This window comes from Malania oleifera, chromosome 8 (assembly GCF_029873635.1).
Source record: "Malania oleifera isolate guangnan ecotype guangnan chromosome 8, ASM2987363v1, whole genome shotgun sequence".
NCBI classification, from domain to species: domain Eukaryota; kingdom Viridiplantae; phylum Streptophyta; class Magnoliopsida; order Santalales; family Ximeniaceae; genus Malania; species Malania oleifera.
In genome coordinates, this window is record NC_080424.1 from 57,648,636 (window position 1) to 57,714,891 (window position 66,256).

Below are 66,256 nucleotides of genomic sequence, written 5' to 3' on the forward strand. Positions count from 1 at the left end.
GCATTTCATTATTAGCTTTTGCATAGTTGTATGTTGATTTATATTATACGCATTTAATAATTAATTGGGTAAAATAGAAATTATTGAGATAATTATTTGAATTAATTTCAAGCTCCTGCAATTAATTTGTTAAATATTGAAATAGGAATTAAGTGGTAAAATAAACTTAAAAATTTTTAAAATACCCAATTCACCCCCTTCCTCTTGGGATTACACCTGAACTAACATTTGGTATTAGAGAGGGTTTACATAGACTTAACTGTTCATTTTGTAAAAAGATCACATGGCACACATCGGTGTAACTCGATTCGATGAGGGACACTCGTCCACTAGACTACCAATTTTCTGTGGTGTAAATTACACCTATTGGAAACGTAGGATGAGTATATATCTTTTGAATGTTGATTGGAAAGTATGGAAAATAGTTTCTAAGGGAAACCATGTCCCTATGAACGTAGTTGATAACGTAAATGTACCCAAAACTGAAGATAAGTATACTGAAGAAGATTGGAAATTTGTGCAAATAAATGCTCCTACAATGAACTTGCTATTTTGTGCACTAGATGTAAATGAGTTTAATAAGGTAATGGCCTGTAACTCTGCTAAAGAGATTTGGGAAAAATTAGAAGTCACATATAAAGGTACTAAGGAAGTAAAATATAGTAGGATAGACATGCTCACTAGCAAATATGAGGCATTTAAAATGGCTGCTGATGAATCTATTCAATCCATGTACACTAGATTCACGCACATCATGAATTCTTTAAATGCTCTTGGTAAATCTTACCCTACTTATGATTTGATTAGGAAAATACTTAGGGGACTACCTCCAATTTGGGAAGCTAAAGCTACTGCAATAGAAGAAGGGATAAATCTGAAGGAGATGTCTATTGATGAACTAATTGGATCGCTCATCACCTATGACCTTGCAATAAATGAGAGGAAAAATGAGCAAATTAAAGTAAAGAAAGCTACAACACGTAAGGCATCATCTCACTGCTCCAGTGAGGGAAGTGATTCAGAATCGGATGAAAGCATGACACTTATCACTAAGAAATTTAGAAAGTTCATAAGAAAGAACAAGAAATACACTAGAAAATTCAAGGGCTCAAAAATAGGAAAGGGAGAGTCAAGCATAAAGAAGCAAAAGGATGATCCTTCCATGTGTTATAACTATAGAGAATTTGGACATATCAAGCTAGATTGTCGCTGAAGAAAGTCTCTAAGAAGAAGAAAATAAAGGCTCTAAAGGTGAGCTGGGACACTCATAGTACCAGTAGTTCAAAATCTGAATCTAGTGATGATGAGATTATGAATCTATGTCTTATGGCTCACGTTGACCATGAGATACAATCATTTTGTTTTGCTTCATCTTACTATTCAAGTGATTCAGAAAAATGAAAATAGCATGCTTTCTTATGATGAATTGCATCAAGAATATCTGTATACCCTTAAAATGCTTGAGAAAAATGAATAAGAAAAATTTTGGTTTGAAATTAAAATTGAAAGAATTTTCAAAGTTAGTTGAAAGTCAAAATAAATCTTATGCATCTCTCATGAAAGACAAGGATTTGAAAATTGAGGAGTTATAAAAGAATTTGAAAGATAAATCTAAGATTATTTGTAAATTTATATAATGTCAAAATAATTTTGAAAAACTCCTAGGAACTCAAAGAAATTCCCTAGAGAAGGAAGGTCTTGGTTTTAATGGGAAGGAGAATCTAAAACAGAGACATCTCTACATAGGATATTTTGTAAGAGAGTCAAAATCGTATGTTCCAACTAAAGGCTATCATAGAAATATTACATATTTTAAATGTAAAAGGTTGGGTCACAAAAAATTTGACTATCCTTTAAAAAATAAAGATGTCAAAATTAAGAAAGTCTGGAAAGTCAAAGGAGAATCTAGTACTAACCCCCATGGACCCAAGAAAATCTAGGTGCCAAAAGTAGTTATCTGATTATGTCCTGCAAATGTGCTTGAAATTGTCCTCTTCAAAGGACAAGTGATATATGGATAGCGAATGCTCGCGACATATGACAGGAAATAAAGCTAAATTCGCATCTATCATATCCAAAGATGAAGGATTCGTTACATTTGGGGATAAATCTAAAGGTAAAATCATTGGAGTTGGTAAGGTTGGTAAGGAACCTTCACTTATCATTGATAACGTGTTATTTTTGATGGATTCAAACATAACTTATTGAGTATAGATCAACTATGTGATAAAGGTTATAAAATCTCATTTGAACATGACAAATGCACTGTAAAGAACAAATCTAAAAACAAAATATTGTTAATTACTGATCGTCATGAAAATGTCTACACCATTAGCCTCGATAATCTTGCTTCTCAACATGTTACTTGTTTTTCTAATATATATGAGATTAGTTGGATTTGGCATAAGAGACTAGGACACGCAAACATGAACTTAATTTCTAACCTTGTTAAGGGAGAATTAGTTAAGGGATTGCCTAAGATTAAATTCATGAAAGATAAAATCGATGATGCATGCCAACTAGGAAAATAAGCAAGAGCTAGCTTTAAGAAAAAGAAAGTAATCTCTACTACTAGGCCACTTCAAATGCTACACTTAGATTTATTTGGTCCAAATCCAACTCAGAGTTTAGAAGGAAAATCATACGTATTTGTCATAGTTGATGATTATTCAAGCTATACATGGGTACTATTTTTAAGTCACAAAGATGAAGCGTGTGAACAATTCATTAAACTATGTAATAAAATTCAAAATGAAAAGGGTTATAGTGTCACTAAAATCTGACGTGATAGGGGTAAGGAATTTAAAAATCAAGACATGGAAGACTACTGCAATTCATCAGGAATAGTTCATAATTTTTCGACTCCTAGAAAACCATAGTAGAATGGTGTAGTTGAGAGAAAGAATAGGTCTGTACAAGAAATTGCCAGAACTATGCTTAACGAACATAAGCTACCTAAGTTCTTCTGGACTGAGGCAATACATACTGCCTGCTATGTTCTAAATAGAATTTTGATTAGACTATATCTAAGTAAGACTCCTTACAAATTATGGAATGGCCATAGACCAAACATATCATATTTTCATATCTTTGGCTGTAAATGTTTTGTGCTTAGAGACAATGAACATTTAGGAATGTTTGATGTGAAATTAGATGAAGGTATCTTTCTAGGGTATGCCTTAGATAGTAAAGCCTACAGAGTATATAATAAAGAACATTAACCATTATAGAATTCATTCATGTAGTATTCGACGAGTCAAATCTCTTCTCTAAAAGGATTGATGAATATGAAATTAAGATAAATAAGGAATTTGAAAAACTATCTATTGAAAATGATTCGGAAAAAAGAAATGAAATTAAGGAACCATCTGCTGAAACTAATCAAATTTAAAATGAGGTTAATTAACTACCCAGAGAATGGAAATATATAAAGAGTCATCCCATTGATCAAATAATAGGTGAACCATTACGTGGAGTAACCATATGATCCTCACTTAGGAATATGATTAGTCATTTTGCCTTTTTGTCTCAAGAAGAACCCAGGAATGTGAGTGAAGCAATTGAGGATGAATCTTGGGTGATTTCCATGTAAGAAGAGTTAAACTAGTTTGAGAGAAATAAAGTGTGGACATTAGTTCCTAGACCTAAGGATAAGACAATTATTGGAGCAAAATGGATATATAAGAACAAGAAAGATGAACATAGGATAGTTGTTAGAAATAAGACAAGACTAGTAACTCAAGGATATAACTAGGAAGAAGGAATAGATTTTGAAGAAACCTTTGCACCTGTAGCTAAAATGGAAGCCATTTGAATGCTTTTAGCCTATGCTACTTTTAAGGATTTCAAGTTGTATCAAATGGATGTCAAAAGCGCATTTTTAAATGGCTACATAAGCGAAGAGATATATGTAGAATAGCCCCCGGGTTTTGAAAACCATAAGTATCCAAAACATGTTTATAGACTAACTAAAGTCTTGTACAGTTTAAAGCAAGCTCCTAGAGCTTGGTATGAAAGGTTAAGCGGTTTTCTACTAGACAATGGACTTATCATAGGGAGGATAGACACAACATTTTTCATAAAGTCTAAGAAAGATGACATGCTCCTAGTTCAAGTATACGCAGATGATATCAAATTTGGAGCAACAAATGAAGACTTATGGAATGAGTTTGCAAGCACTATGCAAAATGAATTTGAGATGTGCATGTGGGTGAACTAAATTTCTTCCTAGGACTTCAGATCAAACAAGCAAAACATGGAATTTTTATAAATCAATCGAAGTACATTAGAGATTTGCTCAAAAAATTTAATATGGAAGATGGAAAAATACTAGGAGCACCTATGAGCTCTTCCTTGAAATTAGACAAAGATAAACAAGGTATTCCAGTAGATGTTAAGCTTTATCGTGGAATGATTGATAGCTTACTATATCTAACTGCCAGCAGGTTTGATATAATGTTTAGTGTATGTTTCTGTGTAAGATTTCAGGCTACACTTAAAGAGTCACATTTATTAGCTATCAAACGAATACTTAGATACCTAATAGGAACCATGGAACTTGGATTATGGTATCCTAAGTATACATCCTATGAGATTGCTAGCTATTCATATGCTGATTTTGCTAGTAACAAAGTGGATAGGAAAAGCACGAGTGGCACATGTCATTTCTTAGGACATTCTTTAGTCTCTTGGCTTTCAAGGAAGAAGAATTCAGTTGTTGTTTCCATAGCTGAGGTAGAATACATAGCAGCAGGAAGTTGTTGTGCTCAAACGCTATACATGAAGCAACAACTAATGGATTTTGGATTAAGCTATGACACAATTCCTATAAGGTGCAACAATACAAGTGCAATAAACATCTCAAAGAATCCTATATTACATTCACGAACTAAACATATAGAAACTAGACATCATTTTCTTCATGATCATGTGCAAAAAGGAGATGTGACACTTGAATTTATATGCACAAATGAACAATGGGCAGACATATTCACGAAACCACTTGCAAGGGATAGGTTTATCCAAATTAGATGTGAATTAGGCCTAATGCATAGTCGAAAAGTTTCCTAGAATTATATTAGATGACATAATTCAGGGGGAGCAACATCACTTAATATTCACAATTGGTTAAAAATTTCAAATTCGGCTTATTTGCTCCCATTTGGTATCACATTTGTTCACTTTTGGTATTAAACTCATATCATGATGAGTGCATGTTAACTGACACATGTTAATCCTCATATAACCTTTAAACTTTAGTGACTATTTTTGCTTATCCATGTCTATGAAATTTGACACACTGTGTATGTTCACATTGCAATTTAATTCCACAACACAATTTTTTTTTTTTTTTTTTTGCATTAGCAAGGGGGAGAAGTAAATTGAATTAACATAGGGAGACATATTTCATAGTGCATTTTTTAAAATCTTTTTTTTTTTTTTGCATGAGCAAGGGGGAGAAGTAAATTGAATTAACATAGGGAGACATATTTCATAGTGCATTTTTTAAAATCTAAAGGTTGCATATTTTTTAAAAAATTGAGATTTAATCATGTCCGCACATTTTTGTTATATACCTTTTTGTTGATGTCAAAAGGGGAGAAGAATATAAGGTTATAGCAAAAATAGTTGGAAAAAGTACATAAGTACATGAGTTATATGTGCAAAACTATTGCCTATTTTCAATTGTGTATGAGCATATTCACATTGCTGAATAATTGATTGTGCATTATTTGGGGGGGAGCCTTGTTACGCGTAACCCATTTTATATTTTTACTCGTGTATTTGTCGTTATCAAAAAGGGGGAGATTGTTGACTCTATGAGTCCAATTCTGTTTTGATAATGACCAATCACTTAGTATTTGATCTGTGCATTAAGATTGTGAATAGGAAAAGTATTTAGCATGCACGGAAGGTTAGAAAGTCATGGAAGTCATGAGGATTAAAGGACATACAACTTGACACAATCCATGGAACTAAAAGATTAGCAGAATGAAAATTCAAGTGTCAAATTCAAGATCGTCATGGGAATGGGTATTTAGAACTGAATGTATTTACATATTTCATATGATTTAATTCAAAACTCAAAGTATACCCTAAACTGACCTTAGGACTCTTGCATCTTATGAAAATCTTTTAGGGGTTATTCATTGACTTAGAGACTCTATTTAAAACCCCAGAAAATGTTTCATGAAGAAGCAAAGCAAGAAAGCAAAAATGGTTTTTGAAAACAAAATAAAAAAAATAAAAATAAAAAACTAAAGTTGGACTGCCCAGACGACTAAGGATTACCCTCAGAAGTCTAAAGATGCAACTTCAGACGATTGAAGTTTTACTTCAAACATGTAAAGAATTTCCTCAAAAGACTTAAGAATTAGTTCATTCATCTGAAGATTTAATTGCTGAAACACAAAATAGGCAGAATACCTTCAGACATTTGAACCTTCAGTTCAATCATTTGAGGAAGGGACTTCAAAAATCTGAACCTTAAGTTTAGTTGTTTGACCCTATGTCCAGTTCAATTTTTCAAAGCTTTAAGGAAATTTAGTTGTCTGAACTCGAGACCCCAGTCATCTGAACTTGCAGAAACTTGAAAATCTGATCTTAAGTGAGAGAACACGTGAGTTATTTATTTAATCAAGTTGATCCAACCGTCAAGACTTGACCTAGGGCCAAGAACACTTATAAAATAAACCTCTAAACCCTAGTGCCTCACTTTGTGGATAATATTGAGAAACTTGAATATATTGCAATACGATTTTTTGCACTCCATCTTATACTCATCAAGTTTAGGCAAATCATCTCAGCTTTTTGAAGGGATTTCTTTACACATCTTGGAAGCAAGCCCTAGTGATTGAGGTTTGGTAAACAAGGGATTGGTTTGCGTTTTCAATATATAGATATCTTGACAAATTTTCATCTCTCATACTCATACATCTATTACTCTTATTGAAAAAGAAAAAAACCTTGTGTTGTTACATAAAAATTTATTTGTGAAAGAATTTTCTATACATTGAATATTTGGTGATCTTCAAGTTCTTATTTTATTTCAAAGACTCAATATTTTGTTATTGCAAAATCTACTTGATTGAAAAGTCTAAAGGTTCTCAATATATATTTGTGACAAATATTGCCATGACAAGTAGTGTTTAAATCTTTGCAATATTCAAAGTCTTTTATTTGTTCAAAATTCAACTTTACAAATTATTTGATAGAAAGAACTTAGATCTTTATAATATTAAAGACCAATTTTTTAATAAGATCACAATCAGTATTCTTACATCTAGTAAGTTGAACTAAAACCCTAAGTTCTCCAAAACATTTACTCATATAATTATTTTGGCAGATTTGATCAAAGGGAAATTTTGTGAAGCATATCATTCATATAACGATTACATCATTACATACATATTGAACTTCAAGTTTTATCGTATGAATATGTGTTAGGTTTTCCATTGTACTCATTGGTTTTGTTAGAAGCAATATTGAGTTTTTGTAGACTTGAAATTTTATATTGTAATCACGGTTCGGGTTGTGAACCGGGTGAGGAGAAATTTGTGCCTCTTGTAAGCAACAGATTGTAAGGAAAGTTTTGTCCTGGTTAAAGGAGCAGGGATTTAGTGGAATCCTTGAGTGGGTTGCTCAAGGCGAGGATGCAGGTCGGGTTGGCTGAACCTTGTAAAATCGTGTTTGCCTTCTCTCTTCCCTTATCTTTTAAATTTTCGCTTGCATTTCATTATCAGCTTTTGTATGATTGTATGTTGATTTATATTATATGCACTTGATAATTAATTGGGTAAAATAGAATTTATTGAGATAATTATTTGAATTAATTTCAAGCCCCTGCAATTAATTTGTTAAATATTGATATAGGGATTAAGTGGTAAAATAAACTTAAAGATTTTTAAAATAACCAATTCACCCCCCTCCCCTCTTGGGATTACATCTGAATTAACACATGTAATGACTCCTAGTTGCATGCACTTAATCCAAGTAGTGTTCGTTGTGTATTGGATCCTTGCTTTGAATCATTTAATCCAAGAAGCATAAGTAATGGCACATGTTTGCATCCATTTAATCCAAGCCATTTTCTTACATGTAATGGTAGAAGGTTGAATTCATTTAATCTATGTCATGGCTCTATATACATAATGGAATCTAGTTACATTCAATTTCCAAGTGGTGTTCTTAAACATTACGACTTCCGATTGCTTTCATTTAATCTAGGTCGTGTTCTTACACCTAAACTAGGTTGTGTTTTAAGACGTCATGGCTCCAGGTAACATTTATGCAAGACAAGTTGTGTACTCGTATGTAATGGCTACTAGTTGCATTTATTTAATCCAAGTCGTGTTCTCAATCTAGGTTGGGTTCTTACACATAATGGCTCCAACCATATTTATATAATCGAGGTCATGTTTCAATCTGGGTCATGCTCTTCTATGTAATGGCTATTGGTTACATTCATTTAATTTAGGTTGTGTTCTTATACATAAGGGTTCCTAGTTGCATTCATTTAAGGAGGTGGTGCTTTTACACGTAATGGCTTCATGTTGCATTCATTTAATCTAGGTCATGTTCTTACACATAATGGCTCCTAGTTATAGGCATTTAATCCAAGTCATGTTCTTACATGTAATGGCTCCTTGTTGCATTCCTTAATCCAGGTCACTCCCTTGTATGCCATGCATTCATTTAATCTAGGGCATGCTCTCGTATTCCATGCATCCTCCAAGTTATGTACTTACACGTAATGCTTCCTAATTGCATTAAATTCAAGTCGTGTTCTTATAGGTAATAACCCCTGGTTGCATTCATTAAATCTAGGTTGTGTTCTTATACGTAATGATCCTTGGTTACATTCAAATCGATGTCGTGTTCTTATATGTAATGGCTCCTAGTTATGTTCTTTTAATCCAAATGGTGTTTTTATATCTTATGGCTCCAAGTTGCATTTAATCCAAGACTTGTTCTCATTCCTAATGGCTCCTCATTGCATTCATTTAACCTAGGTCGTGTCCATGCACATAATGACTCCTGATTGCATGCATTTCATCCAAGTAGTGTTCCAAAACATAATGGCTCTAAGTAGTGCCCCTGGTTGCATTCATTTAACCAAGGCCATGTCCATACACGTGATGACTCCTGGTTGCATGCATTTAATCCAAGTAGTGTTCTAACATGTATTGGCTATAGAGACCCGGGGGATTATAGCAATTGAAAAATAAAAGGAAGGAGAGGAAAGGAAATTTCAAAGGGGGGACTCAGCAGGTTCTCGTCGATGAACACAAAGCGTTCTTCGACGAGTAGTCTTCTTGGGCATGTCAACATGGACATGCGTCTTGTCGATGAGAACTTACTGAGAGGGCTGATTTCAGGGCCTGAAATTCATTGACGAGGGTTATGTGTTCATTGAGGAACCTCCTTCTTGGACTCATCGATGAAGTGTCGCGGCTCGTCGACGAGGCCACGTGAACTGCACTTTACAAATATTCCAAATTTGGGATTTTGCAAGAAAAATCATTTTCTTATCAAATTTTCTCTCTCTAAGACAACTCCTCTACCTTCACTCTAGAATTTTGACTCCGTTCTTCCCCAGTTCGACAATCAGAAGTTGCCACATTGATCCTGGGAAGATTCTCTACAAGTCTGTCGAAGTAGATTATTGGTTAGGCTAACTTTGTCACCAACCCAAAATCAAGGTAAGTAGATTATTTAGGTATTTCCAGTGTTACCAAGTTTGTCTAAGCACAAATTTTTTGTTGTATGAGAATATACTAGTGTTTTTTAGAGTAAAATTAGGATGTCATGATTTCAGGGTTATGGTGTTTGTGGGACCTTGCAAGCAAGGGCTAAGGACCCCAGTAGATATTTTTCTAGGAGCCCAAGTAAATTATAGTTTAGGAAATTACGAATAGGCAGGTTCAGGAATTATGAGTGTCATGATTTTCTAGGAAATTTAGTGTTTTACTGGGGAATTTGTATATATGTGTGTGTGTGTGTATATATATAATTATAGGATTTTGATGTTGGTATGCCAATGGCATGAGGGTTGAATTGGAGGCAAGCTTCCCAATCAGATAAGTAAGGGAAATATGCTATGCCAACTGATTTAGAAATATTTACTAGTAAAATATGATATATGATTGTGGTGTTTTAAGAGTAAGAAAATTATATAGTTCTACATATTTCAGTATATGTATTTTGTTTAATTAATTGTGTTGTATGAGAAATTTATCAATATAGTACAGAATTTATACAGCTTTTATGTTATCAAAATTTATGTAATTTTACATAGTTAAAATATTTAGTTTTCTCAATACCATGATTATGCAGTTTATATAGAAAGCACGATATGTAGTATTTGCCAGAACTATGATTTATATAGAATATGATTTTACAGCTTATAAAGAAATGTGAAATTCAATTTCAGTAAACCATGATATTCATATTGTAGAACCATAACATTCAAATATATCAATTTGTTCAAATCAATTCATTACAACCTTATGGTTATTTCAGTTAAGTAGAATCATGGTTAATCATCAATATAGATATATCAGTTATATATATATAGAGTATCGGACCCTTATGGATCATATCAGTTTTCAAAGCACGATACCATTGTTATTTCAGTACAGAGTGCAACCATATATCTCAGATAGTATATGTATTTTCAGCAGTCGATCGTGCCTTTGTTGTGGACAGGCTCCCCGTCAATTACGATTGAGGTTATCTGACTATCCGAGTTCAATTGACTTATCCTGGTCGGTAAACTAGTGTTAAGTCTCACCTATGGGCCGCACAACCCTGTCATGAGGGGTTAATTCATGACTTTCAGTTATCTATCTAGGGAAGTTTTCTCAATTATTATTACCATATATCTAGATTTATAGAAATAGCAGTCGTACCTATAGATATTAAAAGTATGTTTGAATAGACTATTCAGAAACAGTTTATGTTAAGTAACATAGGTGTGAGTTATACTGTGTTTTATTGATATGTGTTTTCTCAGACGCAGTTATTTACGACATACAGTACTTTTAAATCAAATATTGCAGTTATGCAAACTCATCTGCCACACACTGGTAATAGCATATTTTGTCTTACTGAGAGTTGTCTCATCCCAGTAATTTATCACTTTTCAGGTGATTCAGGTAAACGAGCAGATTAGGCACAGAGATAAAGGGGATCTTGTGCCGCCTAATCTATAGGGTGAGTATTTTGGGAGAGACATTTTTGAGTGGTCCCTAGGTGATTGGGTGGGGCATTTTGGGTAAGATTTTGTATGTTATTTTGGGGAAGTATTGACATCTGGCATTGTATATAATGTGGTTATATGCATTTTTGTTTTTTGCTGCCTAGGTAGAATATGGATATATAGGTTCCACAGTCCCCACTTGAACCATGATGATGTTATGAATTATATTACAGTTGGACCGTGATGATGTTATGGATTATATTGCATGGTATCAGAGGAGTGAAACTTTACAAGACATGAAAAATTATATAAGAAAAAAAAATAAAAAGACATGAAAAATTAGGTCGTTATAATTTGGTATCAAAGCCTAGGTTGCTAGGTTCTGTAGAATTTAGAGTACAGCGGAAACAATACTAGAGTATAGGAAAAGGATTTGAGTTTTTTTTTGTAGTCTAGGTACAAGATTTTCGTGGTGATTTCTATGTCTTTCTTGGGGTGACAATTTCAGGAAAGCCATAGTAAACTAATATCTGGTTGTGTGTCTAAATTGCTGGATTGAATCCTGAATTATTAGAGGTGATAAGCTAATTGAAGATATGGGATTTTAGATTGATGAAATATATTGATATGTATGGAGAAAGGGTCCTTAAACCATGGTCATTGTCTTTTCAGGATGGACCTAGGGAATAGCAATACCCACGCTAGTGGTAATGAGGGCGTAGGACCCTTGAGGGCAGGCGGAGATGATTCAGACGTTGTTTTGCGAAACATAGCTCAGCTAGTTATGGCTGAGATTGCTAGGAGCTCCAAGGTGTAGGGAGGCCCGACTACAAGCTCGGGTTGTACCATAGGAATGTTCATGAAAATGAATCCTCTAGCATTTACAGGAGGAGTCGATCTTGCAGTTGCTGAGAGATAGATGCAGGAGATCGAGAAAATTCTAACGGTGCTCTAGTGCACCAATGAGCAGTGGGTCCTATATGTTGCATATAAAATTGACCTGCGAAGCCAAGAGGTGGTGGACCGCTATGAGTTTATTGGAGGAGCAGAGACCCATACCGGTGGTTATGACCTGAAGTCGGTTCAGAGATATATTCTTTGATAGATATTTTCCCACCACTATTAGAAAGGCTAAAGTACATGAGTTTATGAATTTGTCCCAGGGACAGATGACAATTTAGAGGTATGTGACAAAATTCGTTAAGTTTTCATACTGTTGCCCTTATATCATCCTAGATGAAGCTAAGAAGGCCAAGATGTTCAAAAGGGATTTGAGATGGGACATTTATAAACAGGTGCCAGTTCTTAAGGTACAAGATTTCTCTGAGTTAGTAGATAGGACCACCATAGTAGAGGAGAGAAATCAAGGAGATGTAGGAACATCAAACGAAAAGAAAAGGCCTGTTCCCTCAGGTTTTCAGATTGGTTCTAGCTGAGGCCCATGGAGAGGAAAATGATATAGTGGAGGTTAGAGGCAGATGATGGGACATCGCGAGAATCAGGGTGTGCGTCACCTACCCTGTGTGTCAGACGTGTAGGAAGAAACATCCGGGAGAGTGCTAAGTAAGGAAAGATGTCTGCTATCATTGTGGGAGACTCGACCATATGGCACGAGAATGTCCAGGACTATCGATCCACTCACCAACTCCCAGACCTTTTTGGGGTGGTCAGGCACCCCGTGGAGGCCAGCAAAGGAACGCATCTTCGGCAAGGGTTTATGCTTTGACGCCGGGAGACACCGAGGCTGCTGAAGATGTTATTACATGTACACTTATTAATTTACCATATAAAGCTACTATTTTATTTTACTCAAGTGCCACCCATTCCTTTGTGTCGTTGGGATATGTTAAAGGATCCGGGGTCGAGGCATAGTTATTAGATGTTGAGTTGTCAGTAGCTATACCGATTGGATCAGTACTGAGATGTAGGATAGTACTTAGAAACTATCCAGTGGGTGTTCAAGAAAAAGTGTTACCAGCCGATCTTGTGGAGTTAGGCATGTAGGGGTTTGATGTGATATTGGGTATGGATAAGCTGGTAGCTAATTTCGTCAGCACTAATTGCCATCAAAAAGAGGTGATCTTCAGACCCCACGGTAAGCAAGAATTCAGGTTTATGGGTTCGCGTGTGCGTGTCTCACCATAGTTAGTATCGGCTATTCAAGGGAGGAGGCTACTTTAGGGTGGTTGTTAGGAATATGTTGCTTACATAAAGAAGCTACCAAAAGAAGAACTGAAACAAGCTGACATTTCAGTGGTAAAAGAATTTCCAGATGTTTTTCCAAAGGAGTTACCTGGCTTACCACCAGATCGGGAGATTGAATTTGAAATTGATCAACTTCTAGGGACGACACCAATATCTAAAGCACCTTACATAATGGCTCTAGATGAATTGAAAGAATTGAAAGACCAGTTACAAGATTTGTTGGATAAAGGTTTTATCAGGCCCGACGTGTCGCCCTAGGGAGCACCAATTTTGTTCATGAAAAAGAAGGATGGGACCATGAGGATGTGTGTTGGTTACAGAGAGATAAACAAAGTTATAATCAAGAATAAATACCCTCTTCCTAAAATCGACGACCAATCTAATCAACTCCAAGAGACCCAGGTCCATTCTAAGATTGACCTCCGGTCAGATTACCACCAAGTGAAAGTTAAAGCAGAGGATGTTTCAAATACAGCTTTCAAGACTAGATATGGACATTATGAGTTTCTAATTATGCCATTTGGTCTGGCTAATGCACTGGCTGCATTCATGGACCTGATGAATCGAGTGTTTCATCAGTATCTGGATCAGTTCATTGTGATTTTTATAAATGATATACTGGTATACTTGAAGAGTTTGGAGGAGCACGAGCATCATTTGAGGCTGGTGTTGCAGATATTGAGAGAAAGGAAGTTGTATGCAAAATTTAAGAAATGTGAATTCTCCTTTCTAGGGCATGTGATCTCCAAGAATGACATATTAGTTTATCCAGGTAAGATAGAAGCAGTGGTAAATTGGCTGAGGCTGAGGAATATTTAGAAGATTAGGAGTTTTCTAAGTCTGGCAGGGTATTACCAGTGCTTTGTAGATGGCTTTTCCAGAATATCATGTCCCTTGACACGACTCACAAGGAAGAATATGAGGTTTGAATGGTTTGATGAGTGTGAGTAAAGCTTCTAGGAATTGAAGTAGTGGCTCGTTCCTGCTCCGGTGTTAGCTATTCCATCAAGAGAGTATGAATTTGTCATATACAATTATGCGTCCCAGAGGGGACTTGGGTGCGTGTTGATGCAGCACAGGAGAGATGTTCCTTATGCATCCAGGCAACTTAAAGAATATGAAAAGAAATATCCTGTGCATGATTTAAAATTAGCTGCAATGGTGTATGCTTTTAAGATCTAGAGGCATTATCTGTATATAGGAAAAATGTGAAATATTCAAGGACCACAAAAGTTTGAAGTATTTCTTCACCCAAAAAGAGTTGAATATGAGGCAGAGGAGGTGGCTAGAGCTCATTAAAGATTATGACTACACTATCAGCTACCACCCAAGGAAGGCAAATGTGGTGGCTGATGCATTGAGCCAGAAATCAGTGGGGGCAGAGTTTTTGACGGTGGAGATTTTGCATCCGATCCTAATGGATCAAGAGAGACTCGAGGTAGAGATAGTAGAGGATGAACACTAGGTATTTATTTCCAATCTGGTGTTGCAACCTACTATGTAAGAGAGGATTAAAGTTGCCTAGAGGAATGATGTGAAGTTAGTAGAGCTGATAGAGAAAGTATAAGATGGACAAGGGGAAGAGTTTAGTATTTCAAATGATGGGGCACTGAGGTTCCATACTAGGCTATGCATTCCTACAGACGCCGAAATCAAGAGGACAATCTTAAAGAAGGCTCATAGATCCCTTTACACTATGCATCTGGGCAGCACAAAAATGCATCAAGATCTTCGGGAATCATTTTGGTAGAGTGGTATGAAAAGGGAGATAACTAAATTCATAGAGCAGTGTTTGATGTGCCAACAGGTGAAGGCTAAGCACCAAAGGCCGATAGGACAGTTGCAACCACTCCACATCCCTGAGTGGAAATGGGATCACGTCTCCATGGACTTTGTAACATGGCTATCACCAACACGGCAGGGACAAAACTCTATTTGGATGGTCATAGATCAACTGACGAAGACTGTTCACTTCATCCCTATCAAAGTCAACTATTTTATGGACAGGCTAGCAGAGTTGTACATTCAGGAGATAGTTCACTCGTATGGTGTGTCAATATCCATAGTCTTAGGCCATGACCCCTGATTTGTGTCACGATTTTGGAAAAACTTTCAGGAGGCTATGGGGTCACAATTATCATTCAGCACAACTTTCATCATCATACAGATGGACAGATAGAGAGGACGATTCAAATACTCGAGGATATGTTGCGAGCTTGTGTGCTAGATTTCGAGGGTAAATGGACCCAGTATATGCCACTGGTTGAGTTTGCCTAAAATAACAGCTACTAAACCAACATCGATATGGCACCTTACGAGGCTTTATATGGTAGGAGATTCTCTTCTCCATTATATTGGGAAGAAGTGGGAGAAATGCTAGTTTTGGGACCAGAATTGGTGTAGCAGGCATACGATAAAGTCCAACTTATTAAAGACAAAATCAGTACAGCTCAGAGTCGGTAGAAAAGTTACGTAGATACTCACTTCCAGGAGTTAGAGTTTGATGTAGGAGATCAGGTATTTTTGAAGGTAGCTCCCCTGAGAGGAGTGGTGAGGTTTGGGAAGAAGAGTAAGCTGAGTCTTAGGTATATTGGCCGATTTGAAATACTTGAGAGGGTGGGGTCAGTTGCCTACAAGCTAGCTCTACCACCAGCCCTATCTAGAATACATGATGTATTTCATGTTTCCATGCTAAGAAAATACGTCTCAAACCCTTCCCACATAATTAGTAATGCAGAGATAAAGCTTAGAGATTCACTAACATATAAGGAGACACTGGTGCAGATCTTAAATAGAAAGGAACAGGAATTGCACACCAAAAAAATTCAGTTAGTAAAAGTCCAGTGGAGGAATCATGTCATAGAGGAAGCCTCATGGGAACTTAAGGAGGGAATTAGACCGAAATACCCACACTTGTTTAGTGAGGTACAGTATTAATCATTATTATTTAAATAAAGTCATTTTTGCTTTATTCAGTATAGAAATTTATGGTTGTATTTTAGATTATAGGATAAGATAGTGCTTTGGTTTGGGGAGAATTTTCTTTTATGAGTTTGTTTGTAATCTCCCAGAACCGTATAGGTAATCATGGTGTTCCTCCACCATAAGTGAGGGTAACTAATAAAATAAGTAGCCCATTTTTCCTTAGAGGATGGTGTATAGAACAGATAGAAAATTTCAAGTATAAAATTTTATAAGTAGGGGAGAATATAGAGACTCGGGGAATTATAGCAATGGAATAATAAAATCAAGGAGAGAAAAGGAAATTTCAAAGGGGGGACTCGGCAGGGTCTCGTCGACGAATGCAGAGCATTCGTCAACAAGCAGTCTTCTTAGGCATGTCGACGTGGACACGTCTCTCGTCGATGAGAACTTATCGAGAGGGCTGATTTCAGGGCCTAAAACTCGTCGACGAGGGTTATGTATTCATTGACGAACCTCCTTCTTGGACTTGTCGATGAGGTGTTGTGACTCGTCGATGAGGCCATATGGACAACACTCTATAAATATGCCAAATTTGGGATTTTGCGAGAAAAATAATCTTCTCTTCAAATTTTCTCTCTCTAAGATGGCTCCTCTAGCTTCATTCTAGAATTTTGGCTCCATTCTTCCCCAATTCGATGATTGGAAGCTGCCACATTGATCCTAGGAAGATTCTCTACAAGTCAGCTAGAGTAGATTGTTGGTTAGACCAACTTGGGTACCAACCAAAATCAAGGTAACTAGATTATTTAGGTATTTCCAGTATTTTCAGGTTTGTCTAAACCTAGATTTTGTGTTGTATGAGAATATACTAGCATTTTTTGAAGTAAAATTAGGATGTTATGATTTTAGGATTAGGGTGTTTTTGGGACCCTGCAGGCATGGGTTGAGGACCCCAGTGGATATTTTTCCAAGAGCCCAGGTAAATATAGCTTAGGAAATTACAAATAGGCAGGTTCAGGAAATATGAGTGTGATGATTTTCTAGGAAATTCAGTGTTTTACTGGGGAATTTTTATATATATAATTACAGGATTTTGAGGTTGGTACGCCGATGGTGTAAGCGTTGAATTGGATGCAAGCCTCCCAGTTAGATAAGTAAGGGAAATATGCTATGCCAGCTGATTTAGAAATATTTATTAGTAAAATATGATATATGATTATGGGTGTTTTCAAAGTAAAGACATTATATAGTTCTACATATTTCAACATATGTATTTTATTTAATTAATTGTGTGGCATGAGAAATTTATCAGTATAGTACAGAATTTATACAGCTTTCATATTATCAAAATTTATGTAATTATACAGTTCATACAGAAAGCACGATATGCAGTGTTAGCTAGAATTATGATTTATACAGAATATGATTTTACAACTTATACAGAAATATGAAATTCAATTTGAGTAAACCATGTTATTCAGATTGCAGAACCATAACATTCAGATATATCAGTTTATTCATATCAATTTATTACAACATTATGGTTATTTCAATTAAGTACAACCATGGTTAATCAATAATATAGATATATTAGTTATATATATATATATATATAGTATCAGACCCTTATGGATTATATCAGTTTTCATAGCACGGTACCGTTGCTATTTCAGTACAGAGTGCAACCACATATCTCAGATAGTATGTGGATTTTAAGCAATCGATCGTGCCTTTGTTGTGGACAGGCTCCCCGTCAGTTACAGTTAAGGTGATCTGACTATCAGAATTCAGTTGACTTATCTTGGTTGGCCAACCAGTGTTAAGTCCCCACTACGGGCCACACAACCTTGTCATAATGGGTTAATTCAGGACTTTCAGTTATCCATCCAAGGAAGTTTTCTCAATTATTATTACTATATATCTAGATATATAGAAACAACAGTCATACCTATAGATATTTAAAGTATGTTTGAATAGAATATTCAGAAATAGTTTATGTTAAGCAACATAGGTGTGAGTTATACTATGTTTTATTCATATGGGTTTTCTCAGACTCAATTGTTTACGGCATACAGTACTTTTAAATCAGATATTATAGTTATGCAAACTCATCTGTCACACACTGGTAATAGCATATTTCGTCTTACTGAGAGTTGTCTCATCCCAATAATTTATCACTTTTCAGGTGATCCAGATAGGCAAGTAGATAAGGCACAGAGATAGAGGGGATCTTGTGCCACCTAGTCTATAGGGTGAGTATTTTGGGAGAGACATTTTTGAGTGGTCCCTAGGTGATCGAGTGGGGGCATTTTGGGTAAGATTTTTTATGTATATTTTGGGGAAGTACAAACATCTGGTATTGTATATAATGTGGTTATATGCATTTTTGTTTTCCGCTACATAGATAGAATATGGATATACAAGTTCCACAGTCCCCACTTGGACCGTGATGATGTTATGGATTATATTACAAGGTATCAAAGTAGTGAAACTTTACAATATATATATATATATATATATATATATATATATATATATATGAGAAAAAAATAATTGCATGAAAAATCAGGTTGTTAGATTGGCTCCTTGGTTTGAGTCATTTAATCCAAGCTGCGTTCTTATAAGTAATGGCTTCTGCTTGCTTCCATTTAATCCAGGCCATGTTCTTACACGTAATGGCAAAATGTTGCATTCATTTAATCCATGTTATGGGTTACATTCATTTAATCCTCATGTTCTTGCAGGTAATGGGTCTTGGTAGCATTCATTTAAACGAGATAATGTTCTTCCACGTAATAGCTCTTATTCATTTAACCAGATTGTGTTCTTAGACATAATGGATCCAAGTTTCATTCAATGAATCCAAGACATGAACTTACAAGTGATGACTCTTGGTTGCATTCATTTAATTGAGGTCTTATTTCATATACTAACTCTTTGTTGCGTTCATTAAATCCTAGTCATGTTTTTACATGCAATAGCTTCTAGTTGCATTGGTTGAATCCATGATGTGTTTAGTGGCTTATAGTTGCATTCATTTAAACTGAGTCATGTTCTTATACATAACGACTTCTAATTGCATTCATTTAATTCAGGTCGTGTTCTTATATGTAATGGTTCCTAGTTGCGTTCATTGAATCCAAGACATGTTCTTACACGTGATGACTCTTGGTTGCATTCATTTAATTCAGGTCTTGTTTCATACACGTAACTTTTGGTTGCATTCATTAAATCCTAGTCACATTCTTACATGCAATGGCTCTTAGTTGCATTGGATTAATCCAGGTCGCTTCCAATTTGCTTTCATTTTATCCAGATGGCGTTCTTGCACATAATGGCTCCCGATTACATTCATATAATAAAGGTTGTGTTTAGTGGCTTATAGTTGCATTCATTTAATTTAATGGGGCCATGTTCTTTTTATGTAATAGCTCCTAGCTACATTCATTTATTCCTAGTCTTGTTCTTACATAATGGTTCTTAGTTGGATTCATTGAATTCAAGACATGTTCTTACACGTGATGACTCTTGGTTGCATTCATTTAATCTAGCTCTTGTTTCATATACGTAACTCCTGTTTACATTCATTAAATCCTAGTCGTGTTCTTACACGCAATGGCTCCTAGTTGCATTGATTTAATCGAGGTTGTGTTCATACACAAAAATAACTTCTAATTTGCATTCATTTAATTCAGGTTATGTTCTTGCACATAATGGCTCCCGGTTACATTCAAATAATCTAGGTCATGTTTAGTGGCTTACAGTTGCATTTATTTAATTTAGGTCATGTTCTTATACGTAATGACTCCTAGTTGCATTCTTTTAATCCAGGTCATGTTCTCACACATAATGGTTCCTAGTACAAATTCATTGAATCCAGGTCATGTTTGTACATGATAATAGTTTCTAATTTGCATTCATTTATTCCAAGTCATGTTCTTGCACATAATGGCTCCCAGTAACATTTATATAATCCAGGTCATGTTTAGTGGCTTACAGTTGCATTCATTTAATTTGGGTCATGTTCTTATGCGTAATGGCTCCTAGTTACATTCATTAAATCCAACTAGTGTTCTTAGACGTAACGGTTCCTAGTTGCATTCATTTAATCTAGATGGCATTCTTATACATAATGGATCCATGTTGCATTCAATTAATCCACGTCGTGCTTTATAGTCGTAATAGCTCCTGGTTGCATTCGTTTATCTAGGTTTTGTTTTTACACGTCTTTGCTCTTGGTATAGCCATTTAGTCCAGGCCTTGCTCTTACACGTAATAACTCATTGTTGCATTCAATTAATCTAGGTTGTGTTTTCACACATAGTGGCTCTTCCTTGTATGCATTTAATCTATATCACGCTCTTCCACGTCAGGCATTCATTTAATCCAAGTCTTGTTCTTATACATAATGCTTGCTAGTTGTATTCATTAAATCCAGGTCGTGTTCTTACACTTAATGGCTCCTGGTTGCATTCATTTAATCCACGTCATTTTCATATATGTGGTTTTTGGTTTATGTTCTTTTAATCCAAGTGGTGTTCTTATACGTAATGACTCCTAGTTACATTTACTTAATCAAGGACTTGTTCTCACACATGGTGGCTCCTAGTTGCATTGATTTGTTTTCTACGCTTCACTTGTTTTTCAAAAAAGTTACCAAACATGTTGGGAATAAATAGACCACTTAAGTCTAGTGTCAACATTTATGGCATCAAGTGTTATTGGATGATCTCAATCATGAAATTACAAGGAACAAAGATAATATTGGCTTTTGCATGTTTTTGTATCCTAGAAAAATGATTGTTGGAAATGGTTTTGACATAAAAACAAAAAATTAGTTACTTAATGTTGGCCTAACAAGGTCTTTGAAATGATTTTGGTGATAACAAACAAAGTATGATTTAACTTGAAAAGGGTTGAGTTTTGATGTTTCGGGAAATATGGATCAAGTATGGTTCAAAGCAAAGCTCAAATTTAGATCAAGTATGGTTTAAGAGAAGAATAAGTATAAGTCAAGTATGAAGATATCTTCTCAAAGATTCATAGAGGGTCTGATATATTTGAAGCTCAAGAAAATTGTTTAAAACATCTTAAGAGCTAAGAGAACTCAAGCTTAAGGCCTAGGAAACATATTTGTAAGTATTTCAAAAGGCAAAATATCTTTGAAATATATTTTGAAGCTTTTTCTAAGAGATTATCAAGGTTTAAAGACTTATTTAATTAAGTAGTTATTAAATTCATCAGAGAGCAAAAGAGTTTTAAAGAAAGTTTTTTTTATAAAACAGATTTTAGTAAAGATCAGTTGACTGAACTTTTCAGTTCAGATGACTGAAGTAGAGACTTCAGTTGACTGAACATTAAGTTCAGACATCTGAAGAATTACTTCAGTCGACTGAAGAATAAGTCTAGCTGACTAAAGAATTTCCAGAACAGGCAAAGAGTTGCAGCAGTGAGCTCAGTCGACTGAACTTGTGACTTCAGTCAACTGAACCTGCGACATCAGACAACTGAACCCTGACTTCATATGACTGACCCTGTATCCAATTTTATTTTTTAAGGAGAGTAAGAAACTTCAGACGACTGAACTTATGACTTCAGTCAATTGAACTTGCGACTTCAGTCATCTGAACTCTAACCTCAGTTGACTGACCCTGTGTCCAGTTCAATTTTTTAAGGGTTTAAGGAACTTCAGTTAACTGATCACGACACTTCAGTCAACTGAACACTGTTCAACAGGCAAAAATTTTAAAATTCTTATTTTTAAATTATAGCCGTTTGAAACCCAAATTTTCTAACAACTTGGGAAACTCTTTAAGGAAACTCTTACAACAAGGGAACCTACTTGAAAGCCTATAAATATATGGTTCTTGTGAATCAAAATTAATTATCCCAAGCATTGAAACTCTCTCAAAGTTCTCTTGCTCTCAAAGTCTCTTACTCAATCTTCTGAAAAGCTGAAAGTATTGTTGTTCTGATCTTTTGTTCATCAAAATTCTGAAGAACTACTGTTTTCTCATATGGAGAAAAGGATTTTGGTGAATTCTTTGAAAAGCTTCAAAAGTTTATTTCATTCTTGATATTTTATCTTTTGAAGTACATAGTTCCTATCTATACTAATCTGCTCTGTGAGTGAGCTTCTCTTGTACATCAGGTTTTGATATTTCTCTTGTAGATTTTGAACGATTCGAGGCTGTTGGAACGTTAACCAAACAAGGGCATATTGTTTGGAGAAGGCGGGCTCTAACCTTGACCAAAGAAGTGATTGTAAACAGGCGTTGTTCCACCCGGTAACGGAACTGATATAGTGGAAACCTTTGGTATTTTGCCAAGGGCAAGGACGTAGGTTGTGTTGAGGCTGAACCTTGTAAAAATCTTGTGTCTTTCTCTCTATTTTATATACTTTACTTGTTGTGTGATTTCAAAGTGCAGGAAACAAGTTTCAAAGAAAAAGAAATAAGGATTCTTGGTATTTAGAAAGTACGTTTCGATTAACCGTTTGTGGAAACCCAAAAGGGAGTACGTTGGTTAATCTGCGGAAATCTTCAATCAAGTAAGGCACATACTAAAAGTTATTTCAAAGCAGGTTATACATATTCACAGGGCAATCAACAAAAGCAATATCATCCTTAATTGAGTGATTAAATTGTTTTAGTTTCATTGATTGTCTTGTTTATTTTGATTACAAGTATTCCAAGGAGTGTTTATAAATTATCTGTTGTGTTTTATACAGTATCTAAAGAAAAGGATTAAAAAAAAACATCAAAATATAAAAAGTTTTCAATTCACCCCCCCTATTGGGAAGCTATTCCTAATTTCAATTGGTATCAGAGCCTAGTTATAGAGATTCCTAACAAAAAACTATAAAAAATCAAATGGCAAATATTGGAGTAGCACCCTTTGGTGAAGGCCAATCCTCAACCCGTCCACCAATCTTTTGTGGACACAATTATACTTTCTGGAAAAAGAGAATGGAAATATATCTCCAACAGATGGATTGGAAAGCTTGGGAAGTAGTCATGGATGGAAATCTTATCCCCACTAAAATAGTTGATGGAAAACATATTCCAAAAGAAAAGAAAGATATGACTAACCTAGGCTATAAAATGCTTCAAATAAATGCAAGCGCTATAAATGCATTATATTGTGCATTGGATACTAATGAGTTTAACCGAGTCATGGCCTACAAAATAGCTAAAAAAATTTGGGATAAACTAGAAGTAACTTATGAAGGAACCGTTGATGTTAGAGATAACAGGATAGACATGTTAACAAGTGAATACAAAGCTTTCAAAATGAATTCTGATGAAACCATATCAAGCATGTACACTAGGTTTACTCACATAATAAATTCCTTAAGTGCCTTAGGAAAAACCTATACTACTTATGAAATGATCAGAAAAATTCTAAGAGACCTACCTTCTATTTGGGAACCAAAGGCCACAGCTATCACAAAAGGGAGAAATTTAAATACTACTTCATTAGATGAACATATAGGTTCACTTCCCACGTATGAAATGGCATTGAGGGAAAGAAATTCTGAATCTAAGCATAAAAGATCTATAGCTCTAAAAGCATCTAGCCATAGTACTAGTGAAGAAGAAAGTGAAACAAGTGACTTAGATCAAGATGAGCTGGCTTTTATTACTAAGAGACTAGGAAAATTTTTTAGAAGAAATAAAAGGTTTCCTAGAAAGTTTAATAAAAAGAAAACTGAAAAAGGAGAGACAAGTAAGAAAGAAAGTAAAGGTAAGAATGATCTACCAATTTGTTATCATTACAAAAAGCCAGGACATGTCAAACCAGATTGTCCATCATTCAAGAAAGACAAGAAGAAAAAGAAGAAAGCAATGAAAGCTACTTGGGATGACTTGAGCTCCAGCAAAACTGAAATTGAATCAAGTGAACAGGAGATGGCGAATATATGCTTCATGGCAAACAATGAAGAGGTAAATTCTTATTACTCTTCATCTGAATCTCAAAATGAGTCTTGTGATGAGTAATGTGATAGCTTGCCCTCTTATAAGGAATTACAAACTGAGTTATTCTCACTCCATAAAAGATTTATAAAAGTGTCTAAAAGAAACATGATTTTGAAAGATCAAAATCAAGAGCTAGTAAAGCAACTTGAGTCATTCAAAGTTATTAAAGAAGAAAGACATACTTATAATAAGCAGTTGGAAGAAGAATTAAATGTAGTAAAACAAGAGTTAGATAAATCTCATAAAGAAGGCTTAAATAAGAAAGATTTAAAAATAAATGAACTCAAAAAGGAAATTGAGGATAAAGAAAAGATTAGCTATGATTTTACCAAAGGAAAAGAAGGAAAAGAAAACTTTGAAAAGATGATCGGGCAGTAAGATGAAGCATGTAACCAATTAATAAACTTATGTAAGAAATTACAAAATGAGAAAGGTTACAATGTAACAAGTTTTAGAAGTGACCAAGGAAGACAATTTAAAAATAAGGAAGTTGATAAATTTTGTAATGAACATGGAATAACTCATAATTTTTCAGCACCTAGAACTCCACAACAAAATGGAGTTGTTGAACGAAAAAACAGAACTTTACAAGAAATGGCAAGAGCAATGCTAAATGAAAATAATTTGCCTAAATACTTTTGGGCAGAAGTTGTAAAACAGCATGCTATATTATAAATAGGGTATCAATGAGATCAAAAATAGATAAAACACCTTATGAACTTTGGAAAGATAGAAAACCTAATATTTTCTACTTTCATGTTTTTGGTTGTAAATGCTTCATATTATATACTAAAGATGATCTAGGAAAATTTGATGCAAAATCAGATGAAGGTATCTTCTTAGGTTATTCTACAAGTAGTAAAGCTTATAGGATTTTTAACAAAAGAACTTCTACAATCATGGAATCAATTCATATAACTTTTTATGAAACAAATAGTTTAGACAACAAAGACATGAATGATGAAAAAGAAGTTATACTTCAAAAAGAAAAAGACATTGAAATAAAGGAAGAAAAGGATAATGTTGCCTCAAATGAAAACTTTGAAGAAAATCTAAATCTTCCTAAAGAATGGAAATATAACAAAAATCATCCAAAAGAAAAAATACTGGGTGAAACATCAAAAGGGATAACAACGAGGGCCTCACTAAAGAATATTTGTAATCATTATGCATTTTTTTCCCAAGATGAACCTAAAAATATTGAAGATGCTTTAAATGATGATTCTTGGATTATAGCAATGCAAGAGGAATTAAATCAGTTTGAAAGAAGTCAAGTATGGGAACTTATACCAAAACCTAAAGATAAATCAATTATAGGAACTAAATGGGTGTTCAAAAACAAGAAGGATGAAAATGGAGTTGTTATAAGAGTTAAAGCTTGGCTAGTAGCTCAAGGGTATAATCAAGAAGAAGGAATTGATTATGATGAAACATTTGCACCTGTGGCTAGGATGGAAGCTATTAGGATGTTTTTAGCTTATGCAGTTCATAAGAATTTTAAGCTATATCAAATGGATGTAAAAAGTGCATTTTTAAATGGATATATATAAATGAAGAAGTTTATGTCAAACAACCTCCAGGTTTTGAAAGTTCTAAAAATCCAAACCATGTATTCAAATTGACAAAGGCTCTCTATGATTTGAAACAAGCTCCACGAGCTTGGTATGAGAGGTTGAGTAAATTTTTACTTAAAAATGAATTTATAAGAGGAAAAGTTGATAGTACTTTATTCATCAAAAAAAAAAAAACAATGATATGTTAATTTTTCAAATATATGTGGATGACATTATATTTGGAGCTACAAATGAAGATTTATGTCAAGACTTTGCTTTATGTATGCAAAAAGAATTTGAGATGAGTATGATGGGGGAGTTAAATTATTTTCTAGGACTACAAATAAAGCAAGCCAAAAATGGAACTTTCATAAATCAAATTAAATACATCAAGGATATGCTTAAAAAGTTTGATATGGAACAAAGTAAACCAATGGGAACTCCTATGAGTACAACTACAACTCTTGATAGAGATGAAAAAGGCAAGCAAGTAGACATCACTCACTATAGAGGAATTATTGGTAGGCTATTATATTTAACTGCTAGTAGACCGGATATTATGTTTACTGTGTGTATGTGTGCTGGATTTCAATCAGCCCCAAGGAATCACATTTAACAGTTGTAAAAAAAATTCTTAGGTACTTGGTAGGATCACTTGATCTAGGGCTATGGTATCCAAAGGACACGGATTTTAATATGATAAGTTATTCTGATGCTGATTATGCTGGATGTAAGATTGATAGAAAAAGTACAAGTGGCACATGTCACTTTCTAGGACATTCATTGGTGTCATGGTTTTCAAAGAAGCAAAATTCTATAGCTTTATCTACTGCCGAAGCTGAATATGTAGCCCCAGGAAGTTGTTGTGCACAAATCCTATATATGAAACAACAAGTAAAGGATTTTAATTTAGAATATAAAACAATTCCGATAAAGTGTGATAATACAAGTGCCATAAATATATCTAAGAATCCAATTTCACACTCAAGAACTAAGCATATAGATATAAGACATCATTTTTTGAGAGATCATGTTCAAAAGGAAGATATAATTCTTGAATTTATAAGTACAAGTGATCAATGGGCTGATATTTTTACAAAACCTCTATGTGAAGAAAGATTTATACATATTAGGAGAGAACTTGGGTTAATTCACAGCAGAGAAGTGATTTAAAAGTAAAATTCCAGAATTTATATATACTTCAGATGACTAATGTTCACACCCCAGAAGTCTGAACTCAGTAGCAGAAGAGTTCAGCTGACTGAACCTAGGGCTTCAGACGACTGAACTCATACTGACTTTTTAAACTTTCAGTTTTTCAGACTTTAGTCATCTGTACTTAACCTCAGTCATCTGAAGTCGCAGAATTTATATATTTTCAAGTGGACTAAACCCTAACTTCAGACTTCTGAAGTTCTTTGCCTCATTCATCCAAACTCCAAACTCTTCATTTTTCCCTCACTTTCTATTCCCTTCCCCATTTCTACTTTCCTCAGATTTCTCACTGACATCTAGGGTTTCTGCAAATTTGTATCTCCATGCCTCGCACTAAGCAGACTGCGAACAAAGGCCCTTCTTCAGGCACAGAAATCCAAAATATTGATAAGTGGTTAGGTGCTCCTCGAGCTCGAATCCATTATCAAAATTCCCTTGAGTTCTATAGAACCTATCTTAGGTAAAGTTTTGGATGTATCATTCTTTGTCACTGAATTTCCTGATATTCTAAACTTGTTTCGTGATATTGGATGGTATGACTTTATCATTCAACAACCTAAGGGTTGTTTTCCTCATTTAGTCAAAATCTTCTATGCCAATATGCAATATGAAAATGGGATTTACACTTCTGAAGTTAAAGGAAAGAAAAATTTATTAAATTCTGAAATATTATCTCCTATTTTCAAAATTGCTCGAGGAGATTTTAATTGTCCTGTGTTTACTCAGTCTTGGATCCTAGAACAAGGATTCACTCCTGTAGAATTTCTTCCTATGATTATGGAACGTGAGCCTGCTTATTTTGCACATCTTCCACTTTACAAGAAATTGAATTTAAAAAGCCAAATTCTTCATAATCATTTCCACTAATATCTTACCAAAACAAGGTTCCTTTGATCACCTCTCTTATATCGAATGCTTTGTTCTTTAGTGTCTACTTAAAGGTAAGAAATTAGATTTGGCTAGTTTGATTGTCCTTTGGATGTGGACTAAGTTGGAATCAAATCGAGTTATTCTTCCTTATGGAGGACTCCTTACACTCCTCTTTACTCAACTTAATATTACCACTGTTTCTGAGTTTTTTATAAAAAGGACTCAATATGATTTTTTTAATGAAACTTCTCTTAAACAAATGGGCTGTGATAAGGGAAGTACTGGATGGTATTTGAAAGTTGCTAAGTCTATACAAGCACCACCTGCATCTGTAGCAGCTTTAGTTTTAGCCTCAGCCTCTGCTCCGGTATCAATAGCAGCTCAATCTTCTTCCATACAAGAACTTGGTTCATCTTCAGAAGCACCTTCTTAGTTCTTATCCTTTCAACAAGACTTTTCTAGTTTCTCTTCTGAAGTACGCACTTCTCTTTAGAATATCAAGAAAAAGGTCACCTCACTTGATAAACGAGTCACTCTTATAGAGCACTCTCACGCCAAAACTTCTAAGGGTAGTGATCCCATGGACATCAGCTCTACTCATCAGAGTGTAGATGATGATTATGATGATGATAATGATGATGATGATGATGATGGTAATGATGATGGTGATGCAAATGATGATGATGAGGGAAATTCTGACAATGAAGGTGATGAAGAAAATACTAAAGAAGAAGGGTCTCAAGAAGAAGGAGGAGGAGAAGCAAAAAAAGGAGATGATTCTGTAGAAGAAGACTAGAATAGCTAAATGTTCTCTAGTTTAGGTTTGTATGTAATTTTTTGTTTTACAAGGCTCATAACTTATGTATTTTACCTTATCTAGTTCTCCTGCTTAACTGTAACTTTTTGATGTATGGGACATATATATATATATATTATCTTCTCCGCAAATTTTTTTTGTTCGCTTATTCTTTTTGATTAATGCCAAAGGGGGAAAAAGAGTAGTGCTTAGTAAAGATAAAACACATAAAAATTGAAAAGTCCTGCAAGTAAATGGATTATGTAAAAGAAACTTGAATACAATCATATCTATGATTTTGATCTTGATGGATCTACAACATATCATATCCTGTGAATCCGATATATGATAATGAACTCAAAATTTTTCTATGGCTTTTAGCAAGGGGGAGTTCTTTTTACTTACTTATTAATGTTCATAGTAAGGGAGAGTAATTCATTTCACATTTTATCTTTACTCCTTGTTTGTCATCATCAAAAAGGGGCAGATTGTTGGCCTAACAAGGTCTTTCAATTGATTTTGGTGATAACAAACAAAGGATGATTTAACTTGAAAAAGGTTGAGTTTTGATGTTTCAGGAAATACGGATCAAGTATGGTTCAAAGTAAAGCTCAAATTTAGATCAAGTATGGTTTAAGAGAAGAATAAGTATAAGTCAAGTATGAAGATATCTTCTCAAAGATTCATAGAGGCTCTGATATATTTGAAGCTCAAGAAAATTATTTAAAACATCTCAAGGGCTAAGAGAACTCAAGCTTAAGGCCTAGGAAACATATTTGTAAGTATTTCAAAAGGCAAAATATCTTTGAAATATATTTTGAAGCTTTTTCTAAGAGATTATCAAGGTTTAAAGACTTAGTTAATTAAGTATTTATTAAATTCATGAGAGAGCAAAAGAGTTTTAAAGAAAGTGTTTTTTATAAAACATAATTTAGTAAAGATCAGTTGACTGAACTTTTCAGTTCAGATAACTGAAGTAGAGACTTCAGTTGACTTAACATTTAGTTCAGACATCTAAAGAATTACTTCAATCGACTCAAAAAATAAGTCCAGCTAACTGAAGAATTTCCAGAACAGGCAGAGAGTTGCAGCAGTGAGTTCAGTCGACTGAACTTGTGACTTCAGTCAACTGAACCTGCGACATCAGACATCTGAACCCTGACTTTAGATTACTGACCCTGTATCCAGTTTTATTTTTTTTAAGAGTGTAAGAAACTTCAGACCACTAAACTTGTGACTTCAGTCAACTGAACTTGCGACTTCAGTCATCTGAACTCTAACATCAATTTACTGACCCTGTATCCAGTTCAATTTTTTAAGGGTTTAAGGAACTTCAGTTGACTGACCACGACACTTCAGTCAACTGAACACTATTCAACGGGCAAAAATTTTAAAATTCTTATTTTTAAATTATAGCCGTTTGAAACCCAAATTTTCTAACAACTTGGGAAACTCCTTAAGGAAACTCTTACAACAAGGGAACCTACTTGAAATCCTATAAATATGTGGTTCTTGTGAATCAAAATTAATTATCCCAAGCATTGAAACTCTCTCAAAGTTCTCTTGCTCTCAAAGTCTCTTACTCAATCTTCTGAAAAGCTGAAAGTATTGTTATTCTGATCTTTTGTTCGTCAAAATTTGAAGAACTACTGTTTTCTCATATGGAGAAAAGGATTTTGGTGAATTCTTTGAAAAGCTTCAAAAGTTTATTTCTATTCTTGATATTTTATCTTTTGAAGTACATAGTTCTTATCTGTACTAATATGCTCTGTGAGTGAGCTTCTCTTGTACATCAGGTTTTGATATTTCTCTTATAGATTTTGAACGATTCTAGGCTGTTGGAACAAAACCAAATAAGGGCATATTGTTTGGAGAAGGCAGGCTCTAGCCTTGACTAAAGAAGTGATTGTAAATAGGAGTTATTCCTCTCGGTAACGAAACTGCTATAGAGGAAACCTTTGGTATTTTGCCAAGGGCAAGGACGTAGGTTGTGTTGAGGCCGAACCTCGTAAAAATCTTGTGGGTTTCTCTCTATTTTATATACTTTACTTGCTGTGTGATTTCAAAGTGTAGGAAACAAGTTTCAAAGAAAAAGAAATAAGGATTCTTGGTATTTAGAAAGTACGTTTCGATTAATCGTTTGCGGAAACCCAAAAGGGAGTACGTTGGTTAATCTTCGGAAATCTTCAATCAAGTAAGGCGCATACTAAAAGTTATTTCAAAGCAGGTTATACATATTCACAGGGAAATCAACAAAAGCAATATCATCCTTAATTGAGTGATTAAATTGTTTTAGTTTCATAGATTGTCTTGTTTATTTAGATTACAAGTATTCCAAGGAGTGTTTATAAATTATCTGTTGTACTTTATACAGTATCTAAAGAAAAGGATTAAAAAAAAAAACATCAAAATATAGAAAGTTTCCAATTCACCCCTCCTCCTTCTTGGGAAGCTATTCCTAATTTCACTGAAGAAGTGAAGAAAAAAAAGAAGAAACAAAGCCCCATAAAGAAATCATGAAGCTAACATAATTTAAATATGATTAAAAAAATATATTACAAAAGCGGTTTATCCTTTGTTATCCCTTTTTCCTTGTCACAGACATTCGTGGCTTCTCGTGACACATGCTAGTGTCATTATGCTGTAAGACTTTAGGGCATCTCTATTTTTGGGATTTGTTCATTAGTTTTCTTGGATTGTTTTATCTCTCCATAGAAGTAGGAAATGAAGCCCCAAATAGAAAGGGCAAGGGCAATTCCTTTCTCAGCCTCAAACTTTTCTTTGTAGAAAATAATAGCTAAAAGCTCAGTCACGGGGATTAGAACAGAAATTAAAATTCCAGATGACAATGAAGAGGCACAAAAGATCACCCCAATTGCTCCAAGAAATAAAACCTGCCAAAGGATTGCATTCCACACCAGCACCACATAATACCTTGCTTCTCCAAGTTCAAATTCTTTTGCCTCCCTTGAAATTGCCTGCAAAGACATGTGAATTATATTGAGCATTTTTTGGGTGCTCTTTAAAGATGAGATCCCACGTATACACACCTTAAACTATTTTCAGAGATGCTATGGCAGAATTGTTGAGAAGACTCTTTTAAAAATAAAGTTTGGGTAGAAATAATCAAAGAATGGGGTAGTGTGTTTTGACACTTATTGAAAAAGAAAGAAAATTTTTATTGCCTTATATATGAACGTTCTACACATATTTGTCATTATACAAAAGTGGAGTTCACATGCTTGCATTGTTTGTGTGGATATGTGGCATAATTTGACACTTTCATGAAGTCATGAAAGGATCCATTTTGAATCAATCAAAAGAAACCAGAAATTGCATAAGGCATTTTCAAATTTGTTCAGCAACTATAATCCTTAACAATGCACAATAAAGTTTGTAAATGTTGAGTGGTTGCTATTTGTTTCTCCAACTTCATCTTGTTCACACCATTATTAATCTCTCAATATTAAAGGTTTATTGTCATAACAAAAGAATCTCCTTACTACGTACGCTCAAAGAAATAAAACATCTTGCCAAATTGGAGCAAGATTCAAATCAAGCATTGGAAAATGAGTGCATACATAGCATAGTTGTTGTTTGCTACTTCAACTTCATCTTGTTTACACCATTGTTCCCTTAATATGAAAGGTTTAGTACCATTACAAAGAATCTCCTTACTACATGCAACATGCACTCAAAGAGATATATAATGCATCTTGTCAAATTGGAGCAGTTTGATGGAGTAAGATTCAAGCATTGGAAAATGAGAATGCACCTTCTACTTGAATAGTGGTTTATGTTCTCACTACCATTGATCCAAGTGTGCTCAATCAAAGCAACGGACTTCAAAGTTTGTTTGTACAAGGATTAAATGGGAAAATGGTAATCTTATGTAACAGGAACATAATGTCAACTCCATGGAATAACATGACTTGCAAAGGAAATTTTAGATTCATTGGAAGGAAAGTTCATTATAGAATAGGGAGAGTTGGAGTATGGATGAGCCCATTGCAATTATTTCTATTTTTAATGAAAAAATTGCAAATGAGGTTTTAAATACAAGAACAAAAATATTACTCCTAAAAAGTTGGCTAATCACAAGCAAATTGAGATGAAATATTGTCCCCAAGATAAAAATGGTTGACATAATGATAACTATAAGTAAGGTCATAATGTGGAAGAGGAAAATAAAACTAACAGCTAAAAAGCAAATGGAAGAAGTTCCAATCATCCAACTATCTATAAAGGAAAAAAATTGAAAAGGAAAAATGCTTAATTCTATTACAACAACTTATATCACTACAAGAAAATGTGTCAACCTTGAAGAAGAGAGAGAAAGATGCTCTAAAGGAAAATTTTGATGCAATAGGATTTGAGACTAATGCTTATGAAGTTAGCATATCTTGGTGGGTCAATCCTGGTGTATATGGTTTATGTTTGAAATTGTAAGGGAATTAATGTCGTGTAGCTTGCGTAGTATGCATAAATTAAGGTTGTTTTATCAAATCAAAAACAATTGTACTTCTAAAGTGTGCATTTTTGCGAAAACAAACTAAAAATACTTTATAAAGATAGACTTTAAAGGTTAATATTTATAGTTTTAATGTCGATGCTTGCTTGGTTGATTCTTCTTGTTTATTAATTAGACATGCTAACTTTATATATAAAAAGTTGAAGTCACTCAATAAATTTAGAATTACAAAACTAAAGTAGAAAATTAGCATGGCATGACAATTAAGTGTAGGATACAAATTCTACAATCGTTTCCTACTTTGAGTTTAAGGTTAGAATTCGTGAAGTTGCTTTAGCCCATGATAAAATTAAGTAGCCAAAAAAATATGTATATATATATATATATATATATGTAAATAGGAATAAGAATATAGAAATTTGAGTTGAATTGAATTGAATATATAGAAAAATAAAATAAAATATGGAAATTGGTAAATTTTATGCTTTCTAGGTAGTTCAAGCCTTAAGGTAGACCTTAGGGTAAAGCCCAAAGAAAAATAAAATAAAATAAAATATGAAAATTGGTAAATTTTATTACTAAGAGAAATTATAATCTCGCATGAAGCTTGAAAGAGAAAGAAACCAAATATTGGGCATGCCTTTTTTGACTGTACACAAAATATCATAACCTAGTAACTCAAACAAAATAAATAAAGGAATTGAGTATAGAGATTAAGCATTTTAGAATTACACAAGGAACATGTAATGAAATTACAACAAAAGATCTTGAACTTAGATGAACTAAAGGACTACAATATCCAAAATCTATTTACCAAAATTTTATATCTTCTTAATGAAAATCATGAGTGAAAATGTAATTTCAAGAATTCCTATTATCATCGTCATTGAGTTCAATCCTAAGACCTTCAAAATGTTATGACATTTATACATGTTTGATCATTTGGAAAGAAGTTTTAAATGATGAAATGGAATTAATGGTGAGCAATGACTCCTAGATATTGATGGAATCCCATTGAGATCCCAACCAATTATATAATATAAACAAATAGTTAAGGGTTTGTTTGGTATATATAGCTACCGTTTCCTATTTTTTGTTTCTATTTCTTCATAGTAAAAAAATTGATTATAAAAATCCATTTGTTTCTATTGTTAGTTTTCTATTTCTGTTACTGGTTTTCGGTTGTTTGTGGTTTTTTTTGGCAACTTGTTGCCAAAAATTTTAATATCTGGAAATAGTTTTTTTATTAAATTATTTATTTTATATACTTTTAAATTAAAATGAAAATTAAATAATCATATAAATTTAAATATAATTAAATGAAAAATATGCATAAATTTGAAAATTAATAATAAAGCAAATTACAAAATACTTTTACTATTTTTTAATTGTCATGTTTAGAAGTTTTATTGTAAAGTAAATTTTGAAAGCAGAACAATTAAGTAAAATAATTATAATAAATTTTATTTTTATTATAGTAATTTTTTAAATGTGTATTATTTCTAATTTTATTATTTTAATCATATTTTTATAATATTTTGATTTAAAGATGAAAATGAGCATTTTTTTATATTTAGTTTTTAATTTGTATTAGTTTTATAAATGTTAATCAAATAAGTTTTTGATTTTTAGTTTTTAGTTTCTATTTCTGGTTTTTAATTTTCGTTTCTAATTTTCATATCTCTAATTTTTGACATTGATACCAAACGAACCCACTAAAGGAAGGAAAGAGCTGATGAGGTTATTAAAAAATATAAAGCTAGATAAGTTAATTACTATAAGCTAGATAACTTCAATTTGTAAGCATGAAATTCACTAAGTGGATGTCAAATTATGTAATTTAGGCAACTTGACATAATAATTTCTCAAATAGTAGAATTTTTTCCACTTTAGAAAGTGAAACTATTAGATGAGGTGGCCTAACCCACACTAATCAAGTCCTTGTATTTTGAGTTACTTTTAATTGATAATTATTTATTTAAGCCAAAAAAAAAAACTTGAAATCATTCAAATTTCAAGGATTTAACTATTAGATATGTAATTATTATTGATTTCATACTTCTTAAGTACATAATTGATATTTTTAATAGAAAAATAATTTTCATATTTCATTTCTATGTTTCTAAATAATTCAAAAAATGATAACTTTCTTTAAAAAAAAAAATTTGTGCAGATTTGAAAAAATTTAAAACATAAGTCACCCAAATTAAGGTAAAAATACAAAATTCTATGCTCCCGTACACAAAGTAAGAATAATTAGATCTTCAAAATAATAAAAATATGTATTTTATAATTTTTCTATAAAACCTTAAAAAATTAAAAATAAGGTGGCATTTTTTATAATTAGTCGAAAAAAATAAAGATGTTTTCAAAAATAAATAATGACAATTTTATTATTTATTTATTTATTCACTTATTCAATATAAAAATTTTTTAAATGAAAAAATGACTATTTTTATAAAATTTGGAAATAAAATTAGTGAAAATTTTTTTAAAATAATCTATAACTAATGGGATCTTTAGGTATTTTTTTTTTTTTTGGTGAAGTAAATTTAGCAAAAGGACAGAAGGATAGAGAGTTTTTTTACAAAAATGTAAAAACCAAAAAAAAATAGGGTAGGTGGCCCTATATTTACGATTTTGAACTTAACCGACTTTCCAAAAATCGGCTGAGTATTGAAAAAGAAAAACATGTGGTAGAATTGACTTTTGGAGGTTCTTGCACCTCTGCTTCCCTTGGCTTCCACATTTTCTCCTCGAGGTGGGGAGCAAAAAATTTTTTTAAAAAAATGACTAGAAAGTCAAAACTAACTTTCCAAAAATCGGTTATGCTCCCAAGATCCGACATCCTTGCACCCCCTGCGTAGAAAAAAAAAAGGTAATCTAGAACCGACTTTTGGAAAGTCAGTTCTGGTACGCCATACTACGTGGCCTCCCCCCCCTCCCCCCTCCCCCCTCCCTCTTTTTTCCGCGCAGTCCCTTCCCTGTCCCCTTGCCCCCTTGTGCCTTACCTGCCACAAGTTCCCTCCCATAACCCCTATGTTTTCCCCTCATTTCCTTCTCCCTCCCACTTGTGCTTCTCTTTTCTTCTTCCTTTCTCCTACATCCTCCCCACCATCTTCACAAATTTCAATGTTTACTTTGATTTTATACATCTATTTCATTTAATATTGAGGTATGTTTATGATTATGATATATTTAATACAAATTTTGTAATTCTTAATAATCGTCTTTATTAACCATACGCTTATTTTATTTTATTTTTATATTTGCACAACATAGATCTCGGTCTCACCGATCCTTCTTTTCTGATGTTATGGGCCCTTCATCCCTCCTACCTTCTCTATACTATACATGTGACCTACAAGATAGGCTTTTTTGATTTGTTTGTAGCGGCTAGACATTATCTCTTTTGCATCCAATTCGACTAATAGCAAGGATAAGCAATGTTTAATGTGACTTTCCTACATTGCTTCTAGCAAGGTGGGTGGGTTGCATGCTCAAAACTTCACACCAGTTGAAACCTACGGTAATTGGACACTTGTTGCCTGGAACCTCACACATATAGACGTCAGAGCAACAGCTCTCTCCAAGTCATGGAGTGGCACTCTGCAAACAGTGATCACATAGGAGAAAGATTATTTTGATGCCTTTAAAGGGCATCAGTGTACGTGTACACACATTAAAGATGCAGTGGCATGCTGATGCTAGAATCATTCCGTGGATTCAACAAATGGGGTTCTATCCACTATACCAGATTCGGTACATTCAATTTGACCACCATTTAATTAACGCATTGCTAGAGCGCTGGAGGCTTTAAATGCACACATTTCACTTTCCTTGTAGCGAGGCGACAACAATGCTGCAGGATGTTGCGATTATTACAAAGTTACCTGTAGATGGTGACGCTGTTACAAAGATGACACAGCAAAATTGACCCTACCTATATTTTAAACTACTTGGATGCGACCCCCCCCCCCCACTAGCTGGAGCGGATGATCTAGCTCCTCCTTATCGATGGCATGGATGGACAATGACCTACTAAGGCTTGCTAATAATGCATCAGAGGATGAAGTAATGCAGTATGCTTGAGCATACTTCTTACAACTTAAATGCAGTTTTTTTTTTTGTGAACAAGTCACAATACTATGCATTGTTAATTTTCCTACCTATACTCAGTGACTTGGACATGACATCCAGGTTGGTCGTGAGGGGGGGCACATTTAGTTGGAGGTTCGATGTTCTTTCTGCAAGTTTGGGCATGGGGAAACATGCCCTTTCTTGCTCCTATTAGATTTGGTCTACCATATATTTCTGCTGATGTCAGTGATAGGTCGTACCCACTTGCGGTCAAGTTAGTAAGTGTTTTACTTTCCATAAATTTCCAAAATTTTATTGTCTTGTTATATTGTAGATTTCAAGCTTCATTTCTTACTTTGCATGTCCCCATGCATATTCTATGATCATACCGATATGACACTAATATGATGCGTGAGACCATATAATACATATTTTCATTGGAATCATAAAATGTGATTACTTAATATTCAATATTGTTATTACAGGTATCATTTGTTAGTAGTTTATATGGAAGTCATACACAACAGATATCTACGCTAATCTACCGTGTGTGTTCTTCAATGAAGTAAAATTTGGGCTTGTTTGCACTCCCTTGATATGCTTTTAGGTCATGGAGTGGCACCTAAATAAACGAGTACTGAGGCACTTCGGGCTAAGGTAGCATATACCCCTTCCACCTCAAATAGGGTACAACCATAACGGTTATTTTAGGGATTTGCAAAAATGTGAGCAACATGGGAATTATCATATTGACTAGCGTGCATATTACAATCATAACCTCCAAATGTGGCAGCAGTGACTGGACTATGTCGTCCATATACTGACTAAACTTTCATTCCATAGGCCCATACCTCTATAAGCCGAGGATGGATATAATCATTGGTACCAGTTTATCACTATTCGCTGCATTAGTAGGACTACCAGTTTGCATATGATAGTGGTGAGTGAATAAATTATTCAATGCATATAGTGAACATACAATTATTTTCAATAACTTATTAATATTTTTATAGTATTCTATTACAAGAGCATATGATGGGGGAGATTTAGTTATATGATTATGTCCCGACATGTTTGGTTAGATCGATTGCAATAGCTTGTATGCAGTTTGTGGCATATGAAGCTCTTTGGTCAGTTCATAGGTCTACCCATGCCAATGATGAGGATGCGCATAATGTCGATAGTTGCTAAGCAAGCATCGCATAGGAGACTTCATGTTGGACCTTGCCGGAGCTGTTAGGGGGGGGGGTCGCGCTCAAGGTGAGGGGGGAGTACTTGCCCTACTCACACAGTGCACAGAGGGTGATGGGGGAGCATTGGCACAACAGTAAATACCTACACATACCTCCCCCTAGCATGCTTCGACTTCTTCTTCCCATATTCCATATAGGGTGTATTAGGATCCATATGGGGCGTCCAGTAGTACATTGTATGTGTCGGAGCGACTATACTCCAATCCATCCTACCCACCCCCAATCTACTAGGGACAACAGCAATACCAACAATTCTCGATTTCATCATTGATCCCATTTGATCTATTTGGTGATCAGACGTCGCATGATGCTGTAGATCCCACAAACATCACATGTTAACGAGGGTGCAGATGGATGTGGGAGACAACCACGTGTGTAAGGTGGGCAGCCAGAACAACGTAAACGGTCGCAGAGATAAAGGAGACCGCAACAAGGTGGGACTTGATTGTATTTTTTTGGTTCATTATTGTATATTTTTTGGGATATTGTATGTTCATTTTTTTTTTTTTTTTTTTTTTTACAATCTGTTTGTATATTGATTTAATTATTATTTTCAATTAATCAATAGAGAGACAATACCTTACCTTATTTATATCCAGAACTCATTCAAGTAAATTCTTATTATTATTATTATTATTATTATTATTATTATTATTATTATTATTATTATTATTATTATTGTTGTTGTTGTTGTTGTTGTTGTTGTTGTTGTTGTTGTTGTTGTTATTATTATTATTATTATTGCAATATATTTGAGAAGGAAGATGCAAATGTACTAAGTTTATTTAGTAAATTATTGTTTAGAAAACAAATGTATTGTCCATTTACCTTTGGTTTTCTATCAAGTCTATGTACCTATTTAATAATTACAAAACTATCACTTTATTTTGCAAATGTATCATTTATTTAAGGGCAATGAATTCAAAAATCAAAAGAAAGCAAAGAAAAATATTACAGAATACACAACAATTTACGTGGTTTGACTATAAAGCCTACGTCGACGGGAGGGATCTTGTTCCAATATAAAGAAAATAGTACGTCAAGAAGATCAATACATCGCATTTACAATAATAACAAATCATAGACAAATAGTATGCTACTAACATGTACAAAGATAAAAATAGGCAACAATTCTCCATTCATGCTACATCTTAGAAGGATCTCTTTATATCCTATAAATATGGTGACTTTGGAACTGTAAAGATGGGCAATGATGGCTTGATTAAAGTCATTGGAATTGGGGATGTGTATCTAAAGACAAATATTGGCATAAGTTTAGTTCTTAGAGATGTGAAGCATATTCCCGATATTCGTTTGAATTGAGTTTTTGTAGGCAAACTTGATGACGAAGGGTACTGCAGCACTTTCAGTAATGGCCAATGGGAGCTCATAGGGGGTGCTATGGTAGTGGCTCGAGGCATGAAGCACTTTGCATTGTACGTTCTGCAAGAAAAGATCTCCAATGAAATTGTTAATGTGATGGAGGATAATGGTACAGCAGAGTTGTGGCACAAGAGACTTGCTCATATGAGTGAGAAAGGATTAGCTCTACTAGGGAAGAAAAGTCTACTACGTGGATTGAAAAGTACACTTCTAAAAAGGTGTACTCATTGTTTGTCAAGGAAGTAGATCGGAGTTTCCTTTAAGAATTACCCTCATTCGAGAAAGTCAGAGATAATGGATTTGGTACATTCATATGTGTGTAGCCATATGAACATAAGAACACTTGGTAGCTCCAAATACTTTGTGACCTTCATAGATGATCATTCAAGGAAGTTGTGGGTATATACCTTGAATTTGAAAGACACCTCCGAAAACTCCTCAGTTGAATGACATAGTAGAAATGATGAATAGAACACTGGTTGAGAGTGTTGAACTTATAAGTCACGCCCGATTTTGATAATGACAAATACTCCGCTATTTAATAAATATCTAGTTCATGTGCAGGTCCATATTAGAAGATCATTAATGGCATATGAAAAGCTTAAAGCTTGAAGACCAGTTCGTATTTTCAGTTGTAACATATTTAGTGGTCTATTTGGTCTGTAATAGTAATTAGGACTTTTGGTTTGTAATAAGCACACACAACACATGCATGGTTTATTTTGTAAGTTCAAACCAAATCATAATGCAAAATGACCTTAGCATGACCTTAGGGTGTACCCTTCGGTCGACCAACACCGAACTTTTTCGGTGTCTTAATTTTGGACACAAATGACCCTAGGACACTCACTCATGCATACATATGTTTAAATATTTGACTTAGGTAATTGCGTGCTTGAAAAAGGATAGAAATGTACAAGTCTTGTACTTTCGGTAGACCGACCCACACAGGTCATTTCCTCCTAGTCGACCGAAACTGGTCCTGGTCAACATGTTGACCACAGTCCGATCGACTGAGCCCTTACAGTTCATTTGACCCCGGCCAACCAAACTACCTAGGAGTCAACATTTTGACCTCCTAGTCGACCGACCACTTTTGTACTCCAACTACTTGGTTGATCGGAGGGTCCTCGGGAGAATTCCCAGCGGTCTGATCGACCGAACCAGGTAGTTCAAAAAGGTCTGGTCGACCGAACCTTAGAAATTTGGGAAATCGCCCACTTTTGGTCAACCGAGACCTCAGTTCAAAAACCCCCTGGTCGACTGAACTATATGAGTCCTGGTCTACCGAACTTGTTCTGGTTGACCAGACCTCTCAGGTTGCCTTAATTTTTTACCGTAGTTAAAATCTTTAAACGGGGTTAAAATATTTTAAACGTCGTTAAACTTTTCTAATAATCCCTAATAGGTCCCCAACGGTCAAAATTTTTGATATGTCTATATATACTCCTTCATTTGGGAGAATTAAGTGTAGATTAGCAAAAACCAAAATCAAAATTTCTCTCTCAAGCTAAATATTTCCCATTGCTTATACTCTTTCAAAATCCACTCAAACTTACCTACTTCATCTCAGTATCATTTGTAAGTGTATTTGAGTGTTATTGGTTTGAGGTTTTGCTCTCTCATTCTTTGATTGCTTGAATCAATTTTCTTGTGAGCATTACCTAAGTATTCTAAGGAGGCTTGTCTCATAAGCCTATCCTAAGAGCACTTTGCTAAACTTCCGAGTGTTGCATTCTCATTGCAATTACTTAGGAAGGTTGTATTTGTTTTGGCTTCCAAAAATATTTTCAAAGGTACTCAAATATCTTGTGGTATTCATATTGATATATTTTTGAAAAGATATTTGTGTGTATTATATTAATCTTTGTGGCAATATCCATTCAAGTCTATATCATTTGCTGAAATACAAAGATTACATATATCTTGCAATCCAAGCATGTACATATTCATGTGATTGAGACATTCTATTAATTGATGTTCTTGAGGCTTGTTTGATATTTTGTGTGAACACGTTTGATTGAATATTTTGAAATACACAGATTATTATTGATACTCTCACGTACTCACTACACTGATAGAAAACATCTTTAAGAGTTAAACTACTTAGACCACACTAAACTTATATTATTAAATCATTTGTGGTATATGTGATATTGTGCGCATTTGTGGTACAAATTTGCTTTACATGAAAGCACCCATACATTGTACCTTTTGATTATATATTTGAGAGATTCCAGACGTGGCCTGAGGGGGCGGTAATCCGGTCCAGTAAGGATTGGTGTAAAGGTTGAGGTCAGCCTTGTGGTAGTTTGACCTGGTTTGTATAGGTGCCGCTCCACCCGTTTAAGTGAGCAAGTTATTGTGATAATCCTTGTGCTGGTTAGCCAAGGCGAGGACGTAGGTAGTTGGCCGAACCTCGATAACATATCTGCATGTCATCCTTTCTTTACTGCTTTCTGGTGCTTGTGTGATTGTTTAAACTGTTTTATTTAATTTCTGGTATATTTACATTATTTGCACTAGATTGACCATAGGCTTGTGAACATACTGCTATTAGGAAGAATACCTAGGATACAAATTTTAAAAATACCAATTCACCCCCCTCCCCTCTCTTGGGATCACGGTAAAGCTAACAGAGATAGTGGGATTTTTTCCTTCACAAGCCCAGTTGCCAAAATCCTTTTGGGGGGAGGCATTGAGCACTGTTGCTCATGTGTTGAATCTTACACCCTGTGTTCCTTTACAGTTTGATGTGTCAGACAGAGTTTGGATAGGTAAGGATGTTTCCTATAATCACCTGTGTGTTTTTGGGTGCAAAGCAATTGTGCATATTCCAAAAGATAAAAGGTCCAAACTTGATGAGAAAATGCGATAGTGTATATTCCTTGGCTACGGTCAAGATGAGTTTGGATACAAGTTTTATGATCTAGTTGAGAAAAAAATTGTGAGAAGTAGAGATGTCATGTTTGTAGAAGATCAGATGATTCAGGATATTGAGAAGGCGGAGAAATCTATGTCTCATCCGGGTGACAGTTTAACTAATGTGGATCTAGTTCCTTTAAAAAATTTTCCATCTTAGGTTGAGAATAATGTTCAGGTTGACCACTAGGGTAGAGGTGATGTGGATGTTCTCTTACTGGTTCAGGGAGACGTTGAGACTAATGATCAATTGACAGTGTCAGAGATTTCACCAGAGATTCCATCTAGGAGTTCTACCAAGGACCGGCATCCTTCTACTCGGTATTCAGTATAGTAGTATGTGTTATTAACTGACGGGAGAGAGCCTCAGTGTTTTGAAGAATCCATGGAAGATGAACACAAGATAGAGTGGGTTGAGGCCATGCAATATGAGATCCATTCATTACATGATAACCACACCTTTCAGTTAGTGAAGCCACCTAAAGGAAAAAGAGCTTTGGAGAACAAGTGGATTTATAAGAAGAAGCCAAATGAGCTCTCTTCATGGCCACAATACAAATCTAGATTGGTTGTAAAAGGGTTCGGTCAGAGAAAAGGTATTGAATTTGATGAGATTTTTGTCCAATTGTAAAGATGTCATTGATCCGTACAGTACTCAGCTTAACAGCTAGTCTTGACTTGGAAGTTAAGCAGATGGATGTAAAAACTGTCTTCCTTCCTGGTGATTTGGAAGAAGAGATTTATATGAAGCAGCCAGAGGGTTCAAAGTGAAAGCGAAAAAGGATTATGCGTGCAAGCTGAAGAAAAGCTTATATGGTTTGAAACAAGCACCAAGACAGTGGTACAAAAAATTTGAGTTTATTATGAGGGAGTAAGGCTACAAGAAGACAACTTCAGATCGCTATTTATTTGTTTAGAAATTTTTCGATGGTGATTTTATTTTCTTACTACTTTATATGGATGACATGCTGATTGTTGGCACGAATGCTTCAAGGATTGACTAGTTGAAGAAGCAATTGAGTAAGTCATTTTCTATGAAGGATTTGGGACCAGCAAAGAAAATTCTTGGCATAAAAATCAGTTGTGACAGAAGTGCCAAGAAGTTACATTTGTTACAAGAGGAGTACATTGAGAAAGTGCTTTAGAGGTTCAATATGGACAACACTAAAGTGGTTAGCTCTCCTCTTGCTACCCACTTCAGACTGAGTACAAAGGAATATCCTTCAACAGATAAGGAAAAGGAAGACATGGAAAGAGTTCCTTACGCCTTAGTAGTAGGAAGTTTGATGTATGCAATGGTTTGCACAATACCATATATAGCCTATGCAGTTGGTGTAGTTAGCCGATTCTTGTCAAATCCGGGAAGAGAGCACTAGAATGCAGTGAAGTGGATCATGAGTTATCTTCGAGGCACTTCTAGTTTAAGACTTGGTTTGGGAAATGGATGACCATTGTTAGTTGGCTGCATAGATGTAGATATGGCAGGGGATGTGGATACTCGTAAGTCCACTTTGGGTTATTTGATCACTTTTGTAGGTGGAGCTGTAGTTTGGCAATCGAGACTTCAAAAGTGTATTGCTCTTTTTGTGACAGAGGTAGAGTTCATTGCAGCAATGGAAGCGACTAAAGAGTTGCTATGGGCAAAGAAGTTCTTGAGAGAATTTGATTTCAAGTAGCAGAGGTATGTATTGTTTTGTGATAGCCAGAGTGTTATTCATCTTGCTAAGAATTCCAATTTCCATACAAGTTCGAATCACATTAATGTACGATACCGTTGGGTCAGAGATGCGTAGAACGATAAGTTACTGGCACTTGAGAAGGTTCACACTGAAGATAATGGTTTTGATATGTTGACAAAGACACTATCAAGGGACAAGCTTGAAGTTTGTTGTTCGATCACCGGGATGGCGATTCCCTGCATATAGTCGAAATGGGGGAGATTTGTCGAGTTATTTCCTTCCATGTGGAGGAAAGCCTAAGTGGGCTCTATTAAAAGCCTAAAGTCCAACCCTTTAGTGTGATAACTTAAAGGAAGTTATAATAAAAAGAGGGGAGAGGGGAGGAGCCGTCACTTCTCAAAAGAAAGAGAGAAAAACGTGATTTTTCTTATGTTACTCAGATTTCATCAAGACTCCGATCCCGCTTTATCTGTGGTCCGTTTGAGCTAAAATTTGGAAGAGTGGTTCATGATTCAAAGAGCTACAATTTGAAAGGTGGAAATCAGATTTTGAGTTTGGGGGTTGGGATTTGTGCCCGTGAACAGTAACTGCGATTTTGGTATATTCTCTCCAATTCTCTTTGTATTTGCCAAAATTGATGATATCTTGATGAGATATATTTGTAGTCTCTAAGTGTGATTAGAGAAAACTTTGTGTACCCATTATTTGGTTGACAGTGAAGATTTCAACTGGATTAGGACCCGTGATTTTTTTTCTCACACTAGATAAGTTTTCCACATAAAAAATTGTTTGTATTCTTGTGGTTTGGTGTGATTAATCATTTTTTCTATTATTTTCAACACATATAAAAGTAGAGATACATTATATTTACTTGAATATAGGGAGAAGAATTATTCCGTTATGATTGTTTATTGATATCTCTTCCAATACAACCTACTTTCTAAAATTCAATTGACTTCAAAATCGTAAATATAGGGTCACCTACCATATATTTGTGTTTTTCTTTTTCTTTTTCTTTTTCTTGATATTTTCATTAAAAAAAGAAAAAAGAAAAAAGGGGGGGGGGGGGGGGGTGCACATAGGTCCGTAGGAAAAGAAAGTGATGCCCAAAGAGTGGGCCTTGAAATCATTGGAGAGACACATAGGGGAGACAGCACTGGTCCCTTGTGTTCTATAAGAGCACAAATGGTTTCCATCTACTAGTCAACCATCTACCTCTCAAACTCATCACGACTATTTAACCGGCCAATTCAGTGATTGCACAGAGTTATGCTAAGTACGTCAATTGTACTCGGCATGCTTACAGTAATTGTGGGTGGAATTTTATTAATTATTATACCTTTTATACAAAAATAAATTAAAACACTGATTTTTAAAAATTGAACATGTAATAAAATATTAATAACTTTTCTTCAAAGAAAGGAATATAGCCAATTAATTATTAATAGTGCAACAATAATTAAGCATGTGCACACAATATATGTGAAAATAATATTTTTCTTTTGGTTAATTGAAATTCTACCCTGGGTAAGAGTTGCAGACTTTAACCCTTATATTTCAAACATGAAAATTTACTACTAAGCTAAAATTTAAGTCTTCAATATATATTTTTTGTACCTTGATTTAAATAATGTATAAAATGTATATCAAGTAAGTTAATTAAAATGCTAGAATTATATATATATATATATATATATGTATAAATAAAATAACCTAAGCAATCTTAAATTAAGACTTGAAGCTGAATGTTTCACTCCACATTTTTCACATTTTTAATTAAGACTCGTCAATTATAGTTGACTTATCATTATGCAAACTACAAATAATTGAATCTTTTTAGTAATTAAATTAAATTAGACCATAAGAATTTTGATTAGACCTAGTTTGGTGCGAAAGATTGTTCGAATAATTTGCATAGTCGAATTGAATTAGTTTCAGTTGGCTCTAATTAATTTATTTTTAAGAACTTAAAACTAAACCATACTATTTTTCTACTGTTAGTCAAAGTATAAACAACTTAATTTTACTGCATGCCTAAGAATACAATGATATTAATTGTTAATAATATTCATTAAAATAATAAAATAAAATAAAAATACAAAACTATAGTAATAAAAACAACTAGCAAGTTTAGGGGGAAATGATCATATATAAATTCAGAGAACGTAGGACTCATTTCGTTTGGCGGAATAACTATTCATTGAAATAAGATGAACTATTACTTGTTTTATTCAATATATAATAAGAAATGAACAAATATTAATTGCTAAAATTTAAAAAAATAGTTATTATTTCTCTATTCTTTATTGTAAATTCATAAAAAATTTCTTACATTATTTATTTTATATTAATATATTTTTTATTTAATTAATTTATTAAAGTTAATATATTTTTGTAAATATGTGCCTATTCAATGAACCAAATGTAGTCTAAAGAATATTTTTATGCCAGATTTGGAACACACAAATCACTTAATATGTTGGCCAACAAATTAATATGAGACCCATTGTTAAGTATATTAAGATTTACAGACCTTTCAAATCTTATGAGGATAATTTCTTTAGAAATTTTTTGTTATGAATCTAGTTATGCCATTTCACACTATTAGGAAAATGTTTTCACAGCGAAAGATGAGTGGAAGAAAAAATAATAATCAGAAGAACAGACAGGAATAATTTTGTCTGATTTGACTAATTTGCAGCTTGATCTATGCTTGATTAATCAGTCAACTTATAATGCTAAAACCTATTAGCTTATTTGATAGTACCTTTAATTGTCATGTGTTTCCATAGCGAGAGAGAGAGAGAGAGAGAGAGAGAGAGAGAGAGACCTGAAAATCATGGTTGACCAGCATGCCTATGGTGCAGAAGAGAGTAGCAAAGAAAGCGATCACCATCTGCATCTCCAGCACCAGTGAATAGGTAATGGCCTGCCGTGCCTTCTTGTACGTTAATTCCACCACGGGCAAAACCAACCCATTGAGCGCTGCCGCCGCCAGCGTCATAAAGAACCCCAAATAATACTCCTTGTTCGACTCGTTCTTAGGACGGTCGCCGCTCGCATGGATCCCCAGAATAGCAGCTCCGATCGTTAGCAAAACGACGGCGTTTATCGAATACGAGGTGAACCGTTGCCTCACCAGAAGGAAGGCGAACCCGGCCGTGAAGGCCAGCTGGGTGGCTATGATCAGCGATGAGGTGGACACCGGAAGACGCGCCATGCCATACTGTCACGGTCCGCCTTTTTCACACCGTTGTGAAGGGCCGTGCGGCGCTAGCTAAAGCACTCTTGCTTAACTAGCCAGCCTTTTGTTTACTAAAATTCATCCACAAAGCACTTTCATTAACATTCAATCAGATAGCAGTGGAAATAATAATCAATTCATGAAAGTCGTGGCAACCAAGCAGTAAATATTGAAGCAAACGTAATTCATTAATAAATCCTCCGTTGACATGTTGTACCTAGCGAGGGAGGCAAGTAGGCTAAGCACGTTGACAATTGCTAGTGAGTTTTACAATGATTGATGAACACTCACCCTCCCCTAAAGAGCTTTCTAGGCCATTCTCACTCTAGCACTAGGAAACATCAAAGTGACCGAGGAGTCATACTGCCTTATTTGGCTTACAATGAAATAAATACTAGAAAATAACCCTACACTAGTATTTACATGATGGAAACTCATCCCAAACACACGAGATAAGCGGTCATAGGCAAGCATAATGCCCTGAACAAGCTTAGCCCGTGACATTCTCCCCCACTTATGCGGTCGACGTCCTCGTAGACTTTTGGCGATAGGTACACTTCAAATTTGTCCACGAATGGCTTCAAATCTTCCACTGAAATCCAGCTGATTTCTTTGTCATTAAGGCATTTCCACTCCACTAGGAACTTCTGCCGCTTCGTCCTTGAGGATATGAACATTCTGTTTGCAAGGATCTCTTCAACATCATGTCTGTCAGGTGGCACTATCTTCAACTCTACGCTGTTTGACTGACTCCTGCTCAGGTTGTTGGTGTTGGCGTTGAATAGCTTGAGGAAGTTGACATGAGACTGTGGTCTTCTCTCCTGTTCTGCCCATTTCTTCATCTGCTTAGAAGCTTTCTCCAGATAGGCTTGGGCAAAGTATGCATTCTGTCTCCCTTCACTGGTGAAGATGTACGCCTTAGGACTCTTTCGTCTGTACGGCTCGCCCACTGTGTGAGGTAACAGTGGCAGCTGGCCTGTAACAAGCGCAAAAGGGCTCTTGTTGGTTGTTGAGCGCCTTTGGGCATTGCCACAGAACGGAGCCACATCAAGTAGTTGCACGCCACTCTTCTAGTTGTCATTGACACAATGGCGCAAGTACTCATCTAGTAGCTCTCTGAATCTCTTCATCTGTTCGTCTGTCTGTTGATGATAACTCGAAGAGATGTCAAGGTGTGACCTGAATATCCTGAAAAACTCTGTCAAGAAGTTGTCAGTGAACATTAAATCTTGGTCACAAATAATAACTTGGGGAAAACCCCAATATTTCACAACAGTCACAAGGAACAATTGTGTCGTCTCCTCTGCCGAACAGTACTTTGGTGCGGCCCTGAAAGTACCATACTTCTTCCGCTCCCCCTTGTCTTGTTGGCAAGTGAGACAAGTTTTGGTATAATCAACCACATCATCCCGAATGTGCGGCCAATAATACCTCCCCAGTAGTCCTGTCATTGGAGTCATTCTCCGCGAATACCCCTTAACGAACTTCCTGTAGAAACTAGTAAGGCCAAGAAAGGAACGCAACTCCTTCACTGTCGTGGGGATCTTCCGTTCTTGAATCATCCTTACCTTCTCCATACCCCTCCGGATACGACCTTGTTCAACGACTTGACCAAGGAATTTGTTGCTCCACCGAGCGAAAGAGAAATTCTCCTTCTTCATATTCAGACTGTTTCCCTTCAACCTGTCAAACACCTTCCGTAGATGCTCTTCATGTTTCCTCTGAAACGACACCGATGCTCCCAACGGTGTTTTGGAAGGGCAACACATCCCGCTTCCACTTCATCAAGCTGTTTCCCCAACTCTACTATCTCTCTAGGCGCAATCCAACATGGCCTTTTAGCAGGTGGTTTCACTCCTGATAACAACTTGATCTCTTGCTCCACAGTCCGTCGTGAAGGCAAATTGTGAGGCAGCTTATCCGGCAACACCTCCTTATCCTCATCCAACACCGCTTGGATGGTCGTAGGCTCCAGCTCTTGGCCTACTTCTTTGTCTACCACCACCGTGGCTAGACGTGTCTGCTCACCCTTACCCAATCCTTCATTGAGTTGTATGGCTGAAAGGGACTTCCCTTCATCTCCTTTCGTTGCAACGACTTGCACCATGCACGAGTGATCTCCCATCAGACACAGGGAACCAGCCGAAGGCATCAGCACTGCCCTCGTCCCCATTAGGAACTCCATTCCTAGAATGACTGGATAGTCATCCAATGGTACCGCTGTGAAATTCGCATGACCTTCCCACTGTCCAAGCTTTATAGCCACTTGCTTGGCTACTCCCAGAGTAGGCTGGGCTACAGAGTTAACTGCTTTCATGCGTCTTGTATCCTTCTCTAAGGATAAGTTGAGTCTTCCTGCTTCCAACTGCGAAACAAAATTATGAGTAGCTCCCGTATCCACCATAGCGCGAGCACTCTTCCCATTTATCCTCAAGTCCATAAACATTAACCCTTTTGCTCGTGTAACTTTCGGTATTTTGGCCTGCTTTTCCAATGCGTTCACTAACCGCACTGAACCCACCCTCGGGGCATCATCCTCTTCCCCATCGTCTTCCACTGCCTATTCTGCAATAGAAGCCTGTAAGGCATTAAGTGATGCTTTGTGAGGGCACTCAAAAACTCTATGAGGACCTCGACACAAGAAACACTCAATTTTACTCTTCCCCTTTCCATTGGGTGTGTTGAACCCTCGAGACGACGAAGCTTCCTGTGAGGTTGATGAATTAGGGTCGGCTCCCCCACTCTTGGGTTTGCCATTCTTGAAAGACTTTCCACCATTTCCCTCTCCGCCAAACCGTTTGGACGAAGTGGTCTCATCACTAGCATAGTCTGTCAAGCGTTCTGCAGCCGCTTGTGCAGTTGACAAGTCTTGAACCCTTTGTCTATGAAGTTCAGTCCTTGCCCACAGTTTCATCCCCTCTAGAAAATAGAACAACTTGTCCTTCTCCGACATATCCCGAATATCCAACATTAAAGCAGAAAATTGTTTCACATAGTAACTGATTGACCCCGTATGCTTGAGATCTCTCAGTTTTCTCCTTGCATTATACTCAACGTTCTCAGGAAAGAATTGGGCCTTGAGCTCTCTCCTCAAGTCTGCCCAACTATCAATCACACAGCTTCCATTTTCAATTTCTCTGTACTTGGTACGCCACCACAGTTTGGCATCACCAACCAAGTACATGGTCGCAGTATCCACCTTTGCCTGTTCTGAGGCCATCCTCACAACGCGAAAGTACTGCTCCACATCAAACAAGAAGTTCTCTAACTCCTTGGCATCTCGGGCACCCCCATACGTCTTGGGTTCTGGCACCTTGGTTTTGCTAACTCCCGGAGTGTTGGAGTTCCCCATAGCAAGAACCATCACATTTACCTTTGCATCCAGATCTGCCATCCGGGCTTGCAAAGTTTCCACAGTGTGGCGAAAGTCCTCTGACATGTCGCCTATCAAACCTGCTTGATGTTTTTGTGATCCCCTCACTTCATCAACAAGTTCTCTCATCTGGGCCACCTCCGCGGCCATAGTCTTGGTTGACTCTTCAACCTGTGCTTCTAGCACGCTGATCCTCTCAACATTGTTTGGTGCCATGGTCACTTACCAAAGCTTTCCAAACCCAACAACGAAGGCAATCGAATTCACGTAGCAACTCAACCTTGGGCTCTCACCAAGTGTCACCGACTTGGGCTCTGATACCAAATGTCACGGTCCGCCTTTTTCACACCGTTGTGAAGGGCCGTGCGGCGCTAGCTAAAGCACTCTTGCTTAACTAGCCAGCCTTTTGTTTACCAAAATTCATCCACGAAGCACTTTCATTAACATTCAATCAGATAGCAACGGAAATAATAATCAATTCATGAAAGTCGTGGCAACCAAGCAGTAAATATTGAAGCAAACGTAATTCATTAATAAATCCTCCGTTGACATGTTGTACCTAGCGAGGGAGGCAAGTAGGCTAAGCACGTTGACAATTGCTAGTGAGTTTTACAATGATTGATGAACACTCACCCTCCCCTAAAGAGCTTTCTAGGCCATTCTCACTCTAGCACTAGGAAACATCAAAGTGACCGAGGAGTCATACTGCCTTATTTGGCTTACAATGAAATAAATACTAGAAAATAACCCTACACTAGTATTTACATGATGGAAACTCATCCCAAACACACGAGATAAGCGGTCATAGGCAAGCATAATGCCCTGAACAAGCTTAGCCCGTGACACATACGCATACAGGTAGTCATCGAGGCCGGTGAGGACGCCGAGGACGGCGGAGGCGACGAATAAGCGAGGTTTCATGAGAAAGAACCTGGCGGAGGAGCCGTCAGCTGCACGGCGGCGCTGCATGAAGATGACGGCGAGGGCGGGAAGGATGATGGGCCAGTCGGCGGTTTCGAGCCAGCTGGAGAGCCATATGTGATTGCCGCCGCGGAGGAAGTAGAGCCGCATCACTAGGGGACCGCAGCAGTTGCCGAGCGCCAGCATGGCGCAGCTTAGCAGCAGGAGAGGTTTCTTTGCGGCGGTGCGCCCATTTGGGGTCTCCATGATCTCCATGATCTCAGGGAACCGACTTGGGCTGCGGGCGATCTTCTAGCTTGTTCTTGATTTGTGCCGTAGCGGCTGGGTAGAACAACACAAAGCGAAGCTTATGTGTTTAAATACATAAGCAAGTGCGACAAAGTACTATGGGTGAAACGTGGCAAAGGGAAGGTTGACTATATATTGAGGCATTTTCATATGGTCCGTTTGAGCTTAAATTTGGGAGGTTCATGACTCAAGGAGTTACAATTTGAAAGGTGGAGATCGGATTTTGAGTTTGGGAGTTGGAATTTGTGCCTGTGAACAGAAACCGCGATTTTGGTATATTCTTAATTTGTGCCTGTGAACAGAAACCGCGATTTTGGTATATTCTCTCTAGTTTTCTTTGTATTTGTCAAGATTGATGATATTTAAATGAGATATATTTGTAATTTCTAATTGCGATTAGAGAAAACTTTATATACCCATTATTTGGTTGACAGTGGAGATTTCAACTGCATTAGGAACCGTGGTTTTTTTTTTTTCTCACACTAGGGAAATTTTTCACGTAAAAAATTGCTCGTATTCTTGTGGTTTGGTGTGATTAATCATTTTTTCTATTATTTTCAGCACATATAAAAGTAAAGATACACTATATTTACTTGCGTATAGGGAGAAGAATTATTCTATTGTGGTTGTTTGTTGATATCTCTCTCAACACAACCGACTTTCTAAAATTCAATTGACTTTAAAATCATAAATATAGGGTCACCTACCATATAGTTGTGTTTTTCTTTTTCTTTTTTTTTTTCTTGATATTTTCATTTAAAAAAAAAAAAAAAGAGCTTGAGGGACAGAGCTACGTAGGAAAAGAAAGTGATGCCTAAAGAGTGGGCCTTGAAATCATTGGGGAGACGGGAAAATAACAGCGAGAGTAGACAAAATGGGAACAGCGCTGGTCCCTTGTGTTCTGTAAGAGCACAAATGGTTTCCATCTACGAGTCAACCATCACGAATTTTTTACCGATCAGTTGAGTGGCTGCTGGTGATTGCACAGTGTTACGCTAAGTACGTCAATTGTACTCGGCATGCTTACAGTAATTGTGGGTGGAATTTTATTAATTATTTAATTAATTATTATACCTTTTATACAAAAATAAATTAAAACACTAATTTTTCAAAATTGAACATGCAATAAAATATTAATAACTTTTCTTCAATGAAAGGAATATAGATAATTAATTATTAATAGTACAACAATAATTAAGCATGTGCACACAATATATGTGAAAATAATATTTTTCTTTTGGTTAATTGAAATTCTACCCTGGGTAAGAGTTGCAACTTTAACCCTTATTATATATCTAAGATTTCATGCATGAAAATTTACATAAAATGTATATTAAGTAAGTTAATTAAAATACTACAATTATATATATATATATATATATATATATATATATATAAAATAAGCTAAGCAATCTTAAATTAAGACTTGAAGCTGAATGTTTCACTCTACATTTTTCTTTTTATAAATTGTATTCATCCTATGTAAACTAATTTTAGTTTAAACCTCCAACTTTAAATAATTTACTTGAATTTTTTTGGCGATCACTTTGAATAGAAAAGAAATGAAAAAAATATTACAAATGTTACAAACTTTAAATCTTTTAATTGAAAAATTAAACTTAGAACAATTTTAATATTTTTTTCAACTTTGTACAAAAAATTAATTACTCAATAGAGCACAAGATTCGTCAATTATAGTAGACTTATAATTATGCAAAATAAAAATAATTGATTCTTTTTGGCAATTAAATTAAATTAGACCATAAGAATTTTGATTAGATCTAGTTTAGTATGAAAGATTGTTTGAATAATTTGTAGAGTCAAATTGAATTAGTTTTGGTTGGCTCTGATTAATTTATTTTTAAGAACTTAAAACTAAACCAAACTATTTTTCTATTTCTAGTCAAAGCATAAATAACTTAATTTTACCTTCTTATACAGTGATATTAAGTGTTAATAATATTCATTAAAATAATAAAATAAAATACAAAATTATAGTAATAAAAACAACTAGCAAGTTTAGGGGAAAATGATCATATATAAATTCAGAGAAAGTATGACTCATTTGATTTGGCGGAATAACTATTCCTTGAAATAAGATTAACTATTAATTGTTTTATTCAATCTATAATAAGAAATGAACAAATATTATTGCTAAAATTTAAAAAATAGTTATTATTTCTCTATTCTTTATTATAAATTCATAAAAGGTTTCTTATATTATTTATTTTATATTAATATATTGTTTTATTTAATTAATTTATTAAAGTTAATCTATTTTTAGAAATATGTGCATATTCAATGAACCAAATGTAGTCTAAAAAATATTTTTATGTAAGATTTGACGCACACAAATCACTTGATGTAAAAATTAATATGTTGGCTCAACAAATTAATATGAGATCCATTGTTAAGTATATTAAGATTTACAGACTTTTTAAATCTTATGGGGATAATTTCTTTAGAAATTTTTTGTTATGAATCTAGTTATGCCATTTCACACTATCCGGTTTGACTAATTTGATGCTTGATTAATCAGTCGACTTATAATACTAAAACCTATCAGCTTATTCTATAATACCTTTGATTGCCATGTGTTTCCATGGAGAGAGAGAGAGAGAGAGAGAGAGAGAGACCTGAAAGTCATGGTTGACCAGCATGCCTATGGTGCAGAAGAGAGTAGCAAAGAAAGCGATCACCATCTGCATCTCCAGCACCAGTGAATAGGTAATGGCCTGCCGTGCCTTCTTGTACGTTAATTCCACCACGGGCAAAACCAACCCATAGAGCGCTGCCGCCGCCAGCGTCATAAAGAACCCCAAATAATACTCCTTGTTCGACTCGTTCTTAGGACGGTCGCCGCTCGAATGGATCCCCAAAACAGCAGTTCCGATCGTCAGTAAAACGACGGCGTTTATCGAATACGAGGTGAACCGTTGCCTCACCAGAAGGAAGGCGAACCCGGCCGTGAAGGCCAGCTGGGTGGCTATGATCAGCGACGAGGTGGACACCGGAAGACGCGCCACGCCATACGCATACAGGTAGTCATCGAGGCCGGTGAGGACGCCGAGGACGGCGGAGGCGACGAATAAGCGAGGTTTCATGAGAAAGAACCCGGCGGAGGAGCCGTCAGCTGCACGGCGGCGCTGCATGAAGATGACGGCGAGGGCGGGAAGGATGATGGGCCAGCCGGCGGTTTCGAGCCAGCTGGAGAGCCATATGCGATTGCCGCCGCGGAGGAAGTAGAGCCGCATTATTAGGGGACCGCCGCAGCTGCCGAGCGCCAGCATGGCGCAGCTTAGCAGCAGGAGAGGTTTCTTTGCGGCGGTGCGCCCATTTGGGGTCTCCATGATCTCCATGTTCTCAGGGAACCGACTTGGGCTGCGGGCGATCTTCTAGCTTGTTCTTGATTTGTGCCGTAGCGGCTGGGTAGAACAACACAAAGCCATGCTTATGAGTTTAAATACATAAGCAAGCGCGACAAAGTACTACGGGTGAAACGTGACATAGGGAAGGCTGACGATGACCATTGGAGCCTGACTCCTTGGCTGATGCATATATGCATGGATTAAGTTGTAAGAAAAGAATTGTTAAATTATTCCCCTCTCTTGACATCTCTCTTTCTTCTCTTTCATGTTTTTCGATCTCTTCAATTTACAGAGTAGTCTATCTTCTTCCTTACATCCTCCCTCTCGGCCGTGTTCTTTAAAATATCCTTCTTTTCTATCTGTTTTTTTAGGGAGAAAGAGAGCGAGGATGAATTGTTAATTCCTCATTTACCACTTCCGAATGCAAGCTGTGTTTGGAATATTGCAAGTACAACAAGGTGGTCTTTATTCCTAAGTGGAATCCATTGGTTGGCGCATGCACGCAATGCTCTATACATATATTTTCCAAAATGCTACTACGACATTGTTGTAGTATTTGAAACCATGACATAATCTATTCAAATACGAAACTTTTTTATTACAAAAACAAAATAATTTTTTATGTTTTGAAAAATTTCAGGACATTTGAGTGTGACATTAAATGATAATAATAAAATAGTTAACTTATTAAGTATAATTAATTCATTAACTTTATTTATTTATTCCTATAAAAAAAAAATATTTAATTTTTTTGAAATAAATTAAAATTTGAACTAAAGGAGAAAGTTTATTTTAGACTTGTTAAGTATAGGGTAACATCTTGGAGGATATATTTTACATCATGAAGTTAATCTTAGTATAATTTTATATTTTATTTTATTTAAGTTTATATAAATTTAAATTTAACGTCAAAATATTTCTAAATTCCAATTATGAGCTATATCTGTTTATTTTAATTTTTTTTTTTAGACTTCTATTCCTTGTTCATGTATTTAAGTTATTTATATTATATTTGACATTGTAAAAATTTCATTATATCAATGTGAATAGAATTTTTTATATGTTAGGTTTGAATGATGCTTTTGAACAAAAATCTGCAAAACAAATTATATTAAGAAATTTGGAAAATCTCTTCAATGCTTAAATTAGTGATTTCTTAAGAATCTTATAGGTAAAGAGACGTGAAATGATTGTGTATACTTTTCTGTCATGGAACCTTTTTTTTTTCCTTGTTATTATGAGCGCATTTGTCAAGATTCACTCTTTCATTACTAAGGGCTGACTAGCATTTTCCTTGTTATATGGTGGCATTAAAGGTGATTGCCCTAATTTGCATGACTTGACTATTTGTTGAGTTGACTTGAGTTGCATGACACCTCCTACTGAAGAGCTAAATATTGCGGCAACTTCTCTATGTTTCAGTGAGTATGAAGCCTGTAGACACCCTATTTTTACCCTAATCAAACAGAACAAAGGAGTCCCTTCTCATTATATTATTTATTATTGTTCATTACTAGTATTATAATTAGTGTTACCTTACTATTATTTTGGGTATATTTTTTAATTTTATTATTATTATTATTATTATTATTATTATTATTATTAGTACTTTACTATTATTTTGCTAGTATTTTTATCATTATTATTATTATTTTTCATTTTTATTATTATTACTAGTACTTTTATTATCTTTATTTTATTTTTACTTTACTATAATTATTTTTGTTTTCCATTTATTTTATTGTTATTATTTTTGATATATTATTATTATTATTATTATTATTATTATTACTTTTTGTATTATTACTCTATTTTTATTATTATTATTATTATTATTATTATTATTATTATTATTATTATTATTTTACTGATAATATCTTTATTATTTTTATTTTTACCATAATTATTTATTATTATTTACTATTAATAGTAGTATTATTATTATTATTATTATCTTATGGATACTTATATTATTATGATAATTATTATTATTATTTCCTTTTTCATTATTACCATAAGAATAAAAGAAAAAGAAAAAGAAAAAGAAAATCAAAAAAGGGAAGTTGTTTTAGGGTTTTTGAGATTTTTTTATATAATGGCAAAGAGGGGACAGCCAAAGGGGGGCGCTGCACTGCACAACACAGCCGGGGCAGCGCAGCAGAAAAAAAAAAAAAAAAACTCTCTTTCTCTCTAAAATCCTTCTCACTCTGCTTCTCTCTGGTTCACACGCATAGCCTCACGCATCATCCTCACCATCCTCCATCTTCCCCTGCCTCCATCTTCACCCTCACAGCCTTAGCAGCACATAGCCTCCCTCCACCGGACCTCCATACAGCAACCCCCAAACCTCCATCCGAGCAACCCTCTGAACAACCAACAGACCTCTCGGCATCCTCCACACCAGCAGGCCACACAGCCACCCGAAGACCCGAGCACTGCTGCAGTAGTTGCCACATGCCCAGCACAGCCACGCCGAAGCCAAACAGAGAGGCCACTCCTCTCTGTTCCAACAAGTCGTTAATCTTCTCTTCCCACGCCGGACACCCAGAGCAATCCCAAGTCGTTTCTCCTGCAGAGACGATATCCGACCACCACATTGTTATCAAACCAGCCCACTGCTTCGACGTCGCCGGAGTCATCAATCGCCCCCAACGTCCACTGCTCCGGTCCTCTTCAATCTCACGGCCACCACAACTCCTGCGGTGCGTCCTCCGTTCGCCGTCGCCGTGCCCAGCTCTGGTCGTCTTCTCTGGCTGACAGCCACCAGCAGCGCCCTCTGTAAGTACCCAACTCCCGGCAACCCCCTTGGTGAGTTCCCAGCTCTGCACACAGTGTGCACACGCACACACACATGCACGTGTGATGTTTAGGTAATTTGTTTATTTATCTATTTATTTTTTTCTCTTATCTTTATTTTATACACATATTGTATTATTATTGTTTTATTTAATGTTTAGGGTTGCTTTTGTTTTGTTTTTATTAATATTGTTTGTATATTGTTTAGGGTGATTTAGTATTTTATTATGGTTATTTATTTGTTTGTATATTGGTTAGGGTGGTTTAAGGTTGTTAAATATTTTTATTCGTATGTTTATGCTTTAATATTGTTGTGTATGTCATCATTGTTATTCTTTCATTTTTTTTTTTATATTGTTTGTATATTAATTTAGGACAGTTAATTTTGTTGTTTTTTTTTTTACCATTATTACGTATTCATTGTTATTGTCTAAGGCATTTTTAATATTATGGTATATTTCATCATATCTATTTTTTTATTTGTATATGTATTTAGGGGGTTTATATGACAATATATATATATATATATATATATATATTTATATTTATTCAGGATGTCCATATTTATAAATACTAATTTGTTTATCTTCATTATTGTAGGATTTTTCTTTTTATTGCCAAGGTAAGATTTCAATTGTAATATTTAAATGTAATAATTTATGTTGTCATATTTTTTTTTCTTTTCAGTGCGTAATATTTAAGTTGTATGTGTAATATGTATTCTTAGGTTTCGGGTTTTTTATCTTGTTGTGGTTCTTATGTGTAAGATATTTTATTCATGCTTATATTGTATGTTAACTTTATATTATATTATTAGTATTTTAGAATTTTGGTCATGTTAGAATTTTTAGTAAATTAGTTGCAGTATATGTGGTATTTTAAGACTATAGTTGTATGTGTGTTTAATATTCTAGAATGTTAGTAATATTAGGTATTTAACAACTTAGGATTTATAAGTAACATCATGCATCTAATTTAGTATTTTAGGTAGCTTTTAATATAACATATTCAGCAATACTATATATTTATTATTATTATGATACTTTTAGTATGTTAATATACAATGTATTATTTATTATGGTAAGTTTAATATTTTAGGTAATATAATATATTTAGTGTTTTGGTATCATGCTATTTTGGTATACATAGTTTTATAGTAATTTGTAACGTAATATAGTATTTGTGGATATTTATTATTATTATCGTGATCGTGTGTATTATGGTATGTTTGAGATTTTTTGTTTATAACGTACATGTAGTATTTTAACATTATGGTATTTTCATCATCTTAGTTTATATTATATATTTTATATTCTACTATCATTAGTATGTTGGATATTTTAGCTCGTGTTATATATTTAGTCTTATAGTATGGTGGTATGTTTAGAATTTTAGCAAATACCATATATCTATATCTAGTATTTTGTATTGTGTTAGTTTTAATATTTTAGCTTATATTATATATGTTGATTAGTATGTATTGTGGTGTCATAATATTCTAGTTTATTACTATTTTTTATCTTTATTATTATGTTTAAATTATTATATCTATTATCCAAAACCTCCCAAACTAGAATTTTCATACTTAGGAAAACCCATAAAATTTCTAAAATTTGGGAGCGTATTTTATAAAGTATTTTTGATTTTTAATCCCTATGATTTTATTGCAGGGGTATGAGCCTTCGGGCGTCACGTACCTTAAGCTCTGAGGGAATATATGTATATATATTTTATTTATTTATTTTTCATGTGTATTTATAAATTCATAAAAAGGAGTAATGTAAAGACTTATTAGATTTACTTAGGGATAATTTCAAATTAATTAGGTACCGTTCGTAAGAACGGGCGCGTAGGGGGTGCTTGTACCTTTCCCTCGCGTAACCAAACTCCCGAGCCTAACTCTAGTAATGTAGACCTATTTTACCCCTAACGGGGTAGTAATCATGTGTTCTAACCACACTAAAGGTTAGTGGCGACTCCGACATTCCATGTTTTTCTATGAAAATATTAAAATGATTTTTATTTCGCCGCCCGGGGCACACGCGCTCCCGGGACGTCACGACAGCTTGGCGACTCCACTGGGGACTTTAGAGAGTCGAACCATTAATTAATTAGAAATTATCCCAAGTTCAAATTTAATAAAACTTTTAATTACTCCTGATTTTGTAAATATTGTAATTTGTAAATAACTTTGATTAATTGTAGATATTTTACTTCCATAATTTGTAAATAACCTTAATTAATTAAAAATATTTTGTTTCCTAATTTTTTGAATATTAATTGTAGATATTCTGAATAAAGCATATTAATGGTAGATATTTTGAATAAGCATATTAATTATAGATATTTTGTATACTAATCGTAAATATTTTGTTTCCTTATTTTTTTTGTTTCCAAATTTTTTGAATCAACATATTGATTGCAGATATTGTGTTTCCTTATCTTTTGAATATATATATTAATAGTAGATATCTTGTTTCCATATTGTTTATAGCATGTGAATAAATGTGGGGATAGCGGGATTAGGTTAAAGTTTGAATTCACACACTTTCACGCTCTATACCCGAGCTTTACCTACTAAAATTAGATAGGGGTGTAATAGCATTTGTCCCTTCATAGCTTAAGCTTGATGAGACCCGCGAACCACCCCGCTTAGTGCGAGTTTTGACCGACCCCTATGGGGGAGGATGAAATTTCAAACTGGGGACCTTTTTGTCAATAGGGATTAGAGCCTACCCATACATACTTGTCTATAGTCTTCCCTAACCAGGATAGAGCCATGAAAAACCCTGTATATACATACCTACCCTGGGTTGGGACATCCTTATCCCCATACTGTCTATTGTATATATGTTGTGAGATACCTTGTATTATCCCATGCATTCTGCATTCATTTTAGACTTACATACTACTTAGCCAGTATTCTGAAAAAGCCCAATAATGAGACAATGGCCCATCCTTTCAAAGAATGAAGAACTTGGCCCAAGCATTTTATGGGTCAGCCCAACCCTTTCCAAATAACTTGGGTCCAATTCTTTAAAAATAAACTGGGGCCCAATTCTTTAAAAACAAACTTGGGCATGACCTTTTCCTAAGAAAAACTCGGCCCAGGCCTGATTTTCAAAAAGGGTCAAAACCAGATTTCCAAAAATGGGCTTCAGCCCTATTACCCAAAAATCCGGACCAATATTTTTCAAGTAATCCAAGCCCAATTCCTTTTCAACAAAGGCCTTAGCCCATTATGAAATAAGTCGAAGCCCATATTTTAAAATACTTGCGGCCCAAGTGCACACTAAAGTCCACAAGTCCACATTGAATGAATCCAATGGGTTGACTAGCTTGGGTCAACCCCAACCTCAGAACATAATCTAACCCTTCATAGAACCTGAGGTTTATGGACCGTTAATTAGGAAAGGAATGGTTAAGGGAATATTTGAATTGAAATCGCGGCCCATCAGTGGTCATGTTAATCTTGAAATCTCTCATTAGTGGAATTTTTCTAGAATCCTGGCTAAGTTGTCATTTAGGTTACACTGTATTTATGCACTTCATTTCATACATAGTCATGCATGATAGGCTGCATGCACGCTTATATCTTTGTTTGTATATATAAAGTGCACTAGTTGCATCCATGCATAAACACTTATTGCATACCCTAATCATGCATCAAAACACATTCACTCATGCATAATTGTGCATTCATGATTCTAAGAAGAAATTTTTTGGTTTTCAGTTCCTAATCAAAGAGGTGGTTTGAGTAACATAAAGCAATAATTGAGACTACCACGCATCAGTACAATACCAGGCGAAGAGCGAGAGAAATGAGTGAACAATTGAAAAATAGAGTCCTAGGTCTAGAACAAGGACAAGAAGAAATAAATGACAAGATAAGTAAGTTTCTGGAGTTACTGATGAACAAGGGAAAGGCAGTGCATGTTGATCCCGAAGTAGATGTGGACCTCGCTCATCCCCTAGGGTTCACCCCAGATCATGGACAAACATCAATTCCACCGCCTGGTGTCATGGGGGGTCCACCGCCAAATATGCCTCCTTTCATCCCTACTATGCCAGCACATTGGTTCCCAGTAGTAGGAACTCCTCCATTAGTACCTTCTGATATGGGGATCAGCAAATCTGAGGCTGAGCGTCGCTGTGACGTATTAGAAGAGCGCTTAAAAGCAATGGAAGGTTCTAATACTTTCGATTCAGTTAATCCAAATGACCTTTGCTTGGTGCCTAAAGTCACTTTGCCGCCAAAGTTCAAAATGCTAGACTTTGAAAAGTTTGATGGGACCCGGTGCCCTCGAACACATTTAGTGATGTACTGCCAAGCAATGGCCGCGTACTCAAATGATGAAAAACTAATGATGCATTGCTTTCAAAGCAGTTTGACTGGGTCCGCTATCCGTTGGTACATTCAGCAAGAAAAGGCTCGGGTCCGCACTTGGAAGGACTTGGCCAATGCCTTTGTTACTCACTACCGCCATGTGACAGAAATGGCACCTGATTGGATGATGCTACAAGAAATGGAGAAGAAATCCACCTAAACATTCAGAGAATATGCTTACAAGTGAAGAGATATGTCAATTCAAGTGGACCCCCCGGTGAGTGACCGAGAGGCTATCTCCTTGTTCGTAAGTACATTAAAAGACCCCTATCGCACGCACCTTCGGGGAGCAACTCCCCACGATTTTATGGATATTGTGGCTGCGTGAGGAAGAATTGAAGGCGATATCAAGGCAGGCCTAGTCAAGGATAATGGCTCAGAAACTGGTCTAGGCAAAAGGTGGACTAATAGGAAGAAGGAGGAAGAGGCACAAATGATACAGGGGCAGTTTAATTGGAAGAATCAGTACACCAGAGGTGGGAACCAATGGCCCAAGAGAAACTTTGGTTTTGAGCCCATGGTAAATCAAACGGCGCATACAGGCACAAGGCCCCAGATTGTTCACTCTGGTCCTACATTCACCCCGCCAAATCAGCAAGCACAAGACAGGAATGTGACTAGAAACTTCCGAAGGGTGGACCCCATTCCCATGACATATGCCGAATTATTTCCTCAGGTGCGGGAAAGGGGGATGGTATCTGCAATCCCTGGGACGCCCGTTGCGAACCCTCCTCCACAGTGGTATGATCCTGGGGTTCGTTGTGAGTACCATGCTAACTCTCCCGGCCATACTATTGACAGATGTTGGGCCTTCAAGCATAAGGTGCAATCATTAAGAGATGCTGGATGGTTAGCATTCGACGACAAGCAACCGGGAGTCCAGGGGAATCCTTTGCCCAAACATGAGGAAGGAAGTGGTTAACATATCCAAGAGGTTCCCAAATCAATGGTTTCAGTTTTTATCCACTGAGGATAAAATGATGGAGTACCGAACTTTTGACTATCTAATCCTTTTCAGTTAATGTTCTTTTGTTTTCCATTGTTATTTGCTTTTTGTAATCCATGGACGCCAGTGCCTAGGAATATTTTCGATATTTAATAAAATGAATTATGCATTTTGTTATCTCACTTGCATCATAAGTCCAGTTGCCAAATTTTGTTTGCTTATGTTTCATGCCGGAATAGGGAAAGTAATATTGCCAGTGTTCATAAGCTAGAAAGAGATGTTAAAGGATGAAACAACCATTGAATTCAGATGTTATGAAGAAGTTTTTTAATTTTCCAAGGAATTCAACGAAGTGGCTGCGCTGTTCTGATAATTTCCTATCAATTAATCACTCATGTTTTGATCAAATGATGGATGGCCCTCTTTGGTCGACCAGTTATCCTTAAAAAGAACCCAAACAATGATTTACCATTTGTTAACCAAATTGAACCTGAATGTTAAACCAGCTTTTTCTTAAAAGTCAGATCATCAAAAATCCAACCTGGGTTTGGGTCCCTTAGCGTTTGGCAAATCATTTGAGACAATAGTCATTACCAAAATGATGGCAGGCCATTTTTCTGCTATCCAAAAGAAAGTAAAAGAATAAATCCCTTGACAACCCTTTCGAGCCTAAAAAATTCATTCCTTGATTAACCTGTTGAAGGATCACACCCCACACTGGGGCAGTTTTTAAAAGATTGGTCCCAATTGAAGTTCAAATGAAAATGAAGACAAGATTCCTTTATAAAAGGAAAAGTGAAAGTTGCAGTAAAAGAAGGAAAAGAAGATTAAAAGGGAAAGAAAAGAAAAAGAAAAACAGGAGGAAGAAGAAAGAGAATAAGGGACTTACTACATATGTGATCTTTGACCAAATTACCCTTGATGAAATTGATGATTTTGAGCCTTATGTAATTCCTTTCTTCTTTAACCCATATCCTTAGCCTACATTACGGTCCAAATGAAAGTCCTGACCAAATTGGTATACATTATTGTCTCTAATGATTTGACAGACTCAATACTGAGTCTGAACTACGTAATGACCTGATCCTGAAAAGGTACGTAGGTAGCTTGTTTAAATAACAAGTTTAGTCAACATCTTGCAATAGCGCCTCAACTCGAACTGGGGGCATAAAACATTATTTGGGGTGGTATTGTTGAGCCTTAGTTTTCCTTTTATTCTGAAATCCTACATCCCTAAGCCTACGTTTCGTCCTGAGTCTTAAAGACCATCTTGAGATCAAAGCATGGGTTGATGAAACTGGGGCAGTTGATGAGAAGGACAGTCATCTAGGTTGGGAAATTAACGTTACATGACATTTGAATACTGGTATGAATTTTTCCCTATGATAGCATTGAAACATGGTAAAACATTTATTTTGTGCGGATGGCCTTTTGATTTAGCAAGTTGATGTCATAGTTGCATAATCATGTTTCGTTCCTTAAAATCACAAAAAAAAAAAAAGGAACCCTTCTTATTGTTTAGAGCATTAAAAGAGGATGGATAGTCAAAGAGTTTCAGAATCACCAGAAATTTCTATAAAGAAGATCCTTGTGGAGAAAGGGCAGCCTAACTGGGGCAAATGTTATGTCAAGTTTCAAAGAGAATCCAACAATAGAGTCAAGATCGGTGGCAAATGAATTTAACTGGGGCAAATTTCGAGTTGAGTCTCAGTAGGTCCCATTCAAGCACCTTCTTATCAGATTGGAATATGAAATCAAAGTCAAGATCAGCTGTAGGTCCATTTAACTGGGGCAGATTTTGTGATTTTCATTTGAGCTGAGTCAATCACTTTCATGACTGGATGAATAAAAAAGATTAAGTCAAGATCAGTTACAGATCCATTCAAATATGGTGAGCTTCATGTGGAGACGAAAGATGAGGCGCTTGGGAGAAAAGATTCATGCATTGTCATGCATTACCCCAAATTTCATGTATTTCCATGCATTCCATGCATTACCATTCATCTCATGCATTGCGTGTATTACCATGCATCCCATACATTGTCATGCATTTCACGCGTTACCATACATCTTATGCATCACCATTGTGCACTTCATGCATTACACAAAAAAATATAAAAAATATAAAAAATGCATACATATAATCATAAGTTAGTAACATGCATATCAATAGCAACATATCACTACATTATAAGTTAACCACATGCATACATATAGTAACATATCATCGCATTCTAGCATCATAAGCAATAATAGAGCACCCTTCACACTTGTCTTGAGCTATCGAATGATCATTTGACATCCTTGATAGAAAGATTTCAGTTGTGTTTAATTCTGAGCTGGGGTAGCTAACCCCAAGCACACATTGATTTACTTGAAAAACTGAGGCAAGTTGACCGTAG

General features: G+C 35.3%; 2 protein-coding genes across 2 annotated transcripts; both read right to left on the reverse strand.

Annotated features, from left to right (window-relative positions):
• Positions 1 to 31,382: 31,382 nt before the first annotated feature.
• On the reverse strand, positions 31,383 to 52,324 carry LOC131161838 (purine permease 1-like). Its single transcript, XM_058117818.1, has 3 exons — positions 51,995 to 52,324; positions 47,362 to 47,757; positions 31,383 to 31,721 (listed from the first exon to the last, which is right to left on the reverse strand). The coding sequence occupies exons 1-3, from the start codon at positions 52,322 to 52,324 to the stop codon at positions 31,395 to 31,397; spliced, it is 1,053 nt and encodes a 350-aa protein (XP_057973801.1). The 3' UTR covers positions 31,383 to 31,394.
• On the reverse strand, positions 51,724 to 56,109 carry LOC131161837 (purine permease 1-like). Its single transcript, XM_058117817.1, has 2 exons — positions 54,994 to 56,109; positions 51,724 to 52,390 (listed from the first exon to the last, which is right to left on the reverse strand). The coding sequence occupies exons 1-2, from the start codon at positions 55,714 to 55,716 to the stop codon at positions 52,361 to 52,363; spliced, it is 753 nt and encodes a 250-aa protein (XP_057973800.1). The 5' UTR covers positions 55,717 to 56,109; the 3' UTR covers positions 51,724 to 52,360.
• Between the last annotated feature and the right edge of the window lie 10,147 nt (positions 56,110 to 66,256).

Excerpts from the sequence above, each read along its gene's own strand:
- LOC131161838 (XM_058117818.1), bottom strand. The coding sequence starts at position 52,324 with ATGGAGATCATGGAGACCCCAAATGGGCGCACCGCCGCAAAGAAACCT. Across the intron at positions 47,758-51,994 it reads ATGACTACCTGTATGCGTAT|TATGGCATGGCGCGTCTTCC; the intron begins GTGTCACGGGCT and ends GGACCGTGACAG. Across the intron at positions 31,722-47,361 it reads TGGTCAACCATGATTTTCAG|GCAATTTCAAGGGAGGCAAA; the intron begins GTCTCTCTCTCT and ends ATGTCTTTGCAG.
- LOC131161837 (XM_058117817.1), bottom strand. The coding sequence starts at position 55,716 with ATGGAGATCATGGAGACCCCAAATGGGCGCACCGCCGCAAAGAAACCT. Across the intron at positions 52,391-54,993 it reads TGGTCAACCATGACTTTCAG|CCGCTACGGCACAAATCAAG; the intron begins GTCTCTCTCTCT and ends TGTTCTACCCAG.